This window comes from Engystomops pustulosus, chromosome 5 (genome assembly GCF_040894005.1).
Source record: "Engystomops pustulosus chromosome 5, aEngPut4.maternal, whole genome shotgun sequence".
Taxonomy (NCBI): Eukaryota; Metazoa; Chordata; class Amphibia; order Anura; family Leptodactylidae; genus Engystomops; species Engystomops pustulosus.
In genome coordinates this window covers 34,724,458-34,791,798 of record NC_092415.1, presented here as the reverse complement: position 1 = coordinate 34,791,798, position 67,341 = coordinate 34,724,458, and the positions used below count along the sequence as shown (strand labels likewise).

The window sequence follows — 67,341 nt, the reverse complement described above, 5'->3', positions numbered from 1 at the left end:
TTTTTGGCCGTTACAGTATATGATGTCTAGACGGCATTTTTAGCATTTTTTATCTCTAATTTTCATTTCTCACTCAGAAATGGTGTGTGGTGACTGGCTGCTCTTCTGTCTCCCAAACACTGCACAAAATCAGAATCTGCTTGTCTACCTCTTTGAGAAGCATCAGGAAGACAGTGTAAGACATAATTGGAAAGTACTGTCATGTGTTTTGAGAATGAAGCAGTCAGGCTATGGGCACACAACTGTTTTGTGACCCCCCCCCTAGAGATCTATTACACATGGTCACAGTATGGTGAAAATATTGGGGCTCATTTACTAAGAGTCCGAACGCCGCACTTTTGTCGGGTTCCCCGAATATTTCCAATGTGCGACAAATTGCCCCGGAATTTTGGTGCACGTGATCGGATTGTGTGGCATTGGCGCCGGCTTTCACACGACAGAAATGGGGGGGCGTGACAGTCGGACAACCCGACAGATTCGGAAAAACCACGGAATTTAAAAAAGAATTTGTGTCGCAAGATCAGCACTTACATGCACCGGGACGAAGAAGGTGAACTCCGGGGGACCTCGGTGCAGCAGCGACACCTGCTGGATATCGGCAGACCCGAATCAGCATCGGACAACACGCCGCGGGACCGGGACAGGACCGGGTATGTAAATGTGCCCCATTGTGTCTCACCGCACCTTAACTGAGCTGGGTGACCAAGATAGGACAGGTCCTATTACTGCTCATATTTGCAGCTGGAGGAAAATGGACCATAAACGAGGCATGGTTTACGACCTATTTTTGGAACACAGTCGTGTGCCTTCTGCCATGAGTAGGGGCGTAAGTACAGCAGTAGCATCCATAGCAGCAGCTATGGGGCCCGTAGTGTCAGGGGGCCCCTGCATTTGACCTGACACACTAAAGAATGGAGTATGTGCACTGTTATATACATATTGGGGCTACTAAGGGTCGCGTCATTCCCATTTTCGTCTGACTTTGCACCGTTTTCGGAGCTAAAACGGCTTGCACAGGTATTTAGAAAAGTGTGTGTGCTGGGATTGTGGTGTCGGACAGTCCGACTAATTTGGACTAAGCCCGAGATTTAACTTTTAAATTGTGTCACAAGTCCAAGCATTTAAATGTACCACTAAAAAGAAGGTGAACTCCGGCGGACCTGAGCGGGGAAGTGAAACATGCAGGATATCTGGTGCACAATCTTAGTGAATCCCCGCACGCAGCATTATAGTCGGACAATGCATTTTCTGTGAACTCTGGTGACCCTGTAAGTAAATGTGCCCCATTACGCTGCACATTATACAGCATAACGGGGCACATTTACATACAAAGTTGTCCGACTATAATGCTGCGTGCAGTGATTCACTAAGATCGTGTGCCCGATATAATGAATGTGTTGCTTCCCCGCTCAGGTCTGCATTCACCATCTGTTAGTGGTGCTTCTAAGAGCTTGGGCTTGCGCTACAATTTAGAAGGTAAATACCACGCTCAATCCGAATCAGTCGGACGGCGCGCCCCCTAATCCGTGTTGCATGGAAGCCAGCACAGCTGCACCACAAAAAGGGTCGCGTGTACCACAATCCCAGCGCACACACTTCTTAAATACCTGTGCAAGACATTTTAACCCCGAAAACGGTGCACAGTCCGAAATAAAGTGTGCTCGCGACCCTCAGTAAATGGGCCCCAATATGTATGTAACACTGCACATGTTCCACAGCACACAACCTGAAACTGTGATAGAACTGTGTAAGGGTATAAATGTATATAGCAATGCATAAATGTGTGTGCATGAGTGTATATATGTCTCTATGGGGCAGATTTACTTACCCGGTCCATTCGCGATCCAGCGGCGCGTTCTCTGCGCTGGATTCGGGTTCGGCCGGGATTTATTAAGGCAGTTCCTCCGACGTCCACCAGGTGGCACTGCTGTGCTGAAGTTCCCTGGAACGTACTGAAATACACCAAGCCGGGCTGAGTGAAGGTAAGTGCAAGCTCTGCGACACATTTTTTGTTTTAAATGCGGCGTTTTTTCCGAATCTGTCGGGTTTTCGTTCGGCCACGCCCCCCGATTTCCATTGCGTGCATGCCAGCGCAGGTGCGTCACAATCCGATCGCGTGCGCCAAAATCCCGGGGCAATTCAGGGGAAATCGGCACAAATCAGAAATATTCGGGTAACACGTCGGGAAAACACAAATCGGGCCCTTAGTAAATGACCCCCTATGTGTGTAAAAGTGTATGAGTGTACAAATATGCATATTTTTTGAGGGGGTAGGTGGGCCCCATTCAGAAGACTGTTAGGGGCCCCTGCCTCTCCTAGTTATGCCCCTGCATTAGGCGAGATTCTCATTATATAGGCTCTAATAGCCTCTTTTTTTATCACTCCCCTCTCATCTAGTACCTGCCTAGTCCACTTCATTCCATAGGTGTCTATGTAATCCAGAACCTCTGAGGACCCATTTATTTAGCAAAACAGAGTGAATATCAGTTAAGGAGGGAAGATGAGGATAAGGACTAGAAGTTGAGAAACAGTAATTTTAGAGGTCTTAGACTCTATCACACCCACACCATAGAACCATGCCTCTGGTATCATTCTAAAGATGAGAATTTCAGGTTTCCAAACATATCATATTGTGATTCTGCTGAAAGTTATAGACTTAATTGAAAATACAAGCCAGAGACAAAGATCCAAATCCAACTTTGTCATTATTTCAATGAGTGTTATCTCATTTTTAAAATGTCACCAACAGCATGTTTCTAAGTGCTATAGAGCCCAAAATGGGGGCTTCTTTAGCTTCTAAGCGTGATTAATCTCAAATAAACAGTGACTCTCCTCTGTGTTTAACTTTTCAGGTGATTTTGTGTAGGTACAGTTATGTTATGACATAAAATAGGGAATGCTAGAAAATGTATTTCATACCCTACCTGAGGTGGTTGTTAGTGGTATAAAGGCTGGTGACAGGTTTCCTTTAAAACCCTAAAAAAATAAATGGAATAATCTTATAAAACAAAAAAGCAGAGGGGGAACAAGTACAAACTGCAATTTCTACCATCACAGGAATTCTATAACATGAGCAGAGAGGTCCAACTGTGCCAGGTGTCTAAACTAAGTGAAATGACAAAAAAAAAAATAACGATTTTGACCTAACACGATATTTACCTCATACAGAGGGTTTTTTTCTCGTTTTTTCCAGCAGTAGTGATTTTTCATTAAGTCTCATATTGTTTTTCTCACCTCAAAGTATACGGATCAATGTGAGCCCAAAACATCCATCATCAATCAATCTAAACAGCAGACCAAGGAACTCAATTCCCCGTAATAATATACAAGTCATTCTGTGACATAAATGATTTTAGCCTGGAGTTTTGTATATAGATGAAGCAATTTTGTGGATCAAAGGCAGCAGAGCTTCTTATGTTGGAGGTAAATGCTGAGCACACCGCTGGGTTTCACTCTTAGATAAACACTCACATCGCTGACATAAGTGCAGTGAATTGTGCGAGCGGCTCCATACATTTATTTCACATAAATCAGCCGCCACTCAATCCCGCTATTCTAAATGCATATATGGTACGCGAATCACTGATGGAAACCTGTATTTACAACACAATATTTTCTAAAAAGAACTTAGGTTCTGCACTGCCTGAATGAAAGATATTGTTACTTTACATAGAACCTGTCAGAGATTGTGAACCCCCCACCGGTTCTGATGGACCAGTGACATAAGCCACCTGGTGCCAGGTATGTTGTTAGTACCTACTTTCGATAAGGTGCCAAATTAGCCACAATACTATAGTGTCACATGTTAAAACAACATTCAGCTCTGATTGGTCAAAACAGGTACGGTACTTTTATCAGTTCAGAACAATCTAGGGCTATTTAGAACACTTAGCCACTGGTTCCGAAGTAACTATAGTTATCATAGTAGATAAGATCGAAAAAAAGACTATGAGACCTTTCAAGCAAAAGGCACCTGTCCCTAAGAGCCAAAACGTTGCTGGACACATGGTCAATAAAGAACCCTAACCCTTGGAGTGCTGCCATTTTCCTTAATTTGTATGTGGATAAACTTTTAGTTTCAGTTCTGGGTCTGCACCTAGTCTAAGAATCAATCAGTGCTGCATCCTTTTTTCATTATGTATCTACTCTGGTATAAGATGAGTTTTTCAGGCAATTTTTTTGCCAAAAAAGCCCAACTAGGCTTTTCCCCGGGTATTTAAAAAAAAGTAGCACTTACCCACTGCCACTCTTCTTCTTCTCACTCCTCTTTTTGGCTTCTTCTCCTCCCTGCCTTTTCAGGCTTCTTCCTTTAGCGGCTTCTGTTGTGTTCCTAGCAGTACAGGCAGAGGCAAGTTAATGCACTCTGCCCGCGCACATACTATGAGGTTGCGGTATCGCTGACACTTGGGGTCATGGTATGTGCTTGGGCAGAGCGCATAGAAAGTGGCCTGCTAGGAAGAGGCCAGAAGCTGCCAGAAGAAGGGGACTCTGCTGGATATATTATTACTGAGGGGAATCTTCTGCTAGGCAATTCATTAATGAGAGGAGTGTGCTATTGGAAATTTCACTAATGAAGGTGCTCTGCTATACATTTTATTAATGAGGGGAGGCTGCTGGACATCTATGAAATTGTAGTGACTGCATTCCACACTTTATGCTCATACTTGAGTCTATAAGTCTGTTTTTTTGTGGTAAAATTAGGGGGCACGGGTTCTACTTGGGTCTGCTTCTACTCGAGTATATATATATATATATATATATATACAGTAATGTATTAAAAACACAAAAAAAACAAATGCCCAAAAAGCCCAAGCTAAGGATGTCTGCATATGACTTTGGAAGTGGTCAGGTAGACAGATGAGTTTTGAGGTAAAAGAGGAGAGTCTAGAAAATATATTTTATACTCTACCTATGGATACTGGTAGTAAAAGCTAGATACAGCTTCACTTATAATAATGTTATCGATCGTCACCCAAATTCAAGGCTGTTGTAGAATTAATTTTGGTTAATTTTTGATTCATCAGGTTTAGGGGTTAAGGTTTACATCCCTGCAATCCTTCAACATTGGGTAGAAGACATTTGATCCTTAGAACTGCTGCTTGGTGAGAAGACAGAAAATATTGTCATTGAAATTAGTGGGAGGGCGAATTTCAGGAGAAATCCTTGAAGACAACACTTGGAATTTAGGGCATTTCCTTGTTGTCAAAATCGGTAAGACGAAGAGGAGATTTTTTAAAATGTGAAGTACCCTTATGGGACCGACTTTTGGTAACCCTTGTGACCCTAAGCTGTGCATTGTGAAGAATATGTTGAGCGTATATTTCATTTTTCTATTCAATTCGCAAACCAGCAACACGACAGAACGCTGGAGAACTGCGGGCGCCGAGGAAATGATTCTCATTGTTCTCTAGATATTCATTTTGATAAATGTAGAATCTTTATTCTCATTTATTGCTTATGTGTTTTGTCATTTGCATTCTCTCTTTTCATGGTGACTGAGCAGGCTGAGCAGCATCAAGGCCCGCTGTATCTATATTTACATTCACCTGGGGAAATTAAAAGCCAGCGCTATCAACGACGGAAAGTGACTATTAATATTCGAGAAAAATGAAAGGCGACAGCTCAATTAAAATGACAGAACTAGGCAATCAAGTTGCACTTTTAATTTAATATAAAATAAGCCACTACTCAGCGTAATGAGGTTTGGGTTAGAGATGAAAAAAAGCAATTGTTGATATTGTTCAGTCTATAAAAAAGATTTTTTTTTTCAAACTGCAGCGGTTTTTGTAACAAAACACTCAGCATTTACTATAATTGGCATTGAATGCTTATAACGTCGAAAGTAGTGATGAGCAGAACCGAAAAAAATATCTGATTTTTAAAATCCTGTTCGGATCGCGGATGTTAACTGTTTAAATGCCGCTGGCAAAGGCGTACGCACCGATCGTGGGTATTAACTGCGGTGCTGGAAGGGGGGGTTGACCCAAATCCGGCACCAGACTTCTAATGAAGTTAAAGGGGTATTCTCGTCTGGGCATTCACATTAAGTTTGATAAATCTGCCATATATAAACATTTCTTCAATTAGATGTTATTAAAAAAAATGTTCCTGTGTGAAGATAATTTCTCATAAATGTAGTCATATGGTCCCTTAGAAACGAGATGGCTTCCTCGGATACAGCCACCTCTGCTGGAGAGATTGCACAAATAAACATAAAGGTTTTGTATATGAAATGTCCGGGAGTTACTGCCGGTCCCACAGCCGTCCTGTGGTAATGATCGCTGAAGCCAGGTGGTCCAACAGGACTCTATAGCGCAAGTCTGGCCACCGCTGCCAGATTGTGAGGTGGTCGTATCCGAGGAAGCTAGCTCGTTTCTAAGGGACAACATGGCTATATTTATAGGAAATTATCTTCACACAGGAACATTTTTTTTAATAACATCCAATTGAAGAAATGTTTATATATGGAAGATTAGTGAAACTGAATGTGAGTGCCCAGACGAGAATACCCCTTTAAGGGTCGGGTCCAGGGGACTCGAACCTGCAATGTTCGGTATGAATCTGAACTTTGCTGTTCTGGTCTACTCAACACCATCCAAAAAGAACCTGTTGTGAGGATTTAATGGGGTTCTCCACATTCAGGAAATTATTGATATGGTTTGTGAAATGAAAAGTTATACAATTTTCCAATATACTTTCTGTATAAATTTTTGATGGTTTTCTAGATCTTCGCTCATTGTTATTCAACTGGAAGCTTTATTGTTTACTTACTGTGGATGACAACCGGTCCCCAGTCATGTGATATCACACAGGTGCATGGCTCATTAATTTCACTAATAATAATCAGAGCTGTGTGATAAACGAGCTGTGCACCTGTGTGGCATCACATGACCAGGGACCTATTATCCACAAGAAATGTACAATGAAGTTTCCTACAGAATGACAGCAGAAAACAGTGAGGAATCGACACTGAAAGTTTATTAGAATTTTTTTAACTTTTCATTACACAAACAAAATCAATTATTTCCTCAATGGGACAACCCCTTTAAGTTCCAAACTGATAGTGATCTTTGATATACAGAAGGGTAATGTGACCACAATGATGTCCTTCTATATTCTAGGGAATTTATCCTTATGTAGTAAAAGAATAATGCATGGTGTATACAAATGATATGTAGGGAGTCATGTGGGTGGGCCTTCCTCGCATAATTAATGACCCATATTCGAGGTACATCATCACATGTTTGGGTGGCAGCTACTAGAGCACAGTGATGCCAAATTGCACATCCGAAGTATATACTGAACCTGGGGGGAGGGAGGGGGGGGCTGGTTATAGCCATTGCCGCCAGAGTTCACAGAGGGTCATACGAGAAGAAGACATTTTAAAGGAAGTAAAAGGAGAACACATGGTTCAGCTTCTGTGCTAAAACAATGCTATAGAAAGTGTTACAGTTGCGGTTCGGTACTGGTCCACATACCAATCTTCTGCTATTGTTTACAAAAATGAGAACTTAGAGGTGAATGTAAAGTTTATTACAATATCTCTACTTCTAATAATTCCTGGATTTCCATTGTCATTTCCAAGTCTGTCAGCTCTTTCTTTCTTTTTCGTTTCAAGTGCACATGATCATTTTAAATGGCTGAACAAACTGCGGCCAACTTAAGGCACCATTGACTTCCATTATGTATGGCCACGATGTGATAGGGAGTCTCACTGCACTGTGATCGAGCCATACAGCGACGTCACAAATGATAGAGCAGATCCTATTCCTGTCTGGATTTCCTGTGCAGCCATTCATTTCCTATGGAGATGGGATGGGTGAGGAGCGCTCACCCCTCCCATCCCCAATGGGCCAAAAACTTCCCTCATATGGTGTGCAGATCTCCTGCAGGTTCTAGTCCTGCAGTTTGGTTTTTCTTGCATGAGTAGCACACCCAAGTAATTGCTCTACAGAAGACTCATTCTGTGTTCCCTCTCTAAGCTGGGGCTGTGTCACGGTGCCAGTTGGAGTGATGGATGGCCAAACCAATCAGTTGCAGGGCAGCATCCAAGTACTCTATCTAAACTTATTTGTGCCTTCATGCCATGCCTGTTAGACAAGTCTTCTGGCTTCTGGTATATCATTTTATTTGCTTTGCTTGCTCTGATACAGAACTTTACCTTTTGAATATTTTACTGCCTTAAGATTTTGTACCTCGCTGCCATCTTGGTTTTCAACTTGTTTTGCTTGACCTCACTCTTTTGTCTGTCTTGTCTTCCTTGTTTGTTTTTCTGTCTTTTTGTTTTGTGCATTTACCTAAGGAAAGTACTGCCGCCTAGTGGTTACCTGTGGTTTAATGCAGGGCCAGCAAGTAGGTAAGGACAGAGTTTGTGAGAAGAGCAAGGCATGCACTTGGGTCAATTATGAAATCCAACACAGAATTGAGAACCCATTGTGAAGTCTCCTGATCATCCATGCGTGTCCCAGTATGACCATATGAATAGTCTACCCTGTCTAAGTATCAATACCTCTAGTCTGGTTTTCTTTGGGATTATCTATATTTTTCTACGTAGAACTTTTATGAATACAAGGTACAAAACTGGCTGCTATTATACAATAATATACATTTCTTTATAAAATATAAAGACCAGGCTTTAGTAAGTAATAATTACATATAAAAGCAATTTCCGGAAACATTTCATCATGCCCTTCAGCTACAAATACGTCCTAAACAACCACTTGGCAAATAGTATTTAGAGTGTCTCAATAATTTATCCCACAATGACATTTACTGAGCGCCGGTGTAGAACTTGAAGATGCCAAAAAGATTTTGATGAAATAAAGTCACAGGCTCAATGACTTCAAGCAGTATAAAGCAATACATGAAGTGATATTATAGATATTATCTGTCTTCTCATCCATTTTTCCACTTCTCCAGCAAATAGAGACAGTGTACGCTTCTAAAATAACAGATCAATCACACAGAATGAGTTGTCACTTCTAAATTAATCAAACAATCCTCCGCTGCTCCGGGCGCTGTTCTCATCTATGAAGACAATGGGAATTGATGATGATGTTGCCGCTGAAATGGTTGGCAACTTGGTAATAGCCATCTTGTCATAAATCCAACAACTGCCTCCAACAAATATGTCAATCATTAATGATCAGTGCTAGAACTAAATCCTGTCTCTGAATTTATACCGAGATATATCTAGTGAAGAATTTCTGAGGCTTAAATGGCGTGCGATTATTTTCAGCAATATTATTACAGGAAAGTCATTTGGTGGAAGAAACTAAAAATTTGGACTAGTGATAAGGAGAGTGTGACTGCAAACTTTATGGGTGCTAAAAATGCTCATTTTGCCCATTGAAATAAAATTCTCAAATTTCAATCCCCTAGTGATTGTTTACACAATAAAGATCATTTTTAACCCCCTTACTTTACAATTTGACTCAGTTTTATTGCTGTTATAGTTCCAAATACTCAATGATGATGGGTGTGAGATTCAGCAGTGCGGGTGGCAACTCTCTAAGCAGACACTTCATGATTCCTCTAGTGCTGTGAGATGCTGTGTGCTGACAATGTGCTTAGATTATCAGAGTATATATTTATTTACAAATTCATTTGACTTCTGAACCTTCTACTAATATCTGACACATAGAAAGAGAGAGATGAGACAGATCAGAGATGATGAGATCCATGAGATGCGCATGACAATCTCAGCTCTACTATCACAGCCATAATATATACAAAGCTCAGCCTGTGAGCCATACATCCTGCTTGACACTTCACCAGAATAGAACAGTGCACATTGGGAAGAGGTTAAGCAGTAAATTAGCTTTCTGTACTGTTCTCCACTGACATCTGAGAAATAAAGGAGCCTTAAATCTAAATCTACACAATTCAAACGTGTAAATGCAGCCTCATAGAGATGAATCATCAAGGAAAATATTCTCTAGGAATGGAAAGAGTTATTTAATAGACTTTTTCTCTGACTGATGTGGACAGACCTCAGGAGGGTTTCAGAAACACTGCTCAGTGCAGGAGAAAGAAGCAGTAAAAAGACAAAGAGGAGCTGTTCTAGCTATAAATTGTATGGTCAAAAGGGATTGTAGACTTGAACTACAGTATCCTTATTTATACTGTTTAATGATGGGTGAATGCCTTTAAAAAGATTTTTTTTCAAGGTTCTATTTAAAAAAATTCTTGGAAAACCCTTTTTAATTTATTCAATACAAGTTATAGGTGCCAGGTGTCACGTTGGTAGGAATCCAACTACTTGGACCCCCCATTAATCAAGAAACATGTGGTCTGGTATGCTCCTAAATGTCTCCTAGCATGTCTTCTGCTGCTCTACTCTATGGGACTGTTTAGCATTTGTCAGCATTCCCATAGACTCCTGATCCATTTACATGGCTGGACATGGGTCCCTTTTTCTGATTTTCCAGACCGCCCCGATAATGTGACACTTATCACCTATCCTGTGCATAGGTGAGAAGGGGAAAATGTCATTCAGGGGAGGGGATATGAAGCTTTATAGCAGTTTAGACAGTTATTAAATTATATTAATATAATATATAAGTTCATACCACCGCTTGTGTTGTACTCGCTCAATTTGTTATGGAATAGAATAGTGGACACCTAGAACTGATGGTAAATCCTTCTGTTCGCTATCCTTGCCCTTTTGTCTTGGATGTAAGCAAATTTTGCCTCCGTTATGTATAACACAAAAATAGGTTTGCCTCCAGTGTTATTTTTGCTGTTAATTATATTTAAAGTAAAACTACCATTAAACTCATCATGATAAACCAGGGGCACTTACTCATAGATCTAGGCACTGGGACTGTGGTAATCTTTTATTTGATATCCTTCCTTCTAAAATTTCTGTCTTAAAATTAAGACAGAAGGGCTTCTAGGAGCGTTACCAGAGCTCCTCCATGCTGCACTTTACAGATTGATACACAATCGTACACACATACAGATTGTCTCACAATCCCCTCTGCTCCCTCCGCACTTCCCCCTCCCTTTGCTTGATATACTGATATAATCTCACTTCAGAAGAAGAAGTTTCAGCACAAGTGGGATGGAGGAAGTGCTCCTTGCACACTGTAACAGCTTGTGAATCTGCAGCACAGAGGGGCTCTTTTTACACCCTGTTTGTGCTCATTAGCATAATTTCGATAAAAAAGTCGATTTTAGAAACACAGAAGTCATGAATAACAAATATAAGACGATTACCACAGTCACTGTGCATGGATCTATGCATAAGTGTCCCTGGCTTATCATGATAGATATTGGTGGTAAATTCCTTTAAAGGGGACAAATTTCAATCTAAAATCTTCCTTTTAGATTTTAAAAAATGTCAATAAAGGACACAGAAATAACACAAAAATTATTACTGTTTGCTGTTACAATATTATTTCTCATTTACTTTAGAAAATGGCTGGTACAAAGGAAGAAATCCTCATCGTTAATATAGAGAAATCTTTGCCTGTTCCTATATAAGAAAGGCCAGGAGGACACTATTTCTTCTATGATTCGCCAAACTGTATTTATTTGTCATGATTTTATCCACAGGGGCTCTTAAATCTATTTTCGGCAGCAGCTTCTCCAGGCTGAAACTCCGACTTATTATTTCAATGTGAAGATCCCACAGACATGAGAAGAAAATACAGCAAAGCCGTAGCGTCCTGCAGTCCAGCATACCAGTAACTCAAAGCCCCAACAATGCCAAATGCAAGTATAAAGGCAAAGACACAGTGAGGTCTGGTAATCTCTCTCCAGAGGGTACACTGTTTCAGAAACTTTTAAAAAGTTATTTGTACTCTTGTGTCAAGGTCAGGACAAAGTAATGATACATTTATGGATGCCATAGTAGGAAATTTGGATTTTTCGATTTAAAGGGGTATTCCCATGAAGACAAAATTCTTAACTATACTCAGGATAACAAAATAACACTCAAAACATCCTCTAATTCAATGTAATTAACATAAATACATAACTTCACAGATATAATTATAACCTGTCTCTATCAGTACTGGTGTTTGCATTTTGGTTGTCCCTGGATACGACCATAAACTCCTGACTATGGTCAGATTCCTCTAGCTTCTCTTGTACTGCAGGGCAAGCGGCAGGAGGCAGAGAGCACTACTGACACATGCACTTCATGTACAGCAGCAGACAGCGTCGGACTGGCCCACCGGAGTACCGGAGAATCCTCCGGTGGGCCCTGACCCCTGCCGGGTACCTGAGCTCCGATGCCGTCGTGGCCGCAGCGGTCTCATTCTGGCGCGGCCCTGGCGCTCTCATGCCGTCGCGGCCCCGGTGCTCTCATTCTGGCGCGGCCCCGGCGCTCTCATTCTGGCGCGGCCCCGGCGCTCTCATGCAGGCGCGGCCCCAGCGCTCTCATGCAGGCGCGGCCCCGGCGCTCCCATCTCTGCGCGGTCCCGGCACCCGATGCCTGCTTCCTGCTCCTCTGCTCGCCGGCATCTGAGATGGAGCGTTCCCGCAGCTGCTGCACACGGTAAGGCCCTCTGTGTTTGTATGTCTGTTGGCAGTGGGGTGGGGGGAGGCCCTATCTCTATACTGGGGTGGGGGGAGGCCCTATCTCTATACTGGGGTGGGGGGAGGCCCTATCTCTATACTGGGGTGGGGAATGAGGCCCTTTTTCTATGGTGGTGTGGGGGATGAGGCCCTTTTTCTATGCTGGGGTAGGGGATGAGGCCCTTTTTCTATGGTGGTGTGGGGGATGAGGCCCTTTTTCTATGGTGGGGTGGGGGATGAGGCCCTTTTTCTATGGTGGGGTGGGGGATGAGGCCCTTTTTCTATGGTGGGGTGGGGGATGAGGCCCTTTTTCTAAGGTGGGGTGGGGGATGAGGCCCTTTTTCTATGCTGGGGTGGGGGATGAGGCCCTTTTTCTATGGTGGGGTGGGGGATGAGGCCCTTTTTCTATGCTGGGGTGGGGGATGAGGCCCTTTTTCTATGGTGCGGTGGGGGATAAGGCCTTTTTTCTATGGTGGGGTGGGGGATGAGGCCCTTTTTCTATGGTGGGGTGGGGGATGAGGCCCTTTTTCTATGGTGGGGTGGGGGATGAGGCCCTTTTTCTATGGTGGGGTGGGGGATGAGGCCCTTTTTCTATGGTGGGGTGGGGGATGAGGCCCTTTTTCTATGGTGGGGTGGGGGATGAGGCCCTTTTTCTATGGTGGGGTGGGGGATGAGGCCCTTTTTCTATGCTGGGGTGGGGGATGAGGCCCTTTTTCTATGGTGGGGTGGGGGATGAGGCCCTTTTTCTATGGTGGGGTGGGGGATGAGGCCCTTTTTCTATGGTGGGGTGGGAGATGAGGCCCTATTTCTATCCTGGGGTGGGGGTGAGGCCCAATTTCTATCCTGCAGTGGAGGGTGAGGCCCTATTTCTATCCTGCGGTGGGGGATGAGACCCTTTTTCTATCCTGCGGTGGGGGGTGAGGCCCTATTTCTATCCTGCGGTGGGGGGTGAGGCCCTATTTCTATCCTGGGGTGGGGGAGGCCCTGTCTCGATACAGACACAGTACACAGCCATACATGGAGCTACAGCCGCAGTACACAGCCATACATGGAACTACAGCCGCAGTACACAGCCATACATGGAGCTACAGCTGCAGTACACAGCCATAGATGGAGCTACAGCCACAGTACACATCCATACATGGAGATACAGGAGCAGTACACAGCCATAGATGGAGCTACAGCCACAGTACACATCCAAACATGGAGCTACAGGAGCAGTACACAGCCATACATGGAGCTACAGGAGCAGTACACAGCCATACATGGAGCTACAGGAGCAGTACACAGCCATACATGGAGCTACAGCCGCAGTACACAGCCATACATGGAGCTACAGCTGCAGTACACAGCCATACATGGAGCTACAGCCGCAGTACACAGCCATACATGGAGCTACAGCCGCAGTACACAGCCATACATGGTGCTAAAGCCGCAGTACACAGCCATAGATGGAGCTACAGCCACAGTACACAGCCATACATGGAGCTACAGCCGCAGTACACAGCCAAACATGGAGCTACAGGAGCAGTACACAGCCATACATGGAGCTACAGCCGCAGTACACAGCCATACATGGAGCTACAGCCGCAGTACACAGCCATACATGGGGCTACAGCCGCAGTACACAGCCATACAGGGAGCTACAGCTGCAGTACACAGCCATACATGGAGCTACAGCCGCAGTACACAGCCATACATGGAGCTACAGGAGCAGTACACAGCCATAGATGGAGCTACAGCCGCAGTACACAGCCATAGATGGAGCTACAGGAGCAGTACACAGCCACACATGGAGCTACAGGAGCAGTACACAGCCACACATGGAGCTACAGGAGCAGTACACAGCCATACATGGAGCTACAGGAGCAGTACACAGCCATACATGGAGCTACAGGAGCAGTACACAGCCACACATGGAGCTACAGGAGCAGTACACAGCCATACATGGAGCTACAGCCACAGTACACAGCCATACAGGGAGCTACAGCCGCAGTACACAGCCATACATGGAGCTACAGCCGCAGTACACAGCCATACATGGAGCTACAGCCGCAGTACACAGCCATACATGGAGCTACAGCCGCAGTACACAGCCATACATGGAGCTACAGCCGCAGTACACAGCCATACAGGGAGCTACAGCCGCAGTACACAGCCATACATGGAGCTACAGCGGCAGTACACAGCCATACATGGAGCTACAGCCGCAGTACACAGCCATACATGGAGCTACAGCGGCAGTACACAGCCATACATGGAGCTACAGCCGCAGTACACAGCCATACATGGAGCTACAGCCGCAGTACACAGCCATACATGGAGCTACAGCCGCAGTACACAGCCATACATGGAGCTACTGCCGCAGTACACAGCCATACATGGAGCTACAGCCGCATTACACAGCCGTACATGGAACTACAGGAGCAGTACACAGCAACACATGGAGCTACAGGCACAGTACACTGTAATATAATAAGATATTTTCCCAGCGATGATTGGACACAGTTAGGGTGCTTTCACACTGCCATTGTGGGGACGCATATATGGCTGCAACCATGGCTGTATGCTGCAGTTATGTATGGACCTCGATTCTGGCTCTGTCTTATGTTTGATAGAACATGATTTACACTTCAATTAGGAGTAGTCTGGTAGTCTTTCTTATTACATGAATGGTGGGCCCCCCAAAAAATTTTCTCTGGTGGGCCCAAGGCACACCAGTCCGACACTGGCAGCAGATGAGATGAGACAACAGCTGGTCTACGGACAAGATAAGCTCTGGATCTGAGGGGAGGGGGCATAGCAGTACTGACTGTGTGTTTTATAGGTGAAGTAGGAAAGCCTTATGTGTCATTGTGTCTTATATCCATCTCATGATTCTGATCTGTCTCATCTTTCTTTTTCTATGTGTCAGATACTAATAGAATGTTCAGAAGCTAAATGAAAGTGTTTGTAAACCTGTACCCTGGTAATCTAACCACTTTGTCAGCTCACAGAACTAGATGGATCATAAAATGTCTGCTCAGAGAATCCCCGGCCACACTGCTGAATCTTAATCATAATTAATACGATTTTTTCCATTCCATTCTAGGAAAGGGGAGTTGATTTAAACTTTAGGTTTTTGTTTTTATTGTAATTTTTTCTAAACTTTATATCTATTTATTTTTAACCATTGAGTGTCTGATGACTTGTCCCATATCCTGCAATACTGCAGTATTGCACAATATGACATTTTTGCTAGTGATCTTTAAGTGTCTGCTGTCAAAGCAACCGATCATCCCCCCATCCACTAATGATGTCACTGGGGGTGGGGGCGATAACTGAATCCAGCGCCTTTGCAGGACTCATTTACATTTTTAATACCTACGATAATTGCCAGCAAACACCCACCATGAGGGGGTGTCGGGATGTTACAGAAGCCCTCTGTGCTCTACATTCAAACTCTCAGTCCTCTCAGTTCCACCTTCCCCCTTGTACTTCCTGTAATCTCAGGACACAGAAAGTAGAAGTACTCTTTCAGAATGTAACAGCCTTTCAATCTGCAGCATGTAGGGGCTCCGGTGACACTCCGAAGAGCCCTTCTGACTCATTAGTATAATTTTAAAAGTTGATTTTAGAAGGAAGGAGGCCATGGATAACAATTATAAAAAGATTACCAAACGGTGCCTGGATCTATGAGTAAGTGTTCCTATTTTTTTTATAGGACATGTACTGACGGTAAATGTGCCCTAACAAGAAGTTCTTTTATTATAACTCTATATTCCTTGTTTGCCGGAATATAGAGTTATAAAAGTTATGGAAATTACCCAGCGGCGTGCATGCTACGTCAACCAAGTGCCTCAGAGAGCTTTGTATTTTAATTTATGCACGCCAAACATAGCGCTAAAGGTCCCTCCCATCACCTATCCGCCAGCGCTACAGGGGGAGTGCATAATTTAAAATATGAGGCTCACTGGGGTACTCGGGTGAAGTAGCATGAATTCCCCTGGGTAATTTGCATAACTTTTATAACTCTAGATTTCTTGGGGGTATATAGAGTTATACAGTAATAAAAGAAGGAGGAATGATGTTGCTCAGGAACTTCTTATTAGGATACATCCTTTAAAGCAGTGATGGCGAACCTTTTGGAGACAGAGTGCCCAAGTTACAAGCTAAATCCACCTTGAAGTGCCAACATGGCTTTTTAAGTAACTTATCGCTACCTTCCACATCTTTCAATCGTATCAGCCCCCTGAGGCCACCAATACAGTTGAAAGAAGGAGGGCAAATTCAGACTCTCATTATAGCTCCCTTTAGGGTCTCTCTGTATAGTAAGAATGGTTGGTCCTGCAGGATGAGCTCCAAAGATAATGCACTTCTGTCATCACCTTCTCACTTTTCCAGCAGTTCCAAACAGCCAATGAGGAGTCTATTTAAAATAGTGCTGAGAGCAGCATCTCTTAAGTTGCCTGGGACTGCAGGAAGGTTTGGTGGATTTGGTCATATTTGGTGAACTCTGTCCTGGGGCAATGGGCTGAGTGCCCACAGAAATGGCTTCAAGCGCCACTTCTGGCACCCGTGCCATAGGTTCGCCATCACTGCTTTAAAGCTTAACAAAACAACATTTCAGAAATAAATAGAGCAGGTTATAATAGTACATGTTATGATAGATTACGTAAAAATGCTTCTCTGTGTCGCTTCTGTCTCCAGCTTCTGTTTAGCAGTGCATCTGAAAGCATTCTGAGACCTGTCCTTTTCAGGTAGATAAGGAGGCTAAATATTACCATAACTCTTTCCATAGCCAGAGAATATTTCCAGCGATGATTCAGCTAGACTATTAGACTATTGAGGGACTCTGTAAAGAGTTAAGTCATTAAAAACTTCTTCAGCTGTCAGTGTCTACTGAACAGAAAACTGATTTACACAAACTGCTAAAATAGGGAAGAAAGGCAGAGGAAAAAGAAGGGCACAGGAACATTTCTCTTTAGCAAATTATATTACAAAGTTTATTATTCTCTTCTGCACTATTCATCTATACAATTTTGTCAGAAATTTAGTTACACTTTCACCCCTGTAAGAAGATATGAGCATTTCATCCATATTTCCAAGCTGTCGTATTGCATAACAGGGCTTGACAACAAGTGTACAGCACTGAGGAATGTGTGAATGTAGCCAGGAGTCAATACAGACAGTGAAACCAGGTGACAAACCTGGATGAGGAGACAGGAATGTTATGGAACAAAACCAAGATCAGAATCAGGTCACATTCCACAACAGGTGTTAACTACAGGAGCAGAAGTCAGGCAAATGATGTACATTCTTCTATAGCTGAGAAAGCTGAGGTAGCTACATGGATAAATTATTTCCCTGGCATTACGTTATCTGTGGCAACATCAGCTGCAGGGACAAAGGAAGGAGCACCCACTAACTCCATAATAGAAAAGTATGCTGCCCCTAGTGGCAACAGAACAGTAATTACCCAGTATAAATTTGGCCTAGATGCCCAAGAATTCACCAGATTAAGACTACATTCACACTTCCGTTGACCGGGTACCGTAGTAGGCGGGCACACGGCCATCCCGGGGAGAGGAGGAGGAGGTGCTCACCCCCGCCCCTCTCCATAGGAATATATGGCGCATGGCGCCGTATTCCGGAGAAAGATAGGACATGCACGTTTGCTGCACCATACCACTCCCGTTTGGCGTTGTGCGCCCATTGGGTTGTATGGGGGACGTATATCGGGCGTATATACTTCGGCCGTATATATGTCCCCCATACGTTCGTGTGAATGTAGCCTAAACAAGGTGGCTGATACATTGGATCTTTATACTGTAGCCTAAATTCATATCACCTTCATAATGTGCAGGAACATGGTACCTAATCTTTGTAGGTTGCTGTGACTTAAAGGAGTGTTCAATATGAGATCAGAGGGAATACTTATTACTGACTTCCCCATTGATCATCTGTTCTCGACTGTTGTACGACGACACTTCGACAGTTAGGGATTCCCAATATTAGGGAAATAGCAAAAATAGAAGCAAAAAAATAGAAGTAGATGCTAAGGATTATTCTTATTCAAGTGGCAGAGCCAACATTTTACTAATTTGGCGTTGTCGGAGTGGAGGTGCTGTGCCCCTGTAAACAAACAGGAGCACTGCAGTGGTGGAGCAGGACACCTGGAGTCCCAAGGAAGGTAAGTATAGGTTCACTGTTTTTAACAGCCCCCCACCAGCCAACCTGTGAAGCCAATCTGTAATTGTTTTTTGACATATAGCCCAATGAACATGTTACCTTTATTCTATGGTTCAGAATAATTTACATTTTTTCTTACGTTTTACTAATTTTACACAAAAAAACGAATATGGGGGAAAACGTTTCGGCATCACTGTCTTCCAAATGGCATAACCTTTGTTTGGGAGCTGGTTGGGGGCTTGTTTTTTGGCTGGACATGTTGTACTTTACATACAGTATATACTCAAGTTTTTAGCACAATTTTTATGCTGAAAAAGCCTTACTCAGCTTATACTCGAGTATATAAAAATAATTTAGTACTCACCCTCCGGCGCTGTCCCCCAGGGGCCCTCTTCTCCCTGTCTTTAGGTTCCTGGTCGGCAGGTGCACGTCTATGCCATCACAATGCCACGTCTTAGTTTCTCTGCAGGCAGATTGCATAGAAGTACATCTGCTAGCTTGGCGCAAGCCCAAAGACCTGGAAGAAGAGGACAATGCCAGAGGGTGAATACTAACTTTATTTTTTATGGGGTACTCTGCAGTGGACATTACACTAACGGGGGAACTCTGCTGTGGACATTTTAGACTACTGGAGATTTTATTATAGAGTAGCAGCTACATTTCCCACCCTAGGCTTATACTCGAGTCAATACATTTTCCCAGTTATTTGTTATACTTGGGTCGGCTTATACTCTGGTTTGTACGGTAAGTACCATTTTGAACCAGATATGTTCTTTTTAATTGCATTTTATGTGTGATGGATGGGCAAAAATCTGAATTTTTTGTGGGTTTTTAATTTTTTTGTTACTGCTGTCAAATGATTACATTTTTTAGTACGGATTGTTGAGAATGGGGGATACTATATGTATGGGATTTAAGTTACAAGTTACACCCTATGTTTTCTTATGCCAGTTCAGCTCCAGGGATGAGCAGAACTGGCATCAGCTCCATGACGTTCAGACTGCTCCTCCGCAAAGAGAACAAGCTTTACTGCAGCATAAGAAGAATCAACAGAAGAGAAACCATGCTAAACGATGACCTAATAGAAAAATTAAACCCAAAAATAAAAAAGGTGAACCTAGCCTTCAAATGTAAGACTAGTGTTGCAGAGAGTTTGGCCAGAGTTTCCATTTGACATTCAGTTTGAGTGTTGCACTGTGTTGCGCCAATTTAAAGCTTGTACCCCATATTTCGGGAAAGCACTGATAAATGTGGCTCAATGGGCCCAATGGGTCAAAGTCAATGCAAGCCTAAGAGCTCTTTCACATTGGCGTTGTTTTTCACGGCCGTGATTCCATGATTTCCATGGGCGCCTCACAAAGCCATTCATTTCTATGGGTGTTTTCACATTGGGGGTCATTTACTAAGGGCCCAATTCGTGTTTTCCCGACGTGTTACCCGAATATTTCCGATTTGCGCCGATTTCCCCTGAATTGCCCCGGGATTTTGGCGCACGCGATCAGATTGTGGCGCATCTGCGCTGGCATGCATGTGACGGAAATCGGGGGGCGTGGCCGAACGAAAACCCAACGGATTCGGATAAACCGCCGCATTTAAAACAAAAAATCTGTTGCGGAGCTTGCACTTACCTTCACTCAGCCCGAGCCGGTGAACTCCAGCGCGTTGCGATGCTTTTCAGCGCAGCAGCGCCACCTGGTGGACGGCGGAGGAACTACCTTAATAAATCCCGGCCGGACCCGAATCTAGCGCAGAGAACGCGCCGCTGGATCGCGAATGGACCGGGTAAGTAAATCTGCCCCATTGTCTTGTATTTTCACTGATCCATTGTCCATGGAAACATTTATGGAGCATATCCTATTTTTAGCGGACACAGAGACAAAACGGAAGAAAAACTGAGAGAAAATGCAACAGAAGCTGAAAATCCACGCCAATGTGAAAGAGCCCAAAGACAATGGCCACGCTAATTGAAGTATCAGTGAAGTATAAATAGTAAAGTGAGGTGTGCAGGTTTCGCTGCGATGCTCTGCAGATGATAAATGCAGTATAATACAGTGATTAATACTGTCCCAGTGTATTTACATCTGTTTCGATGAATTAATCACAAAACGCTCATTTATCACCTAATATAAAGCGAGGAGATTACACTGCGTCTCCACCAGGAGAGATCTCATTCCTTTAATTTGTAGCAAATAAATAATTGCCGATCATAAATTAAAGATGAAAAGTATTCCATCGTGAATCAAGAATGGAAGCAATGATCGCTCTCATTTCTGCATTATTGGAATTGTGCTTCCAGGCAAATTACTGCTCTGGGTTCTCATCTATTAAACAAGGAGCTGGAGATTTACAGAGTCTATTCATAAGGATACAGCCATGAATATGCATCTTACTTATGTGCTATTTATATATCTTGGGCTTTTTTTGATGCTGTGGGTGGTTTCTAGATCAATTGAAAATAATTTCATGTCTTTAATCTTAAAGGGAACCTGTCATCAGAAATTGACCTAATTAACCATTACCAGTATGTTGTGAAGCAGATTAACATTTTCCAGATCATGTTTCATGGCCTGGTGGCATCAGTCAGAAAATCTACTTTGAAGGGAGATGTAAATTGGTTGTATAAAGTCATTGAGGCGGAGAGCTCAGCATTGAAGTCAAGGCTCGCTTCACCTCAGAATGAAGATCTGGATAGTGATTAGAGATGAGCGAGTATACTCGTCCGAGCTTGATGCTCGTTCGAGTATTAAGGTACTTGAGACGGCTCGTTGCTCGGACGAGTATTTCCCCTGCTCGAGATCGAGCATTTAATTTAAAAAACACAGTGAAGAACAATGAAGAATAGAATAAAAACAGTGAACACAGGATCATTTAAGTGAAAAACACAGTGAAAAACACAGTGAAGAATAGATTACAGATGTTCGGCACATCTGCTTACTTGTCGGAAGATAGCGCGAAAAGGTGCGAACAAAATAGTATGTGAAGAACACATTGAAGAACATGGTGAGCAGCACAGAGACACCAGGGAGCAGCACAGAGACACCGGGGAGCAGCACATGGAGACACCGGGGAGCAGCGCACGGAGACACCGGGGAGCAGCGCACAGAGACACATCGGGGAGCAGCGCACGGAGACACATCGGGGTGCAGCGCACGGAGACACCGGGGAGCAGCGCACGGAGACACATCGGGGAGCAGCGCACGGAGACATCGGGGAGCAGCGCACGGAGACATCGGGGAGCAGCGCACGGAGACACCGGGGAGCAGCGCACGGAGACACCGGGGAGCAGCGCACGGAGACACATCGGGGAGCAGCGCACGGAGACACATCGGGGACCAGCGCACGGAGACACCGGGGAGCAGCGCACGGAGACACCGGGGAGCAGCGCACGGAGACACAGGGGAGCAGCGCACGGAGACACATCGGGGAGCAGCGCACGGAGACACATCGGGGAGCAGCGCACGGAGACACATCTTTAATGTCTTTGGAACCAATAACCAAGTGAAATGACATAACACTGAGTATGTGGACTGTATGTGTATATATGGTAGGGGGTTGTCTAATGGATGGCATAGATGAAAGATGAAACACTCAGGACCCCTACTCTTATCTGTAATAGAAGGTCACTAACAAACATTTCGGATTACAGAGATGGCTATTCCCAATGTAATGTGCCAGGGCTGTAAAAAGCTGGACCTAAGTCAATTATCTGATCATCCTGGCAGCCTTTATCTAGATAGGGATTGTGTTTGGCAGAGCAACTATTGGGACATTAAAGAATCGGGGAGCAGCACACGGAGACACATCGGGGAGCAGCGCACGGAGACACCGGGGAGCAGCGCACGGAGACACCGGGGAGCAGCGCACGGAGACACCGGGGAGCAGCGCACGGAGACACATCGGGGAGCAGCGCGCGGAGACACATCGGGGAGCAGCGCACGGAGACACATCGGGGCAGCACGGAGACTTCAGTGGAAGAAGAGGAGTCTATCTCCCGACAAGTAAGCAGATGTGCAGAACATCTGCAATCTATTCTTCACTGTGTTCTTCACTGTTTTTCACTTAAATGATCCTTTGTTCACTGTGTTCACTGTTTTTATTCTATTCTTCACTGTTCTTCACATCTGCTAACTTGTCGGGAGATAATATACGCGCGGAACAGTGAAGAATAGATTGCAGATGTTTGCATACATGTGCTAACTTATCAGAAGACATTCTTTTTCAATTAAATAACACATTTTATTCCCGAACCATGGTCCCTTTGAAAAATGCTCGAGTCTCCCATTGACTTCAATGGGGCTCGTTATTCGAGACGAGCACTCGAGCATCAGGAAAAGTTCGTCTCGAATAGTGAGCACCCGAGCATTTTAGTGCTCGCTCATCTCTAATAGTGATGTGTCTGGATGCAGGACCATCAATTACAATGAAGAGGGCATTCTTAAGTGAGGAAAGCTTGACCTCAGAGAACTCTCCACCTCCATGACTTGGTACAACCAAATTACAACTCACTTTAAAGTTGATGCCACCACACTGGGACATAAAATAGACACGACCTTAAGATTGTTCAGCAGCTTGATGACATACTGGTAGTGGTTTATTAGGTTAAAGGGGTTGTCCGAGTTCTGAAAAGAAACGAAGGGAGGCCGGGAGGGCGCTGCTTAAAAAAATAAAGTCCTACTTACCTTCCGGTGCCCTCCGGCCGGACCCGACAGCCTTCCGGCCCGCATTCACAATGCTGTGTACAAGGACGGATAGGCGTGCCCGGCCACGGCCAGCCAGAAGCTGAGTCCAGCACTGCTCCGGCGGCCATGTTTGTTTACATGTTACACCTGGACCGGAGAAACAGCAGCGCTGGATACCGGAGGGCACCGGAAGGTAAGTAGGACTTTATTTTTTTAAGCAGCGCCCTCCCGGCCTCCCTTCGTTTTTTTTCAGAACTCGGACAACCCCTTTAATTTTTGCTGACAGGTTCCCTTTCTCTTTTGGTTTTCATAAAGTATGCACCCGCTAAGCGATTTAAAAGGGTTGTCCCTTTTCAGCAAATTATTGTTATTGTTTGAATTATTAAAAGTATATATACAATTTTCCAATATCCTTTCTGTATCAATTCCTCACAGTTTTCTAGATCTCTGCTTGCTGTCATTCTATAGAAAGCTTCTATGTTTCCTTCTGGTGGATAGAAATCTGACCATGACCCAGAGCTAGGGGTGCGTTGTGACTGCACCTTTGGGTGATGTATGCGGGAAGGTGGCCGCGCCGGCAGCCAAATCTAAGCTAGTTGAGTGGTTTTGCACAAGGTAGTGCGGAGGCTCAGGAACACCCAACAGCCCACTCTGCCACCAACTGCGCCCCCTTCACGGCCACTTGGCTTGGAGATGGTGTGAATGGGAAAATAATCACAATTACTGGTGTTTTGCAAGTAAATGCGATTATTTCAGGCCTTTTACGCCAGTTTTCTGGCTTAAACGCCCTGATAACTGTCCCTGAGTGTCTTTAGTCGGCATTGAAGCAAGAAGATAGCCACAAAAGCCAAAGGTATAGCATAATAAGAATAGATTCACCAACAACTTCAGCCGCATTCGTCAGACTTCTTCATTGTTGTGATTGATAGAAACACAAACAATAAGCGCATATGGACAGCCTAGGGGACCTATGTGTTTTGGCACATGCCCTGGTCCTAGTCTCCATTTACAAGGCCATGTGCTGAATGGCTGCTGATAGACTCCCTTTAAAGATGCTTTCCAACTGAGGACATCTATCTAAGCCACCAGCAATAACAACAGTGGTCTCTACGTCCGCTGGTATGGATGGAGACCTGCCATGCATGTTTGGCCACCACCAGGGGTGTAACTTGAGGGGGTGCAGAGGTTGCCGTCGCACCAGGGCCCAAGAGGTTTAGGGGGCCCTTATGGTGTCACTTTCCCATATGAGAAGACTATTACTATAAACCATACATTACAGTCGGGGCCCTGGCACAGACTTTGCACTGGGGCCCATCAGCTTCTAGTTACACCACTGGCCACCACGCCGTTCACTTATATGGGGCTTTTGTTATTGCTCTCAGCTATGACAGTGAGATATTAGCTCTATCATACAGCCAGCACCTGCAGTTGAGGCCAGTGGCGTAGCTTATGAGGCCGGTTCCAGGCGGATGTTTTCTGCCAGTAAAACACAAACATGTGTCATCTGTATTTCCAAGCCCAAACTATCGTCCTCTATGAAAACTGTGAGTTGACTGCATTACAGATTGCTGGCAGTGACTCCTGACTTCTAAGATGACTACAAGTGTTCAGTGCAGAAAATATTCCCAAGAATATGGTCCATATTCATGCACCAAATATGGGAGTCTAAAAATGGACTTATACCAGAACAGGGGGGCAGAAGGCTAGCTCCATATTCTGTATGGTGGCCGTCCTGGGAACTGCATATGAAATCTTATTCACTAGAATGAAAACTGAGGTGTAGTACCCAGGGTGGCCACTACAGAGTGAGTGGAGCTGGACTGCAATTTGAACAATTACAATAGGTTCCAACGGGTTGTTGTCGGATTCTGATCACACCACAGAGGGCTTAGAGTCACGGCCACACCCCCTCCCCGTGTCACCTCGGCCCCGCCCCTCACACAGCGCTGTCACCCGCCCCCGTCACTTCTATACAAATCTCAGTTTATAAACAAACAACTCCGTCCTTCCGGCTACTCAGTGATTGGCTGCAAGGCGGGAGATGGGCGGAGTTATGCAGAGGACGCGTATGGTTGCCATGTCACTAACAGCTTCCGGTTTTTGTAATGTGCCGCCTTCTGCCAGCGGGACGTGTGAGCCCTGTGCACACCGGGTGAGTCGTGCGCTTTGTCCCTGCGTTATCTGGTGCGATATTGCCTATATCAGGCAGTGTAAATCCATGTATAGCCCGGGAGGTTGTGCTGGGACTTGTAGTGCCCCGCAGCAATACAATAGTGCCCTGTAGCAGCAGCTACACAATAGAAGTCCCTACACAATGTGCATAATGTGTATATGTTATGTCTCCTGTAGATCTGTGTTTTGTGGATCTCCACCTTTTCCCTGTGATCTTACTAAATTTCCTGGAAAAATCTGCATTAATACAAAGTTTTTAGATGTAGGTTTTATAGGTTTTTCATTTAGACACAAGGGACAGGATCATTCATGTATGTTCTGCGGCCTCGGGCTCACACGGGTTCATTTCTAGGGGCTCATGCACACAGCGCTGGTGTCCACAGCCCCAACCATGAGCCGACTGCCCAAGGTGCAAATTATAGGGCAGGTCCTATCCCACCCCGTATTGGTGGCCCCCGCAGTGTTTTCTCTTGTCGGTGCCCATGAGTGGACCTTCCGCTGATGACACACGGGCAGAAAATAACCGATCATGGATCCCTTTTGTAAAGTAAAGGAAATTTACTATCAAAATCCAACATGGGGGCACGTACTCATAGATCCAGGCACCGTGACTGTGGTAATCTTCTTACACTTATTTTCCATATCCTCCTTCCTTCTCATATCAATGATCAAAATCATTCTAATGAGCCAGAAGGGACCCCTATGTGCTATAGATTAACAGGCTGTTACACTGTCTCCCCTCCATCTGCCTGATGTGATCTCACTGCAGTAGAGGGAGTTTCAGCACACAGTGTAAGGGGGAAGTGCTCCTTGCACAGTGTAACAGCTTGTGAAGCTGCAGCAAGGAAACATTCCCTAGAGCTCTTCTGACTCATTAGCATCATTTTAAAAGTTTATGTTAGAAGGAAGGAGGACGTGGATAACAAATATAAGAAGGTTACCACAGTCACAGTGCCTGGATCTATGGGTAAGTGCCCCTGGTTTATCATGATGGATTTCTCATCTCCTAGCGGTATTTGCCCCATGCTGCCATGTGATGTGTGTATATTACGTGTTGGTTAATTCTTTTTGTTTGTTTAGGGTCTGGCCATTGCTCTGAATAAAGATGGCCGCCGGTGATCATGATAGCAAAGAGCTGAGCTTGATGGACAAGCAGATCACAAGGTAAGTGTCCCCAGTCTACATCCCATCTTGTCATGACTATAAGGTATATCCCCTTACCTTATAAATGTGTCCAACTACTGAGAGCAGAGGGCATACTATGGGGATCTGGGACTCTCTCACACTAATCTCTGCATCAGTCCTTCTACAGGATGTGAAGTGCCCAATACAAGTATTCATTCATAATCCGCAGCTGCCATTGCAGGAACTAGCACAAATAGGAGAGCCGGGAGCACAGCTCCATTCTCTATGTGGTGACCATGTCAGGTTACTGCAGTTTAGCTTTTCCTTCCCTGATTACAGATTCCTAGAAGATGTGTTTACCTGACACTTACTCGTCTCACCCTGTTCCATTCTCTTAGTCTGCTGGACATCACCTTGACCGCACATCTCCTGTCTGTCAATCTGCATTGCAATCAGATCTCCAGGATTGAGGGGCTCTCGTACCTCCACAGTCTACAACATCTGGACTTATCATCCAATCTTATCTCCAGAATCCAAGGCTTGGACTCTCTAATAAGTCTACAAAGCTTGAATCTGTCGTGTAACCGGCTCACCGCTATAGAAGGTTAGTTCTTACAGCAGGACTATATCGGGCATTATGGGCTGGAATCCGAGGGAAGGTTTTCCAACCACCTGGAGATGGGGGTGTGGGCGCTGGTGACGGGCTGTCTCCCAGGCACAGAGTTTGGCAGACATGGCATCTTCCTGCAGTCTCAGGCAGTCCAAGTAGTGCCCTGCTATTTTTCAGTGACCCATCTTGTGCTGCTTGCTCCTGTCCGAAGAGTGAAAAGGTGTCGGATTGAAGCTCAAAGATTCTGGTAGCAATAAGTTTGTTACTGCCTAAATTGCCGTGTTGACACTTTGGGAAAAGCTGATGGTTTTTGGGTCTCATTTTGGGCACTTGATCTCTAAAAGGTTCGCCATCACTGACCTATGGGATTTAGTAGTCTGCACCTAGAACTGCCGAACTGACCTTTTTTTTTAAAATAAATACAATACAAAAGAAAAATACAAATATTTATTTATGTTTAAACAATTGTCAAAAAACAATGATGTACTCCCCTCCCCATCCTTCACCCCCTCCCTTTGAACTGCTAACACCATCCTATTTCCTATAACCTTGCTACCTACCTACCAGGGAAGCTTTTCTATCCATATTTTTACAATCACTTTTTTGCAGTCTGTGGCGCTAGATGGCCCTTTGATGTGATACCATCATTTGTACCGCGCTACAGAACATGATAGCGCTATATAAATAAAGATTATTATTTTCCCACTGTCATTTTCAGTGTATTGAGAAGTGCATAACCTCGGGTCTCTCATGATATTATTTTGCTTGGTATTGTTCATTGATTTCAAATCTTTTTCCCTGACACATTGATTCAATGGTCTCATGCACATGATTGTTTTTTACTGATCCATGTGGAGTCCATGTGGTCCTTCCTATTCCTGCCTGTGTATGTGGTTTTAGCCTAAGTTTATGTGTCCTTGAATAAATATGGACACAACTTGGATAACAACAAAGTCCGAAAGATGGTGTAATTACCATCTGAAAAGAAGTGTCAGCACTACCATACTCGCATGGGAAATTCTCGGACAGCCTCGTGTTATGGCGTTCAGGCGGGGCCCATTCCTGATACACGGGTGGTGCTCAGCCAGAGAGGAGTATGCATATGAATAGAAAGATGAAAAAGAGGCGGCACTCACCCAAATCGGAAAATCTTCTTTTTATTCAACACCAAAGCATGGGGCAGGGAGGTGCTACACGCTGTGCAACAGGCAACGGGCCGTTTCGCGCTCTCTTGCGCTTCGTCTGGCCGTACGGGGGGCGTGGGCGGATGTGGGCGTATATACACCCTCCGCTGACGTCACCCGTCAAGGAGTGTCATGTGATGTGGGGAATCCCGGGGGTGTGTACGTCCGTAGTGGGCGTCACGTGGTCCGGTAATGTCATGTGACCGCAATTAGATGCGCGTACACTCCGGACCTGCGTGATAGCCACCACCACGGAGGTAAGGATAAACAAATACATCGTGACATAAACTTAACATAACAAAAACATGTTAAAATCACTCCACATGAACAATGTGATACTAAACAAAATGATGAGTATTGTATTGTTGTCAGCTCGATCGTGAATCATAGAAATACTGCCATGTCATTCTTATCATTAAGGCCAATTGGGCCCTCTGCTTCTGTCTTTAAAATCCATCGTGCCTCACATCTCAACAGTTCTCTATGTCTGTCTCCCCCATTGATATTGGTCAGGACCTGTTCAATGCCTGCAAAGGAAAGCACGTCTGGGTTACCGGCATGAACCGTTCTAACATGTTGTATGAGTCTTGGAGACCCTTTCCCTGTACGTATAGAGCGATGGTGTTCCCTAAACCTAATAAAAAGGGGTCGGATGGTTTTTCCTATGTAAAAACGTTTGCAGGGACAAAAGATGACATAAACTATATGATCTGTTTTACAACTGATAAATTGTTTCACTGTCGTTATGGTACTCCCAATCTGGAGGGTATTGGTAGTAAGGTGAAATTTACAGAAGTTGCAGTTGTGGCATTGGAAATTGCCTTTCGGAATTTCTCTATCCAACCAAGTTGTCGTGTTCTCCCCGAATCTACTTTTAACCAATAAATTTTTCATGGTTGGGTTTCGTCTAAAGGCTACTATGGGTGCATTTCTGGTTACCTTTTCTAAGTCGGGATCTCTCTCTAAAATCCTCCAATTTCTCCGTATTACTTTCTTAATGTTTTCCTCATTGGGTCCAAAATCGAAAGTGAACGTGAATCTATCTTTTTTATTCTCCCCCTGCATCTTTCGTTCCCTGTACAGGAGTTGTCTCCTATCGAGTCGTAGGGCTTTCTCGTATGCTGATCCGATGATTTCATCCGGATACCCTCTAACTCTAAGTCTATCCCTCAGTTCGAGTGCTTGTCTCTGAAAAGAGTCATCAGTGTCATTAATCCGTCTCAATCGGACAAATTGTCCGTATGGTACGGCTTTTTTAACGTGGTCTGGGTGTGCGCTGTCAAAATGCAACAGCGCGTTGGTGGCTGTAGGTTTTCGGTAGCCACTAACTTGAATACGATCCACAGCAATGGAGATCGAGCCAGAAAAGAAAGAAAGTTTCCTGGCGATAACTCCAACAAGTCTATCTCCGCAAGAACCACTAGGATCCAACGTAATCAATTTATCCTCAGTAACTCTAGACAATGCATGCCTATCGGCCTTATCCAAAGGCCTTAATTTCAGTTTTCCCAGAGACTTTGATTTTGTGCAATTTCAAGTTGATTTGTATAAATCTATCAGAAATATAGCATTAAGAAAAATGTTTGATAATGTTCCTACCTCTAGAGGAAATCATAATGTAAATAGGTTGGAAGGCGAGACACCATGCATAGGCCCCTTGGGTTTTCAAGTCGATACCCCCCCTGATAAGATTGACCTTACTTGTCTAGATGTATTAGAACAATTACTGAGAGTGAATGATGGCGTTGATTTCGATACACCAGCCTCCAATGATATAATCACAACTGATTTCAAAGGTGGTAATCGATCTACCTTTTGTCCCCCCTTGCCGGCCGCCTCATCTATCGATATATTTTATGAACAAGTTTGTAGAGAAGTTAAGGCTTTAATTTATCCTAACCAGAATCCTAATTTAACGAGTGAAGAATGGAAAGCCCTACAAAAACTCAAAAGAGAGAAATCGATAGTTATTAAGCCGGCCGACAAGGGGGGTAATATTGTGATCATGCAAAAAGAATATTACATAATGGAGGCTGAGAGACAACTGAATGATCCCACGACATACACACGTTTAAAAGGAGATCCAACTATAAAATATATTTCACAGTTACGTACCATCTTGAGAAGAGCGGTAGAGAATAGTATATTGTCAGCTAAGACAGCTGAAAAACTCCTTCCAAAATTTCCAAAAAAACCCTCATGGTATTTCCTCCCCAAGATTCACAAGTCACCGAGCCGACCCCCGGGCCGCCCTATAGTGGCCGGGATCGGCTCGGTGACTGAATCCCTCTCACAATTTTTAGACTGGCTATTAAGACCCATCCTCGCAGATATACCTTCTTACCTGAAGGACACAGATTCCTTCTTGAGGGCCGTAGAGAACATCCCTTGGCGGGAAGATCTTAAACTCACGTCTATAGACGTCGAAAGCCTTTACACGCGGATTCCACACCAAGAGGGAGTTGAAGCAATATGTTTGGTTCTGCAAAAAGCGGGTAAAAGTGGGGCGCTTGTCGGGTTTGTCCGTGAAGCTCTCATGTTCATCTTGACCCATAATTCTTTTTTATTTAATAATCAATGGTTTAATCAGATCACGGGGACGGCCATGGGCACACCTGTCGCATGTACCTTTGCAAATATATTTTTGGCGGTCTTCGATTTGAGATTTATTCTCAATACCAATAACCCATATATAAGGTATATACATACATACTTAAGGTACATCGACGATGTGTTCATGGCCTGGTCCGGATCTGAATCTGAGTTCCATGATTTTGTGAAATTTTTAAATGAGGGTGACAAGATGAACATGAGATTCACGAGCAATTTCGGCAACAAACACCTTGAATTCTTAGACGTTCAAGTGGACATTGCTGTGGATCGTATTTAAGTTAGTGGCTACCGAAAACCTACAGCCACCAACGCGCTGTTGCATTTTGACAGCGCACACCCAGACCACGTTAAAAAAGCCGTACCATACGGACAATTTGTCCGATTGAGACGGATTAATGACACTGATGACTCTTTTCAGAGACAAGCATTCGAACTGAGGGATAGACTTAGAGTTAGAGGGTATCCGGATGAAATCATCGGATCAGCATACGAGAAAGCCCTACGACTCGATAGGAGACAACTCCTGTACAGGGAACGAAAGATGCAGGGGGAGAATAAAAAAGATAGATTCACGTTCACTTTCGATTTTGGACCCAATGAGGAAAACATTAAGAAAGTAATACGGAGAAATTGGAGGATTTTAGAGAGAGATCCCGACTTAGAAAAGGTAACCAGAAATGCACCCATAGTAGCCTTTAGACGAAACCCAACCATGAAAAATTTATTGGTTAAAAGTAGATTCGGGGAGAACACGACAACTTGGTTGGATAGAGAAATTCCGAAAGGCAATTTCCAATGCCACAACTGCAACTTCTGTAAATTTCACCTTACTACCAATACCCTCCAGATTGGGAGTACCATAACGACAGTGAAACAATTTATCAGTTGTAAAACAGATCATATAGTTTATGTCATCTTTTGTCCCTGCAAACGTTTTTACATAGGAAAAACCATCCGACCCCTTTTTATTAGGTTTAGGGAACACCATCGCTCTATACGTACAGGGAAAGGGTCTCCAAGACTCATACAACATGTTAGAACGGTTCATGCCGGTAACCCAGACGTGCTTTCCTTTGCAGGCATTGAACAGGTCCTGACCAATATCAATGGGGGAGACAGACATAGAGAACTGTTGAGATGTGAGGCACGATGGATTTTAAAGACAGAAGCAGAGGGCCCAATTGGCCTTAATGATAAGAATGACATGGCAGTATTTCTATGATTCACGATCGAGCTGACAACAATACAATACTCATCATTTTGTTTAGTATCACATTGTTCATGTGGAGTGATTTTAACATGTTTTTGTTATGTTAAGTTTATGTCACGATGTATTTGTTTATCCTTACCTCCGTGGTGGTGGCTATCACGCAGGTCCGGAGTGTACGCGCATCTAATTGCGGTCACATGACATTACCGGACCACGTGACGCCCACTACGGACGTACACACCCCCGGGATTCCCCACATCACATGACACTCCTTGACGGGTGACGTCAGCGGAGGGTGTATATACGCCCACATCCGCCCACGCCCCCCGTACGGCCAGACGAAGCGCAAGAGAGCGCGAAACGGCCCGTTGCCTGTTGCACAGCGTGTAGCACCTCCCTGCCCCATGCTTTGGTGTTGAATAAAAAGAAGATTTTCCGATTTGGGTGAGTGCCGCCTCTTTTTCATCTTTCTATTCATATGCAACTTGGATAACACCCAGGTCTCATCCTTGTGCCATCCATATTTGTGAATCACTTTCTTAAAGGGAACCTGTCACCAGGGACCTCATTTTCACTAATGACAGGTTGCAGAAGCCCATTACAGCTGGATTGCAAAGATGTATTTCTGCCTTTTCTGAGCATTTCACTTACAATATAATTGTGTGTTTTAACTTGCCTTGCCCAGGTTTGTTCTGGTTTGGGTGCATTTGTCTGTGCTGCTCACTCCTCAGCCCCCACCTTTCTGACTAGCTCCTGCTCCTTTACTCACACAGGGACAGAGCTCAAATTGTTGTGAGCGGACATCAGTGGGGGAGCTTGGATCTCCCTGTTCAAAATAGGCAATGGTCTCCTCCTCTGGCTTCCATGACTTGTATAAAGAAAATCCTGGGAAAATATACAAATAAGTTGTCCAGGATGGGATAAGGAAAACCACACCTCTTTTAGCTACCTTGTAAGGCAGCTCCCTTGACATCAAGCATGACCTACAAGAGGTCTTATGACATGATGCAGGATTAAAACCAAACCAGTATATCTATTCCAGAAGGACCAGATTCCCAACTGTAGGCAGCACTGTTTTGACGTGGTTGCATCTCTTCAGTAGAGTGTAGGAAACTGGTTTGGAGTGAGAGGCTTTTGACCAGGGTTCTTCTTACAGAGACTTTGCAAATTAAGGCTGCCGTGTAGGGGTGTGGAGACTTATAGCCATTGAGGCTCCACTAGGGAATTATGAGAAAATATGCAAATAACTTTTCCAAGATGAGATACGGAAAACCACACCTCTTTTACTTCCCTACACTGTACTGAAGATGCACAGACATTGAAACAGCATTGTCTACAGCTGGGAATGAGTTCCTTCTGGAATAGATATACTAGTTTGGCTTTAAAGGACATCTACCATCAGATTACCTGATGGTAAATGACTAGTACATACCTCCCTGTCCTGTCCCCGTGTGTCCCAAGCTTCATTTCTTATATCTTTTGCGTAACCGCATTTCAGTAAAAAATATGTTTACAAGATATGCAAATTATCCAGTGGTGCTCTGCAGAGCACCATCGGGCTCCACCGTAATATAATTTATGCTCGGCCCAGGGCCGTGTTCTGAGAGGGGGTGGGATTTAAAAAGAGAGACGATGACATCACGTGCTCCCAGAACGCGTCGGGCATTATATTACGGTGGAGCCTGTGGTGCTCTGCAGAGCACCACAGGCTAATTTGCATACAGAAATGCGACCATGCAAAGATATAGGAAATGAAGCTTGGGGCACACAGGGACAGGACAGGGAGGTACATTATAGTCATCTACTATCAAGTAATCAAGTCCTTTAATCCCACATCGTATCATTAGGCTTCTTAAAAGTGAAGTCAAGGACCCCATGCCCTACAAGGTAGCAAAAAGAGGCGGGGTTTTCCTTATCCCATTCTGGAAAACTTTTTTGCATATTTTCCCAGAATTCCCTAGCGTCACTGGCTATAAGTCACCACACGCCTACAAAGCGGCCTTAATAGGCAAAGTCTCCGAAAGAAATCACTTTGTAGCCGCCTCTTGTTGTCATCACCAGCAGGAATACATTGAATAATAATTATATGTTATATTTATATAGAAATCAGAATAGGCTCTGGTCAGGGATCTCCTCCTCGGGCATTTCTGCCTATACCCAGGACTCCATACATAGAAATATCTCCAGACTACGGTATCCTATGGTCTGTGTCGCTCCAGTACAGCTATACGCTATATCCATGTACAAAAAAAATGGAATAAAAACAATTTTGCCACAGGTTTGAAGGGAAGAATTTCTCAGTACAGGCCCCTACTTAAGAACACTCGACTTACATACGACCCCTAGTTACAAACGGACCTCTGGATATGGGTAATTTATTGTGCTTTAGTCCTAGGCTACAATGATCGGCTAACAGTTCACACAGGCGTCTGTAATGAAACTTTATTGTAAATCCTGGTTCTTATGACAATCCAACATTTTTAAAATCCAATTGTCACAGAGACCAAAAAAGTTCTGGCTGGGATTACAATGATAAAATATACAGTTCCGACTTACATACAAACTTAACTTTAGAACAAACCTACAGACCCTATCTTGTATGTAACCCGGGGACTGCCTGTATATGGTTTTAAATGTACTTGAACTGAAGAAGGAGCAGCGTTGCAGCCCCTAGTAATGGATCCGTGACACTGTACACTCCCCTCCTTCATTTAGGGCCAGACCATCATGGAAAGTAATACTTTTAGTGTCATTTATTTCAGAAATTACAACCTGTTTCAGAGTCGATAAATTATATGTTTAGAAATGTTTAGGTGATGTAAAAATGATCACCTTTCTGACAGAATTCCATAAAAGTGAAATTAGACTGGAGATAAAACCATATGATCCGTCCTAGATGTGCACACAGCGACCCCCGACGTCTGAGTGTTATGGACAGATCCAGAATAAGAATTTTTATGGAATTGTCTAATATTGGGGAATATTGGACACTGGATATTTACACAGGTTCACTCTATACCGGGCAAAGGGACAAAGATTTAATCTGAATGTTCTAAAAATTGAAATGCTGCACGTTTCGAAATATGCACCAAACATTTCTATGCAAAATTTCTGCAGTCTGTTTTTTATTTTTAAATTATCAAACCACTAACTGGACTGAGCAGATTGTGCATGGTATCCTATCTGCAGGCAGCATGTTATAGAGCAGGAGGAGCTGAGCAGATTGTACATAGTGCCCTATCTGCAGGCAGCATGTTATAGAGCAGGAGGAGCTGAGCAGGTTGTACATAGTGTCCTATCTGCAGGCAGCATGTTATAGAGCAGGAGGAGCTGAGCAGATTGTATGTAGTGTCCTATCCACAGGCAACATGTTATAGAGCGGGAGGAGCTGAGCAGGTTGTACATAGTGTCCTATCTGCAGGCAGAATGTTATAGAGCAGGAGGAGCTGAGCAGATTGTACATAGTGTCCTATCTGCAGGCAGAATGTTATAGAGCAGGAGGAGCTGAGCAGATTGTACATAGTGTCCTATATTCAGGCAGCATGTTATAGAGCAGGAGGAGCTGAGCAGATTGTACATAGTGTCCTATCCACAGGCAGCATGTTATAGAGCAGGAGGAGCTGAGCAGATTGTACATAGTGTCCTATCCACAGGCAGCATGTTATAGAGCAGGAGGAGCTGAGCAGATTGTATTTGGTGTCCTGTCTGCAGACCACATTGTATGCCCACACAGTATAATACCCGCATTAAGTGCCCCACCTTCACTTAATATAAAACATTCTGGAAACCCAACATACTACCGTATCCTAAACCCGAAGAGGAGCTGGCTTTTTTTAATATACATTGTCTTGCACTGTATATGAATTCTCACCGCCCCCTGTATAATTCCCCACTTTTCTGTGGCTGTTAACTCATAATTCTCCCATATTGTGGCCCCCAAACTTAAAATACTCTCTTCTGTGGCCCCCTGAATGTAACCTCCCTCCTCCCCATTGTGATCTGTCATGCCCACCCTAGTGTGACCTCCTCTCCTCATTGCCCTAAATAGAGGCTCTATGGCTTAGTAATGGGATGACCGCTCCCTTCTCCACTATTATATTCCTCTCTGACTTCAGGACAGACCCCAAAGTATAAGCAGCCGAATTTGGCTGGTTTCTGAAGTGTTGCAGGCAGAACACAACCGTTGCAGCATTGATATGGAATTTGAACAGAGAACCTGTTATGCAAATTAACCCACCTAAAATAAATACATCAAACTATGATTGAAAAGCATTGGCCTTATCCCTAAATGGTTCCTTTCCATGGATGCTGAAAAATCAGTTTGCAACTCATCTGATGTGAGTCTAATGACACTATGTGAGCCTAATGAGGCCCTGCATGTTCAGTGGTTACTGCAATAACCTGTGTTCTTGTTCCTGATTGACAGGTATCCCTGCTACAGAACATCGAGCGACGGCTCTGTTACATTATTGGCCACTTCATGTCATGTGACCAGGGTGATGTCATCTAAGGTCCTGTTACATTTGCACAGTCTACCCCATGTATGTATCTGATTGTTGGGGATGAGTAGAAGTCCACGGATGCTGCTGTGATTTCATGTGATCAGATACATACATAGCGGTAGATATTGTAAACGTAACTGTGTTAAGGACCTTAGGTGACCTCACCCTGGTCACATGACATGGGGAGGAGTAGAGGGGAGGGGCTGGCCGAGCAGGACATGCCCTTTCTGATGGTAATATAAAATAAAGTAGATTTTTGGGGGGGTGTAAGGGAACAGTTAAAAAAGGGTGACAGTTAGTAAAAAGGACTCTATGAGAACCTGTCACTAGCTGTATTTGTGAAAATCTGGTGACAGGTTCCCTTTTAGGTAGAAAGCTGGTATGAACACAAATATCCCTCGAGCTTTTATTGCAGGGGTGCATTTCATTATTTCTACATTGGATTATTGTACAGTGCTTGGTGTGAAGACTACAAATCCCAGAATACAAATCATCAGGACCTCAATATAGAAAGTGAAACCATATGGATTTTATACAAAATATATGTACCGTATGTACCGGCGTATAAGACGACTTTTGAAGACTGAAAAATCTTCAGTCTGGTCTGGGGTCGTCTTATACGCCGGTAATGTTTCTTCTCACCTTTCCCGCGATCCACCGAAGCTCCGCTGCTACACTCCGGCCGCCGGTGACAGCTCCGTGGGTGCCGGCGTCGCAGAGAATATTCTGACGTCATATTCTGTGAGCCGCCAGCGCTCAATGAGCTGTCACCGCCGGCCGGAGTGTAGCAGCGGAGCTTCGGTGGATCGCGGGAAAGGTGAGAAGCTGTTTTATTATTAGTGTGCCAAGCAGGCTGGCTATATAGAGGGGGAGGCGGCAGGATGCAAACTGGGGGGCCGGCATTCTGCACAATTGGGGGGCCGCCAGGCTGTATAATAGCTGGCTGTATACTGGGGGTACAGGCTGGCAGTATACTAGGGGAGGGCAGTTTGGCTATATACAGGGGGGCTGGCTGTATACTGGGGGTACAGGCTGGCAATATACAGGGGGAGCTGGCTGTTGGAAAAGGGGTAGTCTTATACGGCGAATATATCTTAAACTCTATATTTTTAACAGGAAAGTAGGGGGGTCGTCTTATACACCAGGTCGTCTTATACGCCGGAATATACGGTACATCCTCCAGTTGTATAAAGGATTTGGTGTGGTTGTATTATTGCTGCCTCGGTATGTTTAGGTAGTTTATGTTACTTTGCTGCTTTTTGTTGTTATTGAAGCTGATCCTTCCATTGTATTATCCTCAGGGCTGCAGAACTTATTCAATCTGAAGAAAGTGAACTTATCCTATAATCACATCCATGACCTGAGTGGTAAGTGGACACCTCGCCCCCTGTTCCCTCGTCTCTCTGCCCAGACGTTGAATTGCCGGCGAAGAGGTTTTATTAATGAGCAGACATTTATAGCGAGACGCGATAATGGAGCCGGTGGCTTCGTCTTCTCGGGTAATGGATTGTGACAGTAACATCTTTATGATAATATCACTTTGTACATCATGAAGAATTGCAGATTGTTTTCCAAATTGTTTTAACATATTAACATTTGGGTTTATTGGCCTATGAAATCCGAGGCCGCGCTGACGAGAAAGCAGATGGATAAATTGTTATTGTCTTGCGTCAGTCCTGGATGTGATTTAGGTCTCAGCACAGACAGGCCGACCTATAGAGACCTGCATTTACATTAAAGAGATAATCCTCCTCCCCCCCCCCCCCCCTTGTAGGTAAGTCCGTAGACACAGCGCGCAGATAGCCAACACGATGGAAAGCTCACTCCCAAATGCACCTTCATAAACTCAGATTCTGACATAGCAGGATTTTTATAGTTATAACTGCCAAATAGACAACAATGGCCGCACAGAGTGATACATGCCACACCGTACCCCTCCGTACATGGGGAAGACATAAGACATGTCCCTGTAGTATAGCCTGTACGCAATGCATTTCTATGGAGTGGGGGAGGAGTCACCCCCTCCTCCTCTCCATGGCGCCTGACGTATGCCTGCCTGGCTATAGCCATACGTTCATATAAATGCAGCCTTAGGCAGTACCAGGATGGAGCAGACAGCCTGGCATCACCTACACATGAATCTGACATGTTCTGCTATAACATGGCTGCCTGGAGCTGTTGTATCTCTCCTATACACACACAGGCTGCAGGGGGCACCAGCACCAGGAAGCACATGGAGGAGCTATTACACCATTATACATCAATTCATTATACAGGCTGTCAGTCATGTGTATAGGAGTATCTCATACACACAGGCTGCAAGGGCCGCCAGTATCAGGAAGCACATAGAGGAGCCATTACACCATTATACCTCACATCATTATACAGGTTGTCAGTCATATGTATAGGAGTATCTCATACACATAGGCTGCAGGGGGTGCCAGCACCAGGAAGCACATAGAGGAGCCATTACACCATTATACCTCACATCATTATACAGGCTGTCAGTCATGTGTATAGGAGTATCTCATACACATAGGCTGCAGGGGGTGCCAGCACCAGGAAGCACATAGAGGAGCCATTACACCATTATACCTCACATCATTATACAGGTTGTCAGTCATATCTATAGAAGTATCTCATACACACAGGCTGCAGGGGGCGCCAGCACCAGGAAGCACATAGAGGAGCCATTACACCATTATACCTCACATCATTATACAGGCTGTCAGTCATGTGTATAGGAGTATCTCATACACATAGGCTGCAGGGGGTGCCAGCACCAGGAAGCACATAGAGGAGCCATTACACCATTATACCTCACATCATTATACAGGTTGTCAGTCATATCTATAGAAGTATCTCATACACACACAGGCTGCAGGGGGTGCCAGCACCAGGAAGCACATAGAGGAGCCATTACACCATTATACCTCACATCATTATACAGGCTGTCAGTCATGTGTATAGGAGTATCTCATACACATAGGCTGCAGGGGGTGCCAGCACCAGGAAGCACATAGAGGAGCCATTGCACCATTATACCTCACATCATTATACAGGTTGTCAGTCATATCTATAGAAGTATCTCATACACACAGGCTGCAGGGGGCGCCAGCACCAGGAAGCACATAGAGGAGCCATTACACCATTATACCTCACATCATTATACAGGCTGTCAGTCAGGCATTGGGGGTGTGGCTGTGCCTCCCACTCATGAATAAGCCGGACAGCTTGAATATGATAATGACTCATTGGCCATTTCACAGATCATTTGCATACAGCTTTAGGACCTCATTGCTTAGGTTTACAGGCATGTAGAGGGACAATGAAGGGATAGAGGCAATGCTCTCTAATGGCAGTTTATAAAAATATATTTAGTTTAGGAGGTTAATTTGCCTGACGGGTTCTTTTTAACCCCTTCACGCAGTGACTTAGCGCTCAGTGGCGGATATATCCGCCACGGCGCTTATGCCGGCTCGGCTCTGGATCAGGGTGTAACTAATAGCCGGCACCCCAGTGTAACACCCGCGATCGGAGTTGTCTCCGATCGCGGGTGCTTAACCCGTTAAATGCCGCGGTCAGCGCGACCGCGGCATCTAACATGCATCTGGGGGGTCTTTCCCCCACGATCGGGCCCCCCGAACCGTTTTCGGGGGGCGCCGATCGTTGCTATAGCAACTCTGGGGTCCGATCTGGACCCCAGAGTTACTTGCAAGAATTGCCAGTAAGATGGCGTCTGTGACGTCATCTTACTGGCAAAGTGCCAGCCTATGCAAGTGCATAGGCTGACACTGATAATACTCTGCAATACATCAGTATTGCAGAATATTATCATGAAGAAGCAATCAGAAGATTGCTTCTTCATGTCCCATGGTATAAAAGTGAAAAAGTAAAAAAAAAAAGTTATTCAATAAAAAAATAAAGTCATAAATCACTAAAAATGCCCCAAACTCCCAAAACATATAAAGAGACATATAACTCAAAAAAAGTCTAAATCATAACACAAACCCCACATATATAGTATCACCGCGTCCGTAACAACCCGTAGAATAAAAGTAAATCATTATTGAACCCCCACGATAAACGCCGTAAAAAAAACTGTTATAAACCCTCCAAAAATTATGATTTTTACCTTTTCAATCCCACAAAAAATGCTATAAAATGCGATCAAAAAACCATATGTACTCAGACATGATACTGGTGCAAAGTACAACATGTCCCGCAAAAAACAAGCCATCAACCAGCTCCGTAGCCAAAAAAGTAACAATGTTATGCCACTTGGAAGACGGCAATACATAAATGATAGATTTTTCCCCACATTAGGGTTTTGTTTGACAAATTTAGTAAAACGTAAGAAAATATATTCATGTCTGGTATCCCCGTAATCGTATCAACCCATAGAATAAAGATAACAGGATTATTAGGCTATACGGTGAACACCAAAAAAAAAAAAAAAGTAAAAAATCCAGTACAGAATTGATGCTTTTCTACTCCTGCCCTCAAAAAAAGTTCCTAAATTTTCAACAATAGGTGATACCAACCCCAAAATGGTAACAATGGAAAAAGCATCTCGTCCCGCAAAAAAAATGCCGTCACATGGCCCCAATAACGAAAAAGCGAAAATTTTATAGCCTTCAAAAGGGGCCAATGAGGAAACTAAAATCCTGGCAGCTGCAGCGCCCTCCTTCCCTTCTGCACCTCGCTGTGCACCCATAAAACAGGTAACGGCCACATGTGGGGGGGTCTTTGTACTCAGGAGAAATTGCTGAACAAATTGTATGGTGGGTTTTCTCTTTTTATATTTTGGAAATGTGTAAATTTTAGTGCTAAATGAACGTATAAGGGAACAATATGACCATTCTAAATTTCACCTCCATTTTGATTCAATTACTATGAAGTTCTCAAGGGGTTAACAATCTTCGTAAAAGCTGTTTCTGATAGCTTGAGGGGTGCAGATTTGAAAATGGGTAGATTATATAGGGGGTTTTGATGCTAAATATGTAAAATTTCATTCAAAACTGTATTTATCCCCAAAATAGTCAATTCTGAAAAGCGATATTCTATTTGTAAGCCGCGTGACATCAAAATAAATTATCCAGACATTTCAGAAATTATGAAAATGTAAAGTAGACAAATGGGAAATGTTATTCTGCAAGTTATTTAGGTGGTAAATCTATCTGCCTGAAAACGCAATGATTTAGAATTTCGAAAATGGCAAATTTTTCAAAAAATTTATCATATTTTCTTTTTTTTTGTAAATAAACGCAAAACTTATCTGCCAAAATTTACCACTAAAATGAAGTACAACATGTGGGGAAAAAACAATCTCAGAATCGTTTTGATAAGTAAAAGTGTTCAAAAGTTATAACCATATAAAGCGACGCAAGTCCGAATCCAAAAAATCGGGCTGAGCCTTAAGCTACAAAATGGCTGCGTCCTTAAGGGGTTAAAGTGTGACTCTAAGCCCCTTGCTGACCGCACCGTGATCAGGTGCCATATAATTTATAAAGTGCTGCGGAATTTGATGGCACTTTATAAATTAAGATTCTTCTTTTTATAGATCTCTCTGGTGGCTGTGACCCGGCCACAAATTGCTGCCAGGTCTCGGCCCCCATAACGGTGGTGTGCATAAGGCCGTAGTCTGATATGCCAATGCTGATACATACAAGTAACAATTCTTCTTGTGATGGCGATTACAATATCATTGCAGGTTCAGAAAAATAGCTTATGCCGTGTAGTGACGGATACTGTAGTTACACTCTTGTCTTATCTTCATCTTGTTTTTCAGGATTAATTCCACTTCACGGACGGAATCACAAACTAAGCCACCTGTATCTCCATAGCAACTGCATCAGCAGCGTAGACCAAGTACTGCACAGCATGATGGGATTGCACTGTTTAGTTCATCTGACATTGGAGCAGGATGGCAAAGGCAACCCGGTCTGTTATATAGAAGGTATTTCATTTCAGAGATTAGTTATAGTACCGTTTTTTTTATGCCAGTGCGCCTTATATATGAACTTATACAGAAATGTACTACAGACAAGATGTACTGTACATTTACCAGTGTTTAATGGCTCCATCCCCAGAAAATTCCTGCACCTTCCCACACAGTATACAGGGTCCCTGGCTCCTGAAGTGCCCTGGCACCACAACTAACATTGTGCCCATCCTGCCCTCCCCTAGCACGGAGAGACCGGAGCTGCCATAGTGCCGACCACGAGGCAATCATCATCATCAGTAAACAATCCCCCATACCTGACAGCCGTGTAACAGGGGAAAGAGAAGGAGCCACAGGGAACCCCACAGGAATAACACCCTGCCTGAGGAGGGAAGGAGAAGGGGCAGAGGGAGACCGCTTAGCCCCTGCTGCATCACCCTGTATTAACCCCCAACAGCCCATACCTCTGAGATCGGAGCTCTCTGACACGCTGAAGACAAGTTTCCCGGGAAGTGTAGCTGGCTTGAACTGTGCACAGGTCTGCCACCTGCTGGTCATTTTTAGGTACTGCATTTGATCCTGCGCCTTATACTCCAGTGCGCCTTATATATGAACCTAGATGTCTTAGCAGGCATTTATTAGAGGTGCGCCTTATAGGCCGAAAAATACGGTAGTAGAATAATAGCAATATCACTAATAACCTGGACTTAACCATCCACACGTCTTTATAGACCGGTTGTTTAGTGTCCCAAATCGCCTTGTATGAGTTCTCTCGGTTGTGATTATGAAACCAGACCTTTATACTTACCTCATTACGGAGCTCTCGGCGCCTGCCTTCAGCAAGTGAAGCATGCGTAGTACACCCCAGCTTCACTGCGCAAGTGCAGTAGGTAGGACAATGAAGCCGAGGTATCCCAACACAAGGGGACGTGCCAGGATCTTCAGATCTGAGTTTGATGCGCCTCGTTGGACTCACATCTGAGTGAATATAATGGTTTTTTTTTTTTGGTTTTTTTTTATTACATTGTCCTATGTAAGTTTGTAGTTGGTTTAGGGTTTTAAATCAGGATGTCAGGCTCTCTTTAAAGGTAGTCTACCACCTCCAGCAGGTGTTTTAATCGGCTGACAGCATGTTGTACAGAATAGCTGTGATTTCTGTCTTTTATGCCTTTTCCAAGATATTCTCAGTTTGTTAATAGGGAAGTTAGTGAATCTAGAAAGGGCTTCTACCACCTCCTCAAACATAATCATTTGCTGGCGGTATGCAATGGTAAGAAATGTGCCATGATTTGAAGACTACCCTTGTTATTTCTGTATATCATTCGGTTTCCTAGAAATTCCCCTTTTAATCTGTATGATAATGAGGCACAGTGCACCTTGGTTGTGTCTTTATTATCTGCAGCACTTCTGACCATTACCCTCTTCTTCCACAAAACAAATATTCTGCTTATCTGATGGAGAGGTTATAGTTCCAGGCAGTAATAGCAGTGCTCCGGGTGCTAAAGAGACAACCAACTGTCTCATTAACATATGGATTAGCATGGGAATTTCACAGAAATGACATAAAGGACAGAAAGAACGAGGGTATTTTTGAAATCGCAGCACATTTCTCTTCACTCCATGCTGCCATCAACTTATTATGCTCAGGGAGGCAGTAGACCCCTTTGTAGGGATATTCCATTTTTGGACACTAATCGCAATACCAATGTAATGTCCTTCTCCTCTGGGACTTGCATATAAGTGTGGAGAGGTGAGCTGCTGTCTGTATACACTCCTATAAAATACCCTGGGGATGGGGGGGGATTAAGCTGATGTATAAGGGGACCAGAATATTCCAGAAAGACACATTTTCAGCCAGTGATTGGTACCTGCGGACCTGTGGAATATACTTCTATTATCTACTTCTTATAAAAACCTATTATTTTCTGTTTAGGATACAGAGATTTGATCCTTGGAAACTTGCCACATCTAAAAGCCCTGGATGGAATAAGTAGATCCGGTGAATCTTGTATTGGATTTGATATAGATTCAGTGGATCTGCCTAACCTGGACTTTCTAGAATATCTGATCACATGTGACAATGACACGGCAGAGAGAGACATAAAGGTAACACAATTCTTCTGTTATGTCACGTAGTAAAGTAATGTGCTACAAGAAGATTAAAAAAGTATTGCATTCCTTACAAAATATCAATTCTAGAACTCCTTCATGTTATAGAGCAGGGAAAGCAGAGCGGATTGCACATAGTGGGCTATCTGCTGGAACATGTTGGAATAGGAAAGGCTGAACAAATTGTACATATTACTAACTGCAGGCAGCATGTTATAGAGCAGGAGGAGCTGAACAAATTGTACATATTACTAACTGCAGGCAGCATGTTATAGAGCAGTTGGAAATTAGTACATTGTATATAATCTACCTGTAGGCTACATATTATAGAGCAGGAGGAGCTGAGCAGATTGTCAATAGCTTCCTAACTTCTGGCAGCATGTTAGAGTAGGGAAGGCTTAGCAAATTGTACATTGTAACTAACTAAAGACAGCATGTTATAGAGCAGGAGGAGCTGAGTAGATTGTACACAGTATCCTATCTGCAGGGAGCAGGTTGTAGAGCAGGAGGAGCTGAGCAGATTGTACATAGTGTCCCTGCAGGCAGCATGTTATAGAGCAGGAGGAGCTGAGCAGATTGTACATAGTGTCCTATCTGCAGGCAGCATGTTATAGAGAAGGGGGAGCTGATCAAATTGTACAAAGTGTCCTATCTGCCTGCAGCAAGTTATAGACCTGAAAGAGCTTAGCAGATTGTACAGTTCCCTATCTGCAGGAAGCATGTTATAGAGCAAGAGAAGCTGAGTAAATAGGACAATATGTACAATCTTCAGGCAGTATGTTACAGAGCAGGATTAGCTGAGTAGATTGTACATAGTGTCCTATCTGCAGGCAGCATGTTATAGAGCAGGAGGAGCTGAGTAGATAGGACACTATGTACAATCTGCAGGCAGCATGTTATAGAGCAGGAGGAGCTGAGCAGATTGTACATAGGGTCCTATCTGCAGGCAGCATGTTCTAGAGCAGGAGGAGCTGAGTAGATTGTTCATAGTATCCTATCTGCTTGTTGATTATCATGTGTATTATAGAAGTATTATGTCTCGGGTACTGCACATCATTCCCTAATATCCTATTTACTCACTGCAGCATGTACAATACAACCACTGATAAAAGTGTGATATGATCAGTAAGAGATTATTTTTGATACTCCATCCCCATGTGTCAGCGCTGCCTCTAGGATCCGCCAATGGGGGTTCCAGTGTGATGTATGGTAATGTGATGTAAGAAGACTCTGTTAGCTTGGTCTTTATTGTATCCCCTTCCGTTGGCTTCATTAGGATTCTACGAGTGCTCCAGCCATAACACCGCAGATTGATAAGGTTTTATCTCACTACCGAAAGCGACCTGTTACTTCTGGCTCAGGATATAGAAGCAGCGGCCCTGATGTCACCTCGTCCTCCGAGCAGGAGTTTCTGAAAAATCAAGATGCCAACAACATGCTGCGGGAAATGAGGATTAAGAAGTTGGAGGATCAGATAACAGAACTTCTGAAGAAGGTTTGGAATTGGATGTATTATGCCGCACAACGCCTTCCTATTCCTTCTATTTACAGGTGTAAATGAGGTGTTATTTCTGTATTCCAGGCCTCCAGTGCGAAAGAGGAAAAAATATTGAAAGCTAAGAGAGACACTGACCTGACAACAGAGAGCGACTGCGAGAGCAGCAAAGAAAACGCCAAGAGCAACGTAACAAAACGGAGCAAAATCCCGAGCTGCCGAAAGAACAACCAAACTCCCAAATCCCACAGTCTTCAGAAAACCAAGACTAAAACTTTAAGCAGGTAAAGCCATAGATTGTCTTCCGTTTCCTGGTTATTCTGGGATTTCATATGCTTCTTCCAGTCTCTACCCAAAACCCACAAGACAATATGATCTGTTGCAATTTTAATACCCTTAAAGGAAATCTACCACCAGGATGAAGGATTGTAAACCAAGCACACTGACATACTGGTGTGTGCCCCCTCTGGCAGGATCTGCTCTTCTTTTAGCTTCTTATGCGCTAGTTTTCTTATTTAGCCTGAGGGGCTCCATAATAATGGAGCTTGGAACCCTTCAGGCTCATTTACATATTTTTTAAAGCCCCTTTTCTTAAAAACAGGAGCAGTTTAAAGAAGATTGGATCCTGCCAGAGGGGGCACACACCAGTATGTCAGTGTGCTTGGTTTACAATCCTTCATCCTGGTGTTAGATGTCCTTTAACAACCAGGCCCTTTTTTTTCTGCATTTTTATTTCTTCAAAAATTCTTACCTTTTTTTTTTACTTTCCATGCAAGGAGCTGTATGAGGGCTTGTTTTTAGCGCAACAGATTGTACTTCACAGTGACGGTATTTAATATTTCATGCCATGTACTGGGAAACGGGAAAATAATTCTAAATGTGCTAAATGTGAAACTGGTGAAAAATATCCATTTGTGCCATTTTCTTGTGGGCTTGGATTTTACAGCTTTTGCTGAGCTCCTCAAATGACAAGTCAATTTTTTGGGTCAGTAAGAGCACAGGGATGCCAATTTTATATAGGTTTTATAATGTTTTCATACATTTACAAAAATGAATTACATGGCAGTATATGGGAATTTTTCACATCATGTATTACAATGTGCAAATCGGACGTTGTAATACATAGTGGAAAAAGAGACAGCCTCGGGTCTTTGTGTGACCCGAGGCTGTCATAGTACCGAATCGACACTCCCCAATGGTGTCACGGGGAGCGAAGATCTGTGCCAAGACGGCAGTTAACATCGATGCTAGCACCGATCGCGGGTGTTACCTGTAATTGTTTGTTGCATACATGCATGCACTGTATATGCGTACACACCATGTATTTGCCAACTGCCCACACTACAAAAGATGGGGCAAGTCCTATTCCTGTCTTTGCGGTGCCGGCAGTCAGTTTGTATGGATATTGGCTCGCACCGGCACATGGCCCATTGCTGGCGGCCCACATGGTGTTGTACATGAGGCTTAGGAAGATATATAAATATAGATTTCTCTTATGTTCCCTTTGAAGATATATAACCATTGATATTTCTATGTTCAGTAGTGTACCAAGTCACAGCACAGCAAGGAGAGGGAAAAGCCCCAGTCCCCTCCGGAAAATTGGCAGTGTAAGCAGCTTGTCTTCAGAAAGAATAGACAGCGCAGAACCTACCAAGACCAAACTTTCAAGAACTTCAAGATCTCCGATAAGAAATAGATCTACATCGCTATCCGGTGCTCAACCAGTGGAGGAATCCACCTACAGAGTAAGACGACATCCTGGGTATTTGGCAGTAACATAAAGCATTGGATATTGCTCGACACTTCCATTTCCCATTATTCTGCAGGCGCTTGTCCAGGAACTGGATCAGGAGCGAGAGCGGAGATGGAAAGCTGAACAACTCGTGGTGAAGTTAACGGAAAATATCAAAGAGTTGCAGAGTCAGGCGAAGGAAGAGAAGGATATTAACAGCATGGCTATGTACACTACTGACCGGTGAGTACAGCGTCCCTTACAGCCTCTACCTCTTTTGCAAAGGACATTAAAGTGACTTTGTTACTGACCATACAAAGCTGCAAACAGTGTTTGGCCCTGGATAGATATCTGTGTAACCATAACTTTGTGTGTTTGTCTTTGTAGCAGCAGGACTTTGAAAAAATGCATTTATATTCCAGGATTGTAGCTGGACTTGGAGCGCTCTGGTGCATTGGTGTGTGAGATCTCTTCACTGAACACAGCACAGACCCTACTCTCTGAGTTACAGCTGTAGTATTCAAACAGAATGCTGCTATAGCAGTAACTCATAGCAGAGGGGAGGGACTGACTGATACTTTCCTTATCCCTCATGCTGTGCAGTTCCTTTACAGTCTCACAGTATGGAATGTGCCCGGTGAACAAAAATGGGAATACGGGATGTACTGGTCACCCCTGCCCTTTTCTTAATCACTAGAAATGTGCAAGGTTAAACCCCAACCATCATAATATTGCTGTTTGTTGCAACAAATGACCCCCTCTAGACCAAAACAAACAAAAACAAATGATTCTCTTCCCCCTGGTAGCTCTGCGGCCCCCATTCCGGGTCCCTCTAGGCACACAGCCTATCACTGACTACAACAGGGACCTGTATTGGACACTGTCTCCGGTTATTGGCTGACAAGTGGAGACCAGTTGGTGATCCATCAGGTGATCATCACTTGTTTCATTATTTTAAGTTTACTGTTTATCCTTGTAGACAACTCCTTTAAGGATCTAAGTGTCCAAGGTTTTTTTTTAACACCTATCTGTATGATTGTGGATTTATATGAGATCAGCAATTGTCTGATACGCACAACGAATAGCCACTAGAAGACACCGTTCACAGGGTGCGGTGAGCTTTCACGTGGCCACTCTGCTTTCTATGGAGAGGGGAGGGGTGTGGGGTGCTCATTCCCCCTCCCTTCTCCACCCGGTTGTGTACTACACCCATGTTCCAGCCCCGGTGAGCACATGGTAGTGTCCAAGTGACCTAACTGACTATAAAGCCTCATGCAGACGGCCGTATGCTCACCTGGGTGTAGCACATGCCCGGGAGGGGTATTGAGCGCCCCTGATCTCTCCCCTCTCCGTTGAAACCCGACATGTACTTCATTTGGCCGCATGGCCGCCCACCTCTATGGGGTCACATGTTCGTGTGCATAAGGCCCAATTAGAAAGCTGCAAACAAATCATGTGATGGAAACTGTAACTGCTTCACTTGGTCATGGGGGTGTCAGTTGTCAGACGTCTACCTGTCTGTATTTGATGACCTAACCTAAGGAGAGATTGTCTAAACTCCTGAAATACATAAATAGCCAATACAGATGGAGATAGATATATCAGATAATATAGATAGTAGTGATATAGATACTATTTTGTTTCTCCTCTTTTATCTGACCCCTAAGGTAGTGTCAAACTCCTGAAATACCCCATTAAACCTTTCCACATGCCCCAGCCAGATGTCATGTAGGCTTCTTTGGTCTTTGATTTCGACTGACCTCCTTTTATTCTATTCCCCACATTTTACAGTCCACTGCATAAACCTAACTACGAATCGAAATTAAGTCCAATATACAAAGGAGGGTCTTATGTAAGAATAACTTTTATATTTCCTGAATGTCCTTCTCCAAACCGATCTCTTTATACAATGTAAGGCTACATTCACACAATGTATTCCCTCTGTACCCTAGTATGGTGGGCATACATCGGCGCTGCGGAGAAGAGCAGGGGATGAGCACAGCTCACCCCCACCCCTCTCCATAGCAATATACAGAACGAATATACACAAAGAACGAAATGGGGCGTGCACAGCTGGAGTATAAACTGGTCCGCACACCAACAAGAGACAATATACACTAAGAAAAAAGGAAGTGTGCTATTCCGGATCCAAAAATAATTTTCAATACAATTCAATCTTTATTAAACAATTCTTGAAATACACAACTGCTTATTTAAAATCAATTAAAAGTATCAAAGAAGACCCAGGACAGAGTGGGTACATAACCCTACTCCATCCACCACCCCTGACCACAAGTGTATGGACAATTAGATAAGATGAAAAATGCCAAAATATACAATACAATACAGTATTGAAAATTACTTTTGGGTCCGGAATAGCACACTTCTTTTTTTTCTTAGTGTATATTATAGCAATATACAGCACAATTCGCCGTATTCCATTGAAAGATAGGACATGTCCTATCTTGCTACGGAGCGGTATGGTGCCGCACGTGTGCTGCACCGTACCGCTCCTATATAGGGCTGTGAGCCCATAGAAGTGTATGGGGGACGTATATACGTCCCCCCACCCCCCCCCATACATTTGTGTGAATGTAGCCTTAGAGAAATGCTAGTTTACAGTGTATTTCTCACAGTCTACAAGCAGAGAAGGTAATTGTTGTGATTATGCTTTTTTTTTTTTTTTTTTTTGCAGGATTAAAGAATTACTGTTAAAGGAGAAAAATGCTAAAACGACCCTCCAGGCCCTCATTCACCAATTAAGAGAGGAAAACGAAAGGCTGGCGAATGAGATCAAGGATTTCACAAGCAAAGAAGACGACTACCAAAGGACCCTCAAAAAGTTAGAAGACTCGATGTCCAAACTAGAAACTCAAAGAATACAGCAAGAAGCCCTGGAGGTAGGTGGTTGTGTACAGACAGAACAATAGAGACATTGGGGCACGGGTATCTGAATTCTGGCTTAGAGCGCCTGCCTTTCTTTTTTCTGCTGTTCAGATGTGTTTTAGAAATTTTGTCCTTTTAATACATCTGCGCTAAAGTCTTTATTGAGTCAAAAACAGCTGAAAGATATGTGCTGCACCTGGTAAAAACAATACCTGTATCGTTTTGTGACTTCTTTTGCAACTTAAAAAAGAAAGTCGCAGTTTCCACTTCTGGGATAGGTGATAACTAAGGAAACGTAGGATAATTTGCCAATGGCGAACTTTGAAGGGAGAAGGTTTCGGTGCAAAAGAAGTTACAAAAGTGCACATGTGCCTAAAAAGCCTCAAAAGGGAGAAAGATAGACGTGCCCCATTGTTAAAGGATATCTACAATCAGTTTTGTCACTTGCTGCAGCTGAATGAGGTTGTTGTCAGAACCTTTTTGAAGGCCTGCACCCGCTTTATTTCTACACGGTGCTGCTCTACACCTTTCGTTTTCTACAATCAGGACCTGATGCTAGACCATTAGTTATCATACGCTCATTGGGGCACATTTACTTACCCGGTCCAGTTGCGATCCAGCGGCGCGTTCTCCAACGCTGATTCGGGTTCTGCCGGGATTCACTAAGGTCGTGCGCCCGATGTCCACTAGATGTCACTGCTGCGCTGAAGTCCGGCGGAATTCACCTCCTCCGTCTCGGTGTATGTGAGTGCTATTTTTGCGACACAATTTTTTAAAAAATTTCTACAGTTTTTCCGAATCTGTCGGGTTTTCCAACGGCCACGCCCCCCCCCCCCCCCCCCCCCCGATTTCTTTCACGTGAAAGCCGGCGCCGATGCTCCACAAGCGATCACGTGCACCAAAATCCCGGGCAATTAGTTGCAAATCGGAAAAATTTGGGAAACCCGGCGGAAAAACGCGATTCAGACCCTTAGTAAATGTGCCCCATTATGTCTTCAGGGGTTCTGATCCGCTTTTATTAAGTTCCAGAATGTTGCCGTTTAGAAGAAAGTCACAAAATATGCTTATGTCACCATAGTGGCTCCATGTCTAATAATTTGTGCGCGGCGACATTCTGGAAACTGATAAACGCGGATCAGAGCCCCTGAAGACACAACAACCATATCAGTACTAATAGTCTACCATCAGGCAACCTAATGGTAAATGTCCTCTAACAATATTAAAGGAAATCTACCATCAAAATCCATCATAATAAATCAGGGACACTTACTCATAGATCCGGGCTCCGTGACTGTGGTAATCTTCTTATATGTGTTATCCATGGCCTCCTTCCTTCTAAATCAACAATAAAATTATGCTAATGAGCCAGATGCTTCCCCAGAGCTCCTTCAAGCTCATTTGCATACTTTTTAAAGTTGATTTTAGAAGGACGCAGGCCATGGATAACTAATATAAGAAGATTACCACAGTCACAGAGTAAGTGTCACTGGTTTATCATGCTGGATTTTGCTGGTAGATTTCCTTTAAACAACTTCTGAAGGTAAGAGTGACTTAAAGGGATTTTTAAACACTTTAATATTGACGACATATTCTAAGGATAACTTATCAATATCAGAATGTGGGGATCCAACTCCACCATCCTCCCCCTGATCAGCTGAAGGGCAATGTTTAGGATACGTTGTTTAGTGGCCGCCATTGGTAATGCAAATAAGAAGAGTCAATTTCCCAAAAAAAAGCACCAATATTCTTTAGTCAATCGTGTAGTAATTGCTAATGTTTCTGGCAGTTGCACTTTAACATCCAGTAATGAAGCATAATGTGGATGTGGTGTGACTATTGTTTGTTTTACACCAATGGAAGTTTATACTATTTAACAGATGAAACACGTGCAGGAAGCTGAGCGGAAAGCGTCCGCCTCCCAAAGAGAAAACGAGTTGCTTCGGGCGTCGGTACGTCAGCACAAAGAGAAAATTCAGCAGCTTCACGAACTTCTTACCTCAAGGGAGCAGGAACACAGGTAACGCCATAGTCTATAGCAGTGATGGCTAACCTATGGCACTGGTGCCAGAGGTGGCACTCAGAGCCCTTTCTGTGGGCACTCAGGCCATCACCAGAGAGGACTCCAGGTATCTTCCTGCAGTCCCAGACAGCACAGGACTTGCTGTGGACAGAGCTATTTTAAAGTGACAGCTGTACCTGGGACTATTTTCTGCTTTATTGGTGTCCTCAGGTGCTGGTATCAATGAAAACTGACAGAGAAGGGAGTATAAATCACAAATAAAATTTCTGTGTTGGCACTTTGCGATAAATAAGCGGGTCCTTGTTGAAGTTTGGGCACTCGGTCTCTAAAAGGTTTGCCATCACTGGTCTATAGCATGCGGACGTTATACCTACCACAGGAATTACTCTGCTCACTGCCCTGGTTATGTCCATGTTACCTCTCACTGGAAGAATCATACAGAAGAGGGACATTATTTGGAGTAAAACCAGAAAGCTGAAATCACAGGCTGGAAACTGTCCTGCGGAGGAGATCGAGGAGAACCGCAGGGCATGGGCGATGTGCAAAATACAGTTCTATCTCCCCTAAGAAACAGGGACCATTGGTTGAAACACAAAAACAGTAATTTCTTTTCTTTCTATATGTTCTCTCTGGATCTCTCTCTTTGGATCCTTCTCTCTCTTTCTCACTGTAGATCTTACTCCTTCTCACTCTGGATCTTACTCCTTCTCACTCTAGATCTTACTCCTTCTCACTCTAGATCTTACTCCTTCTCACTCTAGATCTTACTCCTTCTCACTCTGGATCTTACTCCTTCTCACTCTGGATCTTACTCCTTCTCACTCTGGATCTTACTCCTTCTCACTCTGGATCTTACTCCTTCTCACTCTGGATCTTACTCCTTCTCACTCTAGATCTCTCTCTTTCTCACTCTAGATCTTACTCCTTCTCACTCTAGACCTTACTCTCTCTCTCTCACTCTAGACCTTACTCTCTCTCATATATCAGTACTGCCCATTGGTAGAGAGTCTAATTGGCGTAATGGGTGCCAGTGAACACTATCATAAGGTCCTGGAAGGTAGAACATGCACAGACCGGTCAGGGACACTGTCTCCTTTCATCTGCTCCGAGACGCCTGAGAATTAGAGATCAAGCCTGCTAAGGAAAAGCTACTAGAAAATGCAGACTAAAAGTAATAAAATGGTAACGTGTCCTGGAAAGTCATCTGAAAGATTCTTTAGTCATGTAAGATTCTTTACAGCCTTGTCCTCACATACCTGATCAGTTTCTGGGTTTATAGCATCACATCTCTATGTCTGTCCTTCATTTCTAGAAAGGAGCTGGATACAAGAGTGTCATTAAATGGACCTGAGTTCCAGGAGGCTGTGGCCAAGGAGGTGTCCAAATCAGAAAGTCTCCATAATCAGCGGATCAAGGAATTTCAGGAGAAAATAAATGCACTGTCACAACAATATACAGATCTAGAGGATGAATTCCGGACGGCTCTCATTATCGAATCTGGAAGATTTAAAGAGGTACCGCTGTGCTGAATGTGCAGCTATCTTAAAGGGGTTTTCAGGATCAGGTAAACTTTTCTGTGTTTTTCCGGAAACTGCGCCACCCATGTCCATGGGCAAGGACAGGGGTCTATCTACCCCTTCCCGACTGAGGGTCATTGGTGCCTGAATGTCCAGTTCAATCTTTGCAGTTCTGTTCTGCTCTTTACTTTATGATTTTTTTTCAAGATATGTCAGACTTTAACATGATAGAATAATTACCAAACAAATAACTAAAAATGATCTGTTTTTGTCATTTTTCCTATTGAATTAGTTTTTAGTGGTTAAAATTGTACACGCTTTTGTCAGAATATGTTATAAATATGTACACTGTTAATCCATCGCCATTTCCAGGTTCAGAGATGCAGACAAGAGGGTGCATGTACTTGCTAACGACAGGCTGCAGCGGGGCTGATTTCAAATAGTGAACCCTGACACCTGTTATTTAAACAAAGGGAAGATTCTCTTCTTTAATGTGACCCCACAATGGTGTTTCTAGGTGCCACAGTTCAGGAGTGTTTATAGGCGTGTCTATATGTGCAAATACAACATATATAGCCTTATGGCAGTCATGAAGGGGTTAAAACGAACAACCTTTGGACAGTAATGGTGCTGTTTCTTAAAGATTTTATGAAGTAAATCAACTTGTTGTTTACTAAGACCCGTTTTTTACTTGCATTTAAACACCGTGTCATTGTTTCAGGTGAAGGATGGCTTTGACACGGTGACGGCAGAACTAGCAGAACATAAAGAAGCGCTCGCTCACAGCCGTCATAAAGAGAAGCAGTCGGCATGTTTGATTCAAGAGCTTACTACTATGGTGAAGGAACAGAAGACCCGAATAGCAGACATCACAAAAGCAAAGCAAGAAACCATCAATTCTCTAAAAGTAAGTTTTTTGTTAAAGGACATCTATCACCAGATCAAAGATTGTAAACCAAGCACACCGACTTACTGGTGTGTGCCCCCTCTGGCAGGACCTGCTCTTCTTTTAGTTTCTTAGGCCCTTGTTTTTAAGAAAAAAAAGGGCTGTAAAAATTATGCAAATTAGCCTGAGGGGCTCCAGTCTCCAATTCAGGCTTATATGCATAATTTTAAAAGCCTTTAAAAAAAATTAGGCCATAAGAAGCTTAAAGAAGAGCAGATCCTGCCAGAGGGGGCACACACCAGTATGTCAGTGTGCTTGGTTTACAATCCTTGATCTGGTGATAGATGTCCTTTAATATTCTGCACATTACCATGTGGTGCGAGATGTGTTGTCACTTCTGGGGCATTTCACATATTAATCTCTGGAAGGGAATGAAATGTATTACAGCCGATGTCCGAGGAACCAAGAATAAAGAGTGTGCAGATTCTTCCGCATATAACATTTATCTGGTGACTTCTAGATCTTTCACCAACTCTACCTCTTTGCATCCATCAATAAAGGGCGCTCCACTGATACTTGACCTTTCCTTTTTTTCCTGTAATATGATAATTAGGCTCTCTACTGCCAACTGGGCAGTCCTAGGCTCAATCAGACGGCCCAGTACCACCCACCTGAGAGATGAGGGTCTAATTAGCATATTGAGGGGTGGGAATACCTGCACAGATTGCTCAAGAAGGGCTAGAGAACAAAATCAAACTGTACAGGAATCAGTGGAACAGAACCTATCAATGGATGCAAATGTTAGAATTGGGCCTTAACAACCTGCATCTGCTGTGCAGCTATGGAAATAACCCTGGAACCTACATAGAATGTCATGCTGACTCCTTATAGCTGGATGACTCGTGATACATCTCTAAAGCCCAACTAAACTTTTCAAAAATGGCATAAATCCATAATGCAGATGATAAACTATACTATCATCAAAGACAAATCCCTCCATTTTATCCCTTCATTCCTGCTTTCAGCACGGTTACAGTTACATAGTTTATACGGTTGGGAAAAAAAAAAACCATGTCTATCAAGTTCCACCAGGGAAGGGATTGGATGAGGGAGGGATTCAGGGGAAAAAAAATCTATATAGCATAACAGTCAATATTATTTAGGTGTAAAAAGGCATCTAGACCCTTCTTGAAGCTCTCTGCTGTCCCTGCTGTGACCAGCGCCTGAGGCAGGCTATTCCCACAGATTGACAGTTCTCATAGTAAAAAAGCCGTCGCCTCCGGTGATTAAACCTTGATTTCTCCAAACGGAGACAGTGCCCCCTCGTCTTTTGATTTTATTTAACCTAGAACAACTTTCCACCATATTTTTTGGACCATTCATACATTTATTTAAATGAAGCATGTCTCCTCTTAGTCGTCTCTTTTCCAGACTAAATAAATCTAGTACAGTATTTTTCGGTCTATAAGGCGCACCGGATTATAAGGCGCACCTGATTATAAGGATGAGTGACCAGCAGGTGGCAGACCTGTGCACAGTTCATGGCAGCTGTTGTCTGTAAGTACAGTTCATATATAAGGAGCACTGGACTATAAGGCGCACCTTTTGATTTTTGAGAAAATCAAAGGATTTTTTGTGCGTCTTATAGTCCGAAAAATACGATAGTTTTAATCTTTCTTCATAACTAAGACACTCCATACCCCATAGCATTTTTGTGGCTCTTCATTGTACCCTCTGCAGCTCCAGGACATCCTTTTTATGGATAAATGAACTTTCTGTCCTGTACTTACACTGATGCTGATAAAGAGAAGCTGATTAAGTGTCTATTGGCTTAACTCCTTACAGGCAACCTTGGCTAGTCTTTTCTCCCAACAGAGATAAGACTCATTTAATTGCTGTTTGTGGAATTGATAAGGCTTTCAGAAACACTGCTCACTACAGGAGAAGTAAGAGGAAAAAAAATTGCAAAGAAGGTTTTGCTTCTTTTTTTTTTTTTTTTTAACTTAATGAAGGATACTACAAAGTTTACCACCAAAGTTATCACCAGCACGATTCCTTCCTGAACTGATAAAAACTTGCTTCCAAGGTTTAGCTACCTCTTAACTTTAATAATACAATAAATGTAACCTCAGCTAAGGTTTTCCATGCGCTAATGAGTTATTAACACTGATTTTACTTTGATTATAGAGCAAGATACGCAACCTGGAAATAGTAGGGGAAGAAGAGAAAAGAAAAACTGTTCAGATTGAGCTACTGAAGCAAGAGAAATCCAAACTTATTTCACAGCTCACAGCCCAGGAGTCCTTGATCGATGGACTAAAAGCTGAAAGGAAAATCTGGGGACAAGAGCTGACGCAGCAAGGTAAAAAATTTTTTTTAGCTTAAACCTCTCTAGGCATTGACCTTTTCGTTGTGGTCCGCCAGTAAAGCCACCACATGCGGTATCCCTGGCATCCTTATTGTGATGCCCAGTATACTGGCTCAGAGGGAGTCTGCCACCTCCACAAACATTGTAATCTACAATCAAAGAAATTCCCATTTTGAATCCATATGCTAATGAGGCAGTTGGTGCACCTCGGTGCAGTCCTTAGACCAGCATAGTTTTAAAAGTTGATTTTAGAAGGATGGAGGCCATGGATAACAAATGTAAGAGGGTTACCACAGTCATGGTGCCTGGACCTATGAGTAATGTCCCTGGTTTATCATGCTGGATTTTGATGAATAGTGCTTGTCATCTGTGTGAAGATGATGTGGTGTCAGTCTTCAGTACAGTTATATACACGGTATCCCAACAGCTGATGGATGACCATGGACAGATCAGCAGAATAACAAGCACTGACTTCTATGGAGAGCACATTTTGAATACAGAGATGAATTGATGCTCAAACTATCATTGACATTTTTATTATGAAAGAAAACTGTGGAAACCTAAATCCACCCAAAACCAGCAGAGCGCTGTCTATAATAGGATGCAAGGAGTCGGAACGGGTAGGGAAAGTTTCACATTGCAACAAAAATCTCTTGAAAAGGATACATTGCTTTCCTCCTGTAGGTGTTGCGTTGGCCCAGGACAGAGGAAGACTTGAAGCCAAAATCGAAGTCCTATCTACAGAGATCGAGACATTGAAAAAACAAAATGAACGAGACAATGACGCCCTAAGAATCAAAAGCAAAATGGTGGACGACCAAACCGAAACCATCCGGAAACTGAAAGAGGTGAGGACAGCAGTGCTCTCTGTCATTGGCTGTTGTCATTGGACTGTATTGATTCTCTTCCATTTGTGTTTTTATTTCATTTATTTATTTTTTAGGTCATTTTTTTAAACCAAGTTCAGCCTGAGAGTGGGATTTATATTTTTTTTATCTATTAAAACTTTTTTTTTACTTAAGAGTGTAAACCAATACATGCGGTCCCCTACTTACGACACCTGCCTTACAGACGACCCCTAGTTAAAGACGGACCCCTCTGCCCACTGTGACCTCTGGTGAAGCTCTCTGGATGTTACTATAGTCCCAGACTGCAATGATCAGCTGTAAGGTGTCTATAATGAAGCTTTATTGATAATCCTTGGTCCCATTACAGCAAAAAAATTTTGAAACTCCAATTGTCTCGATTTACAGTTTCAACTTGCATACAAATTCAGCTTAAGAACAAACCCAAGGAACCTATCTTGTATGTTACCTGTGGACTCTCTGTATTCGTTATTACTAACCACATGTTAGTATCTTTCATAAAGCTTCAACAAGTTCTTAGGGATCCTTTATTTTTTTTTCTTAAATTTGGTCGGTAGGATGCAGCTGGATGCTGTGCTCCTAGTGGGGGGTGTGGAGAGTTTATTATACGTTTTTATTGTAGGGCGAATAAGCTCTGATTGGTTTCCATGTGAAACTAGAACAGTTTTACCTCAGAAACTTGATGATAAATCTCGCCCTTTGAATTTGGTGATTGCCTTAACCTCCCTATATGTATCTCACTGTGGGTATAATGGGTATAAAGGGATAGAATGGAAACCTCATACATGTATAGATGGTAGCTGCAGCTATTTTTCGGACCAATCCACATCAAAAGAATAAAATTCTATACATTCACATGTAACATGGACTGGGACCTGCTCTCCCCTTGTGTTTTCAGGGATTGCAGGAAAGGGATGAACGCATCCGTAAGTTACGTGCGGAGAATCTGGAGATGGAGAAGACATTAAGAGAGCAAAATGATGAAAGAACAACACAATTCCAGGAGCTGAAGGAGAAGCTGGAAAGGCAGATGGAGAGGAAGGAGGAGATGAAGCTTCAGCTGGAAGACAAGGAGGCCGAGCTGCTGGATGTGAGGAAGGCTTACAGGTGATTAGGCCCGAGCACAGCTTTTACTAAATGGAACTTGTGCTGTTTGATGTCGGATCGGGGATCATTTCGGGTATTTGCTCTCTCTATTCACAGCGCAATGAATAAGAAGTGGCAGGATAAAGCGGAATTACTGAGCCAGCTCGAAACACAAGTCAGGCACATGAAAGAGAATTTTGATGCCAAGGAAAAGAAGCTGATTGAAGAAAGAGACAAAAGCCTTCAAAACCACAAGTAAGTAGAAAGACATTTCAGCTTAAAGAAACTCGAGCCGCCTTTTTATCCAGGCGGTTAGTGACCTCGTTTGATCTTTTAATGACTGTCTATCATGTGTACGTGTCATTTATGCTGCAAAAGCGGGCTACAACAAAATGGCGGCGCAAAGTGCCAGGAACACAATATCAGGTAGTCGTCTTTTTTATATATTTTCTTCCCTTAGTTTTTTACTGTATGATTTGTACTGACACGTGACAGATTTGTGGCATAAATTTCTGCAGCTGGAAATGAATGTATGAAGAAAACAAATCTGTATCGATATAGGTCTTAGGTCTTGAACTTTGGGCTGAGTTCACACACTGCAGTTTAACTGTGTTTTGAAACGCAATTCAAGAAACTCGAGGATGAGTAACTCCTGAAAGAATATAATTTAGACCTAAATAAACACTTGTGTCCCAGCGTTACGTGCTTTGCTGTTCAACAAGGAAGAATGTGCTGCTAGTCAATGTATGCATGCGCCCAAGCGTAATGTGAACGCAGCATCAGAGCAACCATCATTTCACATAGCTTTGGTGTAATCCACATACATCTACCTGGCACTGGGGACTCTTATCTTTGTTGCAGGTTTATGTCAGAATTTAAAAGGATTAATCCATCATGTTAAACCAGGGACAGTTACTCATAGATCCAGGCACGAGACTGTGGTAATTGTTATGCATGGCCACATTTCTTCTAAAATCGACTATTAAAATTATGCTAATGATTCAACAGAGCGTTATCAGAGCCCTTCAGTACTGTAGCTTCACAGGCTCACCCTCCCCCTAGCACTTCCCCCTCCTACTGTGTTGGAAATATCAGGCAGAGGGAGATGTGAAGAGTTGACAGTGAGGCAGTGTAATAGCCTGTGAAGCTACATCAAGCGGGGCTCTGGTGACACCCCCAGACCCCTCCAGGCTCATTAGCATAATTTGAAAAGTTGACTTTAGAAGGAAGGAGGCCATGGATAACAAATCTAAGAAGATGACCACAGTCACGGTCTCTGGATCTACGAGTAACTGTCCCTGGTTTATCATGATGGATTTTGATGGTAAATTTCCTTTAATTCTTCAGTGTAAAGTTCTGCAGCCTCATGAACAATGTAGAATTCTACTGAAAGCAATAGAAAGCAGGCATCCACAGGATGTGGATTCTGATGTGTGAACACAGTCTTAGGGTAAAGCAATGGCCATGGAATATGGATCCAGCAGAGGCTGATCCTGAACATTCGCTGTGGTCAGCAGTTACATTGTGTGCAGCCTCCCTTGAAGTTTTAGAAATTGCACAGAACAAACCACTTTCTATCAGTGACGTGGGTGTACGTATCAGGGAAATTTTGTAGAATGCTGATTTCAAAATCTGTTGTCATCCAACACCCTGCTGTCTGTTGCACCCAAGAACTTACAGTCTAAAGACAGTAATACATTTGTTCACTTCCTTAACATGTTCTTATAAATAGCAGCCACAAATCCTCTCCCTTTTACACAATTCACCTTTCTGATGTCTGTGCACAGGGTTGTGATGGAAAAGCTTCATTCTGTGGATGACGCGTTTCGGAGACAACTAGAGTCCATTCTGGCCGCACACCAGGCGGAGCTTGTCAGCCTCGCACGTGAGAAGCAAAAGGAAATAGATGCAGCCAATGAGAAAGTAAGAATCTGTGTATGTCTGTCTAGGCATTGCCCCTCTATACAACCTGTGAGGAAGGGGAACATGTAGCGGGTAAACCACGCTCTAAAGTTGTATGAACATTGCTGTCAGGTTTTGCAATGGGTTAGTGAAGACACATACGGCTGCCAATCACAGCTCAGGGTTGTCTTTAAGTTGAAATTCTGTATTTTGCCATCAGGGGGCAGTGTAGCATCAGAAATCTTGGTTTTGATTTTTGCCCTCCTACCGTCTTCCCCTCTCATCTTCACAGTTTGGGGGCACAAATTTTTGTTTTGTTTTGTGCTTGTGAAAGTGGAGCTTAGAGGTTTCGGACTGTGGCAGTGCGGACACATTGTACCATCCGGATTTTATAGTGAACTGGTCACAGTTCTGCTGGATGAGGCTTGGATCACCATAGAGCAGTGATGGCGAACCTTTTAGCGACCGAGTGCCCAAACTGCAAACACAAACCCCCTCATTTATCGCAAGGTGCCAACCAAAAATTAAAGCAGTAACTTATTGCTCCCTGTTCTTCAACAACGTTCAACTCGCCTCCTGAGGACACCAATACGGTAGAAAGGAGGAAAAGTTTGCATCATTGTAGCTTCTTTCCGGTGTCCCTCTGTACATAGAGAATCATGGGGCCAGCAGGAGGACCTCCAAAGATAATTTGGCCCTATCTACACTTTCTCCCTCTTCCTACAGTCCCAAGTAGCCAAGTACGTATCACTTTAAAATATCACCGAAAGCAGCATCTTTTAAGTTGTTTGGAACTGCAGGAAGATACTTTGAGTCCTGTCTGGGGCGATGGTCCGGGTGCCCACAGAAAGAGCTCAGAGTGCCGCCTCTGGCACCCGTGCCATTTTTCGCCACCACTGCCATAGAGTGTTATGATACTGGGTATCTGCTTATAGTGCTAATAATACAAGGGGGGGGGGGGAATTGAGTGAGGATAAGAGCAAATAGTACTTTTTATAGGAATGTATTTAAACAACACCTAGAGAAACAAGTGTTAAATCCAGGTATATACACCTTGGGTTAATTCACAATAAACAGCTTGCAAAGGTCAGGAAAGTGGATTGTCCTACCAAATCTGTTATTGTGACCCTGAATGGCCACTTATAGAGCGGGAAGGAGGAGGTGGTAGGTGATATCTTAGGATACAGGTGTGTATCATTATACCATCGAGTGGGTGGGAGGATATCTTGTTTACTATCTTTCCCTTACCGCGATATAATGGCCTCCTTCCATCTAAAATCTATGGAATGAAACTAAGAGCTAGAAGGGCTCAGAGCTCCTCCATGCTGCAGATTCACAGGCTCTTGCACTGTGTAGCAGCACCTCTGCTTCCTGTAATCTCAGAGTTAGAGGAAAGAAGTTTTCCTTGCACAGTGTAACAGCCGGTGAAGCTACAGAAAGGGGATGCTTTGGTAACGTTAGCATAATCTGAAGACGGTTTTAAAGGAAAGAGGCCATGGATAACAAATGTAAGAAGATGACCACAGTCACTATGCCTGGATCCATGAGTAAGTGTCCCTGGTTTATCATGATGAAATTTTCTTGGCTGCATTAAATAAAATCTACCATCAAAATCCATCTCTTTACACTGTGATTCTGCGCTCCTGCTGGGAACCAACCTTCCCCGTTCTTCAAAGAAAGCAAAGTGCAGCCCAAAATATTGCATGTAACTTGCAGCTTGTTATGTTTGCCAAGTTTGGACATTTATAAACTTTTTGTATGATACAAGTTACGTGGATATAAAGAAGGTGATACAACGCCATGAACTACACCTACGAGGTGGCACCACATCTAAATATAATGCATGAGGCCATAAATACATTAACGTTCCTTTATTTCTCTGCCATTCCAGGTTTATCTGGTAGAAGAAGAGATGCGACAACTACTCCAAGAAACTGCACACAGTAAGAAATCCACGGAAGAGAAGATCCGGCGTCTCACCAGTGCATTGTGTGACATCCAGCAGGATCTCTAGCTCCAGCCCTTATTCATTGTTACATCTGTTCATAGGTGTGTTAGTAACTTAGGCCACAGTCGACTCATTGAAGAGTTTGTTTAGTTTTTGCCATTTTTGTGTTTTTTTTTAACTTATCGCTTATAGAAAAATTGCCCTTCCACTTGTGGATCCACTTTAATTTATATGTGAGGAAATAACATTATGTAATATTCACTAATCTGGAGTTATCTCATACTTTTTTGCATTGGCAACCTATGGGGGGGGAATATTTTGGAACTTCTACCAATTAATTAAACTAAATGAAACACTGACCTCTAGGGGGTTTTCAAGCTTCTCGATCAATATGAGATGGTGGAGGTCCGACACTCAGCGGCCCCACTTGTCATCTGAAAGAAGCTGCACTATTTGTAAAGTAGCTCTGAATGCCGGTGTCTAACAAGCTGATAGTGATGTCCTGTCCGGCTCTGCTGAAAACCAGCCCTGATCATGGAAGTAGAACACTATTAACATCTTCCTCCTTTGGTTCAGAAATGTCCATCATCTTCATCTCTGCAGGACAGATGACAGGTGTCTCAGATGTGACTCTAATGTCTTCTCCATGGTATCAGTCCTCTCTTCTCCATGGTATCAGTCCTCTCTTCTCCATGGTATCAGTCCTCTCTTCTCCATGGTATCAGTCCTCTCTTCTCCATGGTATCAGTCCTCTCTTCTCCATGGTATCAGTCCTCTCTTCTCCATGGTATCAGTCCTCTCTTCTCCATGATATCAGTCCTCTCTTCTCCATGATATCAGTCCTCTCTTCTCCATGGTATCAGTCCTCTCTTCTCCATGGTATCAGTCCTCTCTTCTCCATGATATCAGTCCTCTCTTGAGCTGGTGATGGACGGTTTCCTATAGACAAGGAGATATGTTGCCGTCTTCTCCCACATTACTTTTCCAGGAATTGGTGCATCTGCATTACCTGTGGGATTCAGGCTGAACTTAACAGTGGTGTCTTCCTCTTTAAAAGGTTTGGATACTTATACCTATGGGTTCCCCCCGTATAATGACCCCCAGACAGCAGGACTAGAGATTGCCTGTGACATCCCGTGTCTTCTAAGTTTCTGGTGGATTAAGGTGAACTCCGTGCTTTTCACCCCCTCCATGGTTACCACTCCCATATAAGTGGTTGGAGGGACATGTAGATGTCCTTGGTGCACCCCTCCAACTACTGATATGGGAGAGGTTATGAGGTGCAGACACTAATGACTGCATGGGCCCCTCCATCCACCGTTAGCCAGGAGGTTAGCCTAAGGGTGACATGCACCAAATGACAAACATTCACAGGGTAAATATAACATGGGTGACCCTATTAGGGCCTTATATTTACCCTGTTAAAGTTTGGTATGAGTGAACTCTTTAAGTTCCACACATCATATATACATGTGGATTTTTATCATTGTCCCAACGGGTTATTCCTGCTTTTCCTGCAGAAATTTATATCTACTACTGTTCTGCTGGACATATCTTGTGTGTCTCATCCCCGTGAGAGTCCAGTGTGCTCTCATTGATGGCTGTTCACTCTTCAGATAATGATGATGATAAAACGGCAGGAGTTGGCCCATGTATATGGTGGCACAAATAAGTGAAAACGAACACAACCAAATGGCACAACAGAAACCGGGATACAAGGAAATGCTGGGGGGAGGTGGTTTCCAGGGGTCCGGAAACTTCACTGCTTGATTCCAGATTTTCAAGTCCAAATCACCTGCACAGCGGCAGAGATCAGTCAGCTGACCGGACCTGGTGCTGATTCTTTAGGAGGAGCTCACTTCTTCTTTTTTACCTACCACTCGAGTCTTCACCATCTAACTCACTCACAGGTAAAAACATCCCTGTATATCCCTGTAAAGTAATCGTTCCATAAGAAGAAAATTCTATTTATTCCTTCAGTTTATCACGGCACCAGGATCAGTGCCGTGCCCAGACGCTGCACAGAACCAAACAGCTTTCCCCATTTACACAGAAACGTATATCCATTGCAGAAAGATGGTTTAAAATGCTATAGGAGTCTCAGCAGGCAGGACCCCACAAAACATTGCAGCCTTTCAATGACATTCTGTAAAACTATATTACAAAAATTCTTTCAAGTATCAGATTTTTGCATCTCGACCTTTTTCCTGTATTCATGCTACCCTTCTGCTTCACAATTCTGGCTTTAGAGACTATTCTTGTTATCTTGTCTCTGTGTTTTGCACTTTGGCGCAAGAAAGGAAAGTCAAAATGTTGTCCCTTATTATAAGGGTTTACAGGGGTATTAGGTAGGGATAGCTGGGAAGTAGGTTTAGCATTAGGGCCCACTCTCTGTGTCACCTGTCTATTCCAGAGCCTATTACCATATCCAAATAAATGTTGGCACAATCTCAGAAAAGAATAACGCAGCATTTAGAAATTTTAACACTGCTAAATCCGTAATAATTTCACACACTAATGGGGTTACACTGGAAAACCCCTGGGCCGTCGGAGCAGGGGCTTGCAGAAAAAGTAAATTGTACTGCATGTTGCAGTGAAGTGTTGAAGCTGTTGTACCTATTGGGGCAGATTTACTTACCTGGTCCGTTCGCGATCCAGCGGCGCGTTCTCTGCGGTGGATTCGGGTTCGGCAGGGATTCATTAAGGTAGTTCCTCTGCTGTCCACCAGGTGGCGCTGCTGCGCTGAAAAGCATCTGAACGCACTGGAGTTCACCGGGCCGGACCAAGTGAAGGTAAGCGCGTCCCAAGCGACACATTTCTTTTTTTAAATGCGGTGGTTTTTCCGAATCCGTCGGGTTTTCCGCTCGGCCACGCCCCCGATTTCCGTCGCGTGCATGCCAGCGCTGATGCGCCACAATCCGATCGCGTGCGCCAAAATCCCAGGGCAATACAGGGGAAATCGGCGCAAATCGGAAATATTCGGGTAACACGTCGGGAAAACGCAAATCGGCCCCTTAGTAAATTACCCCCGTTGTGTGCTAATTGCACATTTTAATGTATGAGGTTGAAAATCCCCAAATACTGCCTTAGTGTAGTATGTCAGTATATGATAGGATCGATCAGACAACCTAGGGTAAAAGTACCAAGGGAGTCTGAAAAATAGTAAAATATATATAATATATAATTAAAAAAAACCTATGTTTTGAAAAACATATAAAATTCAATAAAAAGTGATCAAAACATCGGACAATCCTAAAAACGATAGCATTGAAAACGTCATCAAAAGTCGCAAAAAAATGACACCTCCCACAGCTCAGTACACCAAAGTATGAAAAAGTTAGCGCCAGAATATGGTAAAATCCCCCAAAAAATTTTGAACAGGAGGTTTTAATTTTTGTAAATGTATGAAAACATTATAAAACCTATACAAATTTATTATCCACGTGATGGCACAGACCCAAAGAATAAAGTAGAAATATCCTTTGTACATGTACTGCAAAAAATTATACCACACACAGCTTCCTACACCAAAGTATGAAAAAGTTATTAGTGTCAGAAATAAGGATTTTTTTTTTTTTTTCACAAATGGTTTTAATTTTTTAAAATCTATTAAAACATAGTAAAACCTATATGATTAAAGATGAGGTGTCATATTTGGAGCGCACAGTTAAAGTAGTAAAAACAGAAAATGACACAAATGTGTTTTTCCATATTTGGAATTTTCTGCAGCTTTTCAGTGCACGGCATGGAATATTAAATACCGTCACTAGGAAGGACAATTTGTTGCACAG

General features: G+C 43.5%; 1 protein-coding gene across 4 annotated transcripts; it reads left to right on the top strand.

The window, feature by feature from the left end:
* Window positions 1–25,429: 25,429 nt before the first annotated feature.
* On the top strand, window positions 25,430–63,811 carry LRRCC1 (leucine rich repeat and coiled-coil centrosomal protein 1). 4 transcript variants are annotated; one of them, XM_072151618.1, is made up of 21 exons: window positions 25,430–25,527; window positions 26,628–26,711; window positions 27,071–27,276; window positions 38,093–38,158; window positions 42,583–42,750; window positions 44,669–44,841; window positions 46,121–46,339; window positions 46,427–46,623; window positions 47,883–48,084; window positions 48,166–48,314; window positions 50,767–50,971; window positions 52,835–52,974; window positions 54,290–54,491; window positions 55,216–55,401; window positions 57,568–57,742; window positions 58,433–58,596; window positions 59,513–59,721; window positions 59,818–59,955; window positions 60,079–60,126; window positions 61,488–61,623; window positions 63,494–63,811. In XM_072151618.1, exons 2-21 carry the CDS (start codon window positions 26,653–26,655, stop codon window positions 63,614–63,616), a joined length of 3,165 nt encoding a protein of 1,054 aa, XP_072007719.1. In that variant the 5' UTR covers window positions 25,430–25,527; window positions 26,628–26,652; the 3' UTR covers window positions 63,617–63,811. The 4 variants fall into 4 exon arrangements, with proteins under 4 accessions (XP_072007719.1, XP_072007718.1, XP_072007721.1 ...); XM_072151617.1 differs by having other exon boundaries at window positions 47,880–48,084; XM_072151620.1 differs by lacking the exon at window positions 60,079–60,126.
* Window positions 63,812–67,341: the final 3,530 nt, after the last annotated feature.

Bases quoted from the DNA above. Each gene is read 5' to 3' on its own strand.
- LRRCC1 (XM_072151617.1), top strand. From the start codon at position 26,653: ATGGCCGCCGGTGATCATGATAGCAAAGAGCTGAGCTTGATGGACAAG. The intron at 59,722-59,817 runs GTGATTAGGCCC...CTCTATTCACAG, and splicing joins GATGTGAGGAAGGCTTACAG to CGCAATGAATAAGAAGTGGC. The intron at 61,624-63,493 runs GTAAGAATCTGT...CTGCCATTCCAG, and splicing joins TAGATGCAGCCAATGAGAAA to GTTTATCTGGTAGAAGAAGA.